This window comes from Bidens hawaiensis, unplaced genomic scaffold (genome assembly GCF_021521415.1).
Source record: "Bidens hawaiensis isolate Kalapana, Puna unplaced genomic scaffold, B.hawaiensis_p1.1 tig00002307_1, whole genome shotgun sequence".
In the NCBI taxonomy this organism is placed as follows: Eukaryota; Viridiplantae; Streptophyta; class Magnoliopsida; order Asterales; family Asteraceae; genus Bidens; species Bidens hawaiensis.
The window spans coordinates 1394958-1467046 of NW_027491124.1; positions in this window are offsets into that span (position 1 = coordinate 1394958).

Consider the following 72089-nt stretch of genomic DNA (forward strand, 5'->3'; position numbering starts at 1 on the left):
ACTAGGTAGCAGTTAACGACTCAATTGCATTCTTTTGGCTTTTGAGAAAAGTCTATTACACACGACAACAGGTGAGTTCATACATTTTCCTATTTGCTTTCTGGGAGAAAGCACAAATTATTTTCTTATACATGTTTTCGGGGAGAAAATAGAAACTATTTTCTAATGCATGTTTTCGGGGAGAAAACAGAAACTATTTTATGATACTTGTTTTCGGAGAGAAAACACAAAAACATTTGCCTATACCTATTTTTGGGGAGAAAATATGGGGCATTTGCATATACATGTTTTCAGGGAGAAAATACGCACTTACTAATATACTGGTTTTCTGGAGGAGAACGCAGTGACTCGTTTTAGATTTTTCGTAATTTCTTATGTATCACAAGTTTATACTAGATGCCCTTATATCACTTAAAGTCCTTACATTACCTTGAACCGATAGGATGGGATCCGTGGGGTTATATTAAGTAGTACTACTGGGTTTGACAAACCCCACTCGGGCTAGTCGCGCTAGCACGGCTGTGATGTCGTAAAACGAGTGTTATATTTACCTAACTTTTATATGCCAGCATTGGTGATAGACCTGGTAAGAAGGCATACATACAGTCAGCTTAGGTTCAAACATCTAGTAGCTTGTAAATGAGTTTGCTACCCTGGTATATTTGAAATGTGCTAAATCTACATATACTATATATACTACTTTTTACTATAACTTATGAACTCACCAACCTTGTGTTGACCCTTGAGTATTTATACTTGCCCAGGTTGCTAGGTATGCTAAGGAGCACATGCTTGCATTTGTTTGGAGTCGCATTATAGCATGGATACATGTCTTATATGGTTTCACTTGGATGAGTTGTACATGTTTGAGCACATAGTACTTTGTTTTTTTTAAATGTTTACTTTTATGCTTCCGCAAACACATTTTATAATGTAAATGCATTATTGTCCCATTTAATGAGAAATAATAAATGATATATTTATTTTAAAATGATTGTTCAGTATGACAAGTGGCCAGATCCTGGTATGTCACACGACTCGCGGTAAAACCCCGCTAGTTGGAAATTTGAGGGTGTGACAAAACTCACCTGGAGTCGGTTTCTCTCGCCGTTAATGGTAATGCCCTTCTTTAGTTGTGCACGGCTAACTGTACAATACATTACATATGTCAATTATCTATTACCACTACTTCCTACATCTAAGTTTATGAAACCCTCAACTAACAGGGTCCGGGGGAAGTGCCCCTGGTAGCGGGGTCTAGGGGCGGTAGCCCCTAGCAGGGTCCAAGGGGCAGAGCCCCTGGCTGGGGTTGAGCTGCATCAGAAATGCATCAGAAAATTAATTTCATGGAATTTCACTTCGCATGACTTTTTCTCTTCGCATGAAGCCTTTTACGCTTTGCATGACTTTTTCGCTTCGCATGAAGCCTTTTTCGCTTCGTATGGTCATGCGATGCGAAATACTTATTTCACTTCACATGGCTGTGCGATGCGAAATATTTATTATGCTTCTCATGGCTGTGCCATGCGAAGTCGACTTATGCGAAAATAACCTTCTTTTCATTAATTTTGCCATTTTAAGCCAAATTACTCCATGACTCATCCTTAGGACTCGATTTTACCCTTTTTATGGGTTTTGGGTCGTATCAACTTTGTATACCCATGTTTTATGAGGTCCAAACATCACATTTTTGTCCTATATCATACCCGTGAGGTTATAACTCACCAAGTTTATGTTTTTCTTACATCTTACAACCCGATCTACTAAGATATCGATTTGTATGTCGAAATCAACCACAAAACTTAACCTTGTTGGCCAAAACTCACCTTTGGCTTCGGGTTCGGTTCGGATCTGGACAACTCGAGGATCTGGATGTGATTCTTGTTATTTGAAGACACTTGAACACCAAGTTCTTCCTTACTTTAATCTCGGATTTGGATTCGAGTCTTGAGAGAAAGTATGTGTGTGTTTCTTAAGTGTGTGAATGTGTTTGTGTGTTTGGAAAGAAAAGAGAAAGAGAGGGGAAGTGGTTGGTATTTATAGGGGTTTCATGGGGCCCACCACCCACTCCCAATCCCAACTCTCCAACACTTAACACACGACTAATTTAACGACACACAACTATTAACAAAACTTTCTGTTATTTATTTAACAAAAGTTGGATGTTACATTAGAAATCTACATCTCCCATGTATTTTTCACGATTTCATTTAACCCTAAAAGACTCTCGAACTTTTGTGTTTAGAAACATTTGCAGTTTGATGTAATGTTCGCATCAATTCATATTTCCTCACAAAACTCAAACTCCATGATACCTTATCTCATGTTGTCCAATTTTTGGTATGTAACCTAAGTCTCATGACCTCATATTCCCTTTGCACCTCAACGCACCATTTTTTTAATATCTCCCAATTTGCCAAACTTAATCCGAAAGTAGATAATACCCTACCCATTCTTGTATAACCCATGCGAAATACCGTTATGCCATTATTGTTTCTTGTTGCCAATGCCTCATATTTATACAATTGTGTTTAAATATATATTATTATAAACTTATCCTAAATTTATAATAACTAGCAACCTATCTTAACTAAGTTGTTAATTGAACTTCAATGGATTAGTCTTGTGATTTTTTCATCCTCTTGTTGATGTAGAAATGTTGATTTAACTATTTGTGGAGTTGAACCTGATAATCTTTGATCCTGGATGTTTGTAGTCTTGAAAAGTCTTATGCTGCTTAATTGTGACCAATGTTGATCAATCAAGTGTTAAGGGATATGTGTGTGACATAGAGCATCATCGATGAACTAATATTATTTTAGGTGACATTTTCTTAATTAAGTCATTATCAAAACATTAAGGTTGATTAAAGTTCAAACCCTTGTTTTCACCAATAGAAAATATGGATGTGATAATTCATTGATAATCATCAAAACTTTTGTTTATCTATCTTAGACTACTGGTGCAGGCCAATTTGAATCCTAGCAAAACTTGGAAGTCCATTGTTAAGGAATCTGAAGCTAAGCTATCTACATGGAAGTCGAGGTCTCTTTTATTTCATGGTCGTATAACACAGCACTACTTGAAATCATGGTATAAAGTCTCTCGTTCTATTATCTATCCTTATTCAAGGCCACAATGCATGTTATTGATACACTCTAAGGTATTAGAAGACGTTTCTTGCTTATAGATTTCTGGGATCGCATGAGATATAATAATAGCCACAAATGATATAAGTGGTCTTGGTAGTATTAGAGCCGGCAATTTGGCAATGTTATCTACATGGTGTTAGAGATTTAAGACCAACCTAGCACACTATAGGCTACCAGTATCAGCTATGAACTGTCTTCACTTTGTAAAAGAATTTGGAGGAACATCCTTGTCAAACAAGCCATTACCGGTCTCACAAAAGTATAGCAAGGTCCCGATTGGAGTTACATGATATTCTAATAGAGGCTTCTAAAATTTTCAAGGGAGAAGCGGGTAATGGGGAAAACACCCTCTACTAGCTCGATATTGGTTCGATCACGTGCCTTTTAAAAATTTATTCCCAGCTGATGTACCCAAAATATATCTTTATACATTAAATACGCTCAAATCTATATATATTTCTTTGGAATTTTAGTTATAAATTACACTTAACTTGTTTAATTTGAATTTCCAAGGATAACATGTGCCCATTGTGGCACAACGCCATGCCCAACATGACCTACGCAAGAAGTACTATTGTCTGCTGACAAGGATAGGCACACCCCATGCTTGATTTGGCACAACCCCATGGTCAAGTTTGTGCATGTGCCTCCAGTATAAGGGATATTTTGTCAGAGATTTGGGGACAGCACAAGGCTGTGCCTGACGAGGCATGCCCCATGTGTCATGCTGCAGTTTGCTTATAAATTTGCTTATCAAGCTCATTTTTTATATGCCGAATTTTAGATACAAAAACCACTCTCTAAAATCCATTGATCCAGATGATTGAAGGCAAGAAGAAGCTTTTGATGTTCCATACAACATCAAGAAGGGGTTCTAAGCATTCACATAATCATCTCGCTGGGTTCTTTTGGTTAGAATTATCTTAGAGTTAATTATGAATGCTATGCTCTTCTACTTTCATGTATATTTCATTATTATCACGAGCTAAACTTTTCATATTGCCTTAACCTATGATGAAACTTGATATCTTTTGATGGTTTGAAATAATATATAATATTTTTATGTTGAAATAATGGCAGGTTCATGTTTCTCTTGATGAAATAATATTTTTAAACAATTAAAACTAGTTTGCAAGAATTATGAATGATATGTCTTGTATGTTGAAACACCCTTGATTTTATCATTTATTTATGAATGTTGTTCTCTCTTGATGAAATAATATTTTTAAACAATTGAAACTAGTTTGCAAGAATTATGAATGATATGTCTTGTATGTTGAAAACTCTTGATTTTATCATTAATTTTATGAATGTTGTTCAGGCAATTTTATAAGTTTTAATCTAGAAATAGTTAAAATAACTCTTGCATGCTAAATGAAAATGGATTAAAAAACATATCCTCATGTTTAGATTTGAAAAGATTGAACATTTGTTAAGAATCACATTCGTGTTAGTAATATTATAAGAAACTTGTTAACACAATTACTTTAATATTACACTTGGGTTGAAAAATTCATAAATTAAGAGAATATATGAACTTTGCCTAAGTTAATCAATCATAGGTGGATTAGATGTTTTTCATGTAATATTTCCAACTAATTGTTAAATTTGAAGTTCATAACTGAATGATAATTTATATCTTTAAATTTTAACATACGGGTTCAGTTACAATTATGATTTGAGGTGATTAATTTAAATAATTCATGTTAGTTTTCCAAAAAAATCTATGGAATGACTATCTATGACTAGAATCTATTCTTTTCCATAAAAAATCAAAATAGTGAATTTATCATATATTGGAGTTTATCTTCATTAGAAATAAAGTGGATTCTAAAGTTAAGGTGATTAGTTTTAAAACTTGAATACTTACATTATCGTTTTTACTCATTTTTAAATTATTAGTATAAGTTGCCTTAAAAATTACTTTTAAAAACAAAACTTTTAAGATCGTTTCTCACGGTTATTTTATTTGCAACGATTTAGTATTGAATTCACGTGCCCACGGATTGATACTCTGTTCTTACCATTACTATATTACCATACGATTGGTGCACTTGCCATTTGTGTGTGTTATTAAGTTTGGGTGAAAACCTAATTTAAAACCCGATTTCGTGAGAAAAATAATCATATATTTATATATACACTGCACGAGCATCACCAGCCATCTTTGTTCTTGAAGCAGTAAAGAGTATGCAAAGTGGTGAATAAATTAGGGATCAATGATCAGGACGTTACCTGGAACTGGGGTTGAAAACCAAGGATTGCTGACTGATCTCATTTTCTTCTGATGCAGCTTGAAAATGGCTAAACGGAATTCCTTAAGAGTTGATTTCTTTTCTTGGATATGTTTTTTTTAAATAGAGTACCGAAACATATGTGTTAGCAAAATGAGACATAAACATCGCAACCCAAACTCCATATTGTGTATGTTGTGGCTCCATTACAAAAATGGTGGAGCCCTATAGCAAAAAGGATTTGGTACCAACTATGGTCTTGGAGTAGGGGTAATCTAGTGGAAGCTCGATATGTGTCGGGCCTCATGAACTTCATGATTTCAATGGTTACCACGATTGGTTACTAGAAGGTGATTTTAGCAATAAAAGTGTCAACATTAATATGGCATGTTTGGAGAGCCCAAATGAAAAGATTATTAAGATTGATTTGGAGAAAGTTATTGATGATATAAAGGCAAGTATTTTTTGTGGTAAAAAATAGTGCGAAGAACATGACCCTAGAGTGAAACTCTTGGTGTATTCTTAATTTGGTTGTTTGATTTGTATTCTAGAATCCTAGTTGCTTGCTAGTTTTTGTTCTAATATATAAAATCAAGTAAACCTGTAATAAATATTTAAAAATCAAGAAAAATAAAATATAAAAAAACAAGAAAAATAAAATAAAAATAGGATTGAGTAAATTTAATAACATCGATGTAAGAAGGTGATCAAAAAGTTACTAGCATAAAGTAAATCTTGAAATGAAATGAAGGCCAAAAGTTACTGCATAAGTTAAATTAGGGTTAAGAGATAATAAGATAAGAAGGGTATGTATTATCTGAAAACTGTGTTGAGTTGTAAAAATGAGAAAGGACCAAATCTCAATGTTTTTAATCTATGGTTCACGTTAGGTATTGAGATTGAACAACCCACGTATTGTTTAATTAAGAAATGATTATGATTAATGATAAAGCCCTAGTTAGTCATCTTCAAAATCTATACGATTTAAAAGGATTGCGTAAAGATTCTCAAAAGAATTGGGATTTTAAACTTGAATTCACAATCTAGTGTTGTTTAGAAGCTCGGGTTAATGAGAATCAAAATAAGCTAAGAGCCCCCTAGAAACCATGTTTAATCGATTACAACATGATATTGATGGTAAAAATGAAAAGTCTCAAAGTTTTTTAGAAAACACTTATGGGAACTTGAATAGTGTAATTTGAAATTATCAATGAGATTCCTAAAAGCTTTAAACCCCAAATAGTTTTTTTTGCCAACAATTGTCAAACTCCCCAAACTTGGGTGGTTTCTTTGTTGGACTTACTCATAAGATATATTTCACAAACCATATAATTTAATTAAACATATGCAGTGGGAAACTTAAAATAGTTATTAAACATTTTAAACATAACATTTGTCTTTAAACGAAACATAATTAAGCATAAATTCTAGAGGGATATAGTCTTTATTGCCACTTTGTACCACCAAATAATGTGACTGCAATATACTAGATGTACATACTAAACGTCAGTTATGCATGGTGAGTGAGTTCTAGTTTTAAAGGTCATAACATATCTTATCACAATCATAGCATACATGACACATGTAATAGCATAACAATGTACATAACCAAAACATCATCATAAATAATATAGCATATACATTCATGTCTTCATCTTATCATACATATCATATTAAGGGGAACATGTACAAGGTTGCAGGTCTCGCCTATGTTCATTTATCGATTCCATATGTCTTGCAAGACCAAATAGCCCCGTCGGGCTATGATCGTCACCATATGTCTCGTAAGACCAATTATATAATGTATACATGTACTATGTCTGCATGCATTCCCTATGTTTACTTCATCTGATCCAACGTATCTAACTGCAGTGTAAACATCTACATTAAGGTTTGTAGGTCTTCCCTATACTTACATTATCCTATCCTACATATGATCATATTGCAATGCAAGCACGTACAAGGTACACACACAGGGCCGTCTCTGAGAATTTATATGCCTCGGCCGAGCCAAAATAAAAAGATCCGTAGATTCTAACGAGTAACGAAATAATATAAGAAAAAAAAAATTGTAGACCTTATGTGAATGGTTTTTTGTTTGGTTAAACAGTTAAAAATTTAAATGGGCTCACTTGGTTATGATTTAAGTTGTGTAAAAAACTTTTGTATAAAAATATCTCAACTGAGACTAGAACCTATAACCTTTTGGTTGAAAGTCATACCCCTTTGCCAATAGTCCAATCTAGTTATTGTATAATTGGAGTAAAACATTACATATACATATTTCTTTTTCACACACACACACACACACACACATATATATATATTGTGCCCCGGAAAATTAAGTGCCCTGGCCGGTCGCCCAAATCGCCCTATGCCCGAGCCGGCCCTGTACACAAGCCTTCCCTATGTTTACATTCTACATCATACATACTCGTATCATAACCATTAAGTCATTCATTTATTTAGTTAATCAACTTCTTAGTCATTTTCTTTTAAAAGCATTAATGTTCGTTCATAACATGATTAATTATTCATTCTTTATCATAGAGGGCTTAAAGCAAGAAGGGTTATCCATTTCGTTTATTCATATTGTGAGTATGCATACCGACCCATGACGTAACTAAAGGGGGGGGGGGGGTTCTAGAAAATCACATGTTCTTAGTAAGCAGCTTAGTTGTTTTGCTATAACGTGATGCTTTCTTGACCGAACACTTGGACAGCTGTACAAGGATCCTACATGAAACTATCAACTTCATTACCTAGAGAGAACTTCAAGTAATCACTCATTAACGTATTCTCCTGCCAAGCTGACGCATCTTATAGTAACCGCTAAACCATAGCAATCACACGTTATGAGGACGAAGTGTGTGTGTGTGTCTAGAGAAATTTGAGCAGAGTAACGACTCAGATTCAATAATGATAAAACTTTGTTATATTAACAATACATTACAGAGTATTTATAGATGATGAGGTCATTCTTTAAACAGACCTTAACGAATGACCCTCATTCGTTACATAATACATTAAATGAGACGAATGGCCCACATTCGCTCTTCTCATTCGTTAATAACCTTAACGAATAAGGATTACATTACCGGATGGGTCACATTCATTAAGACTTAACGAATGTGTCCTACATTAGTTAATGAATAGGCTTACAATTTACAAAAATACCCCTATACATTAAACTCTAATATAACAATACTTTACAAAGACCAAGACGGAAAACCATGTACTAACACTTTTGAATATATTATACATCAAAGTATTATTACTATTTAATCTCTACTCATTTTTCATGCATGAAAGTTTAGGCATAAGATTATAAGTTTCTTTAACATGTTAAGTGGGTAGATTACAAGTTGGGTGTTTAAACTAGCATAAACGCAATTTATATAAACATAAAAATAGATTTAGGAAGGTCTAGTTCACTTAGTTATAGGATTAGGATTTAGAAAAGAAAATAGAAAATATTGAGCTTCTATCCACTCCTTAGAGCCTCTTAACCCATCTTTGATCCTTGAAATGCAAGAGTTAGAAGCTTAATATGTGTTGTATAATTTCAGTTTTATATGAATCATGAAATAATCATAGTAGAGCTTATAAAAGGGCATGCCAAGATAGAAGTAGTAGAACAAATGCAGGTGGTGTAGGAACTTGAAAGAAATTTAATAGTGTTGAAGGAAAGCTAGATGATGATTGCAGCCCCCAAGGTAACCCGAGAGAGAAAGAAAAAGAGTATGTTAAGTTTGTGAAATGGTAGGGGTTTTTATTTTTATATAATGAAAGAAAGGTTTAAGGGTACAAGAAATCCTTTAGAAAATAATGAAATATCAAGATCTTGCATATATTATTTTAGATATGTAGGTATGAGATATGGGATGAAAAGTCAAGGTAATTAGAATGGGCGTGAGGGACTCTGAGTGTGTGTATGATTGTGAGTTTTAATCAGTGAAGTATTTGAAAATTCATAATGGAAGATTTCAAACCATACACCATCTATCAATTTATTCAAAGGAATTGTATGAGGATCTCCAACTCATTCCATTTTTAAGATATGATTGAAGTAGTATGGTGCAGGTTATTTGTTTATTATTTGAAAGACATAGTGAGTATAATGATTTGAAAAGAAAGTAAAGGTGGTGGAGTTAATTTCTTTGTTTGAGTGTAATTGAGAAGTGCGTGAGAGGGTATAACATCAATTTACATATTACTACAAGCATATATGGATATGATATTGAGTTAGTGATTATGAATATTTCTAAAAATAGGGTGAAGATTTTACATTTAATAATAATAATAATAATAATAATAATAATAATAATAATAATGTTGGAGTAGTTCTTGTTAATTATTTATCATAGGTTTTTGATTTTATTTTAGTATAAGATTTTGTTTTAAGTTTAGATCTTTGAGTTTTTGGTTTAGATTGACACAATCTTTAATGAAACCATATTCAAATTTAGAATCGGTTTATATTGTAGTTTATATTAGAGAGTTAAATATTAATTAATAATATTAACTTGTACTTGTAAACTAATCATAAATCGCTTAAATTTGGATGCGTTTTAGTTGTTTGGTTACCTAATGGTTGGAGAGACTAGCACATGCATTCTTAGCGTATAGTATTACGTACTCGCATGTATATATATTGGCTTGTAATAAATCTAAACACTCGAAGACCCATTTTTGTATTTGTTTTTTGGATATTTTATAAAAATAATTATATAATATAGTCGTATATCATAGAATTTAAACATCGTAGTTCGTTTATATATGTTTGAGTCATTTAAAATTATCACCGACGTCCGTGTTCGTCGGACAAAATTCGAAATTTCGAGTAATTTGAAAAAAGAGCTCATTTGTAACCTTGGAATTTGATACTAGTAATACACAAAGGGTTGATCTTCATGCTGGAAGAAGAGTTGTTGAAATGTTTGCTAGACCTCCATTGGAGATGGAAGATGATGATAGTCTGCGCATTGAGTTTCTAAAGTTCATCAAAGACTCAGCTAAAGGAACACTTTCTAAAATAAGACAATGGAGCAAAAAGAATAAATGGTTTTGGCATCATCAGTTCAGGGGGAGATTTTTGAACCTTGCAAAGAACTGATGACCAAATACCAAATAACTGATGGCTCAAACATTAGTTGTTCTCCATTATAATATTTTGACAAATACTGCTCCAAACATCTGATGTCGTAAACTACTGACAATAAAAGAACTGAAGACACAACAGCTGATCAACAAACTATTGAAGATCCAAAAGGCTAAAGACAAACAACTAATGGCTCAAACATCAATTGTTTACAAAGATCAGTAGTTAGCATAGGATTCCATATAGACAGTTGTTTGTAATAATCTCATCAGTAGTTTGTAACCATTTTTGTTAGATGTCACTATCACCTTTAGCTCATCAGTAGTTTTGCACATGTATAAAATGAAGAAGAGAGACTCTTCCATTAACACTTTTCACCATCATAATACTCACCTGAATCGTGTACTTTCGTACTTGAAAATTCAGCATGAATGATGAGCTAAGGTTGAGGAGGGGCAATAGATTGTAATAATTCGATTATAGTTAATGCATCGTTGCTCTTCCATATGAAACCTATTATTTAGCTCAAATGAATTTTGTTGATTAACATGTTTATATTATATACTGATTGAAGTTGTAATTAAAATTTTATTTCAATTAAAGTGACAACTAATCCGCTCAAAGGATTAGATCAATAGTTTAGTGTTTCATTAGACTGTATTGTGTTCAACTAGTTGTGATTACGAATCCTATGATCCTAACAATTGGTAGCAGAGCCACGGATCTTTGAATTTGATCTAATAATCAATTTAAACACAAAGATCTAAGCTTAATTTGATATTTCTGATTGTGGATTTCTAAAAGGATTTAAATATCTATTTAATACTCTGTTGTAAGTGAAAACTAGTTGAATTGAGAATCATATCGATTGTACAAGATCCTCATATAAACTGGTTCAACCTCCAAACCATCCATGTTGGTTCGAGGTCAATACAACATCTAGGCGCAACGAACACTCTACCATATATGCAACAAAAACACTGGTTGTTGAAGATTTATAGTTCATGGACCTCATGTTTCAGAAATTGTTGATCTCTTAGATGGAAACAAGACGATTAGGAAGGATCCTAAGGATTATTCTGATCAAGATCTACAAAAATTTGAATTAGATGAAAAAGCACATGTTGTACTTGCCATGGAAATTCCAAATTAAATTTACGGTGATTTAATTCATCATAAGTTTTCTAAGGCTTTGTGGCATGCACTAAAAGAATGTCACACCCCAACCTATGGCGTAATATGTCGGGGCGCGACATAATTGTATCATAGCTCAAAAGACACTAAAGTAACTACACGTGTCAATACCTAAATTATTTATTTCATATAATTCAAGTACGCAAAAACACAAACATTGTCTCATGGAAATAAATATTACAATTAAATAATAAAAGTAAATAAGTCTTTTTTTATCATGCAACCTAAGGTCCAAATATTCTTTAGCTTGCTTCTGCATCCCAAAAAGCTACCTGCGCCATGCGTGAAAATATATAGTTTGTCAACATAAAGTTGAGCAAGTAATCACGGTTTTTGATTATATATAATATTAAAAAGTCAGTTCCTTGCGATAAATATGAACTACTACAACTACCATAACAATAATATAAAAGTTGTCTTTTCACTCGAATCCCATGGATAACTAGCTAATTGCGCAACAACCATAACTCGAATCCCATGGATAACAAGCTAATCCGACGGCGTATGATCATACTAATGAGGATGAGGATGAGATACCAAAAATCATAACTAAAAAAAACACATAGTCACATTCGCATGTATAACTAATTGAGCAATATCATATAAATGAAAATAATGCAATTGTAGTGGGAAATAAAATACTTGAGTTGTGAATGCATAACGCCCCTAAAATATAAAACGGTAAATAGGGGGGGGTGTGAATTACTTTCTTTTAGCAAGTGGATTAGTGAAGATTAAACGAAAATAAATAATTAAAGTGAAAACGGTCGGGCTCCTCGAGATTTGCCGACAAAGATTCCTAGTTGTTAAATATAGTATAAATCAATATTAACAAGACTTAGAACGTAATTAAGGTTTGATGGGGTTTTAAGCAAAAAACACACTTGGAAAAAAACACTATGAAAAAAAAACATAATGGTAAAAAGTTAAAAACACAATAAAAAACACAATTGTATGACACAATATAAAAAGCACAATGAAAAGAGAACACAATAAAAAATACTATTGTATAACACAATTTTGTAAAACACAATTTGGTAAAAACATAATTTATAAAAAACCCACTAATTTTTTTTTAATTTTTATATTGCAATATGGTACTCATATAAAAGATAAAAAAACACTTGTTACTATGGTGAGTTTGTTTTTCAATAAAAACGTCGTAAAAAAAGTTATAGACGTTTTAAAATGATGGGGGAATTTTGCATGTGTCTTGCATATGGAGAGAGAAAGTCAACAAATATGTTATTCCTTTTATGCACGTTACCTTGTGTTCACACTTGATTTCCCCCTAAACTAATCTCAACCCTCCATGTTCAAAATCAATGGATAAGATTACTTTTTATCCTTCTTACAAAAACTATACTTCCTACTATAACCTAACTCATATTTATCTATCTATATATGTATTTATAAATAAATAATCATTATCAATAAATAATCAATATTAATTATTTATAGAGATAACTTTGATTTTGGTCCCTGTGATTTTTTAAAATTATCAATTTTGGTCCAATAGTTTATTTTAGGCTTTTATGGTACAATAGTCTCAATTAACTATCAGTTTTAGTCCAACCCATTAACGTCGTCTACCAACCGTTAGTTAATACAACTTTGAGGGGCTTTTGTTGTATTTTTCACAAACTTTAATCATAAGAATTTTTGGATTGTCTATCAAAATTAAGTTTTATAATTTTTGTTATTTTTAGTATTATTGTTTCTTATATTTTTTTATATATAAATATCTATATACTTTTTATTTTTAATAAATATAATTTTTTCGAAACCGACGCTTTTATGCAAGTGATATTTTTAATAAACACAAACCAAGACGTCATTCCCATTTTGATGGGCTATCAAGGTGATTAAGATGTGAAATAATTGTTTTAAACTCTATAGAGCACAAAAATTAAGTTGTTCGAAAAAAAAATGCAAACCAAGAATTAAAATTAATAAACAGATTTTCAAAAACCCTCCGTCAATTGAGAAGTAAAAAAAAACAATATAAAATAAATATATGCTCTTTTTACCATCAAGAAATAAAAGCAGAAAAGTTAAGTTTCTAAATAATTTATAGTTAGTAGAAGTGTATAATTAAAATGGAACTTAAAGTACAAATATTCTCTTTTTTATAGTATAAGATATTATTACGGCTATAAAAAGTAAAAAATAAAAGTATTCAAATATAAATAAATAAATATACAGTTGCATAAAAGCTCCGGATTCGAAAAAAAATCTATTTAAAAAAATAAAAAGTATATATTTATATATAAACAAATATAATAAACCATAATAGTTAGAAAATAACAAAATGTATAAAACTTATATTTAGTATAAAAAATATTCATATGAATTAAAAGTTTGTGAAAAATAAAAAAAAACCTCAAAGTTGTATTAACTAACGATTGGTGGATGACGTTAGTGAGTTGGACTAAAACTGATAGTTAATTGAAACTATTATACCATACAAGTCTAAAATAAACTATTGGACCAAAATAGATAATTTTAAGAAACCACAGGGATCAAAACCGAAGTTCTATCTTATTTATAAACGTTATATAATATCGATCAATATGTACATATTTATTAAATATTGATTATTGATTATATAAAACATACATATATACCTTAACGAAGAAAAAAGATTAAAAGGAAATTCATTTTGAACCTCTTAAGATAGTTCGGTTCGTTTTAATATACGACGAAAATATATATAAGTATTGGTATTCAAATTATATAAAAATGTATTTATAAAATATATCTATGTTTTTATATGTATATATGTATTTGTATAATGCATAGATGTTGGAAAACGTGCGGAAAATAATAGCTTGGGGTTCGGTTTATAACAAAATAAAGTTCATTTATTATTTACATTATTATTAAAGGTTTAAAATAAAAGAAATTAAAAAAACAAGCAAAACTGGGCCTGGGGAACCCGCGCCCCCAGGCCGATTCAAAGGGTTTAACAAATATGCACCTGCCATCAAGGCAGGTGACTAACTCGTTAATCACTCAACACTAAAAATATATAAACATCCATAGCCGACTAACCAAAACCTAGATTATCAAAAAGGTTCAATTGATCATTGTTTATCAAAATTGATTTAGGGGTTTTGATTGTTTGTTAAAGACGAGTAATATACATAGATAGATTACCGTTAATTGTCACGAATTGAGGGTTATTGAGCAAAAATTGTTCACGACTGGAACTTGGGGTCGTTGTGGAACGAAACGGCTTCTTGGATTGCAATTAGATTAGGGTTTAGGGTCATCGATGTGCAGGGATGGTGTGTGTGAGTTTAATTGTGTTTTCTTCGCGTATTTATAGTGTAACCAGAACGAATTAGCCGCAACTCTTAGTTAGTTAATATAGCTGTCAATTTTGGTTCAATTTCCATGATTAAGCTGTCGATAGGTGTGATTTTTTATTGGCAATGATATGACAAGATCAATTTCCTGGTTTAATTCGTTAATTGAGGATCAACAAAAAGAAACGGCGGTTGGGTTGCGTCAGTGACGGGATGAGGAAGAGAGAAAGGAAAGTTTGAATTATATTTTGCAATTTGGTCCTTTATATTTGGTCAAGGGTGCAAAGGTGTTAAAAGTTAGTTAGGGGGTGTTTTTGCATATATTTGATAGTTAGAATGTTTTATAAATTAACTGAAACTAATTCGGGTGCCGTGAAATAAAATCTATGATAATAAATTTTTTTATTTATTTAATAACAATAGACCGAATAATAAAATAAAATTTTAAATGGGTCGGGTTTTATGGTCCGAAATTTAACGAATGTTACATGTTGGAACCACAAAAGTCCTCGAGAATACTCGTGAAATTCTCAGGCAGCAGTATGAAACATTTTGTCATTTAAGAGAAGAGAGTTTAACTCAACAATATGAACAATTTACAACTTTTAATCAGTAAATTGACAATGGTTGATGCTACTTTTACAAACTCTACTCTTAATAATTGATTTCTAAGATCACTTCCGGAAAATTGGGACACTCATGCTATTATACTAAGAACTTTACCGAATTTTCAAGATCTGAGTCTGACTACTCTTCATGGTATGTTACTTACCTTTAAAAGAGAGATAAGTCAAAAGAAGAATTTGATTGCTACTGGTAAATCAGCTGATGATTTTACTATCGGATTAATACTTCTATGTCAAGAGACTCAATCTGTCCAAGCTGCTGACCAAAGTTATAGCTATCACATAGACATAACAAGTGGTATTGGATCAGCAGTTGACAATCAAGCATTTGTTTCTCAAGAGAATTCTCCACATGTGTCTGACATTCTCTCATTTATTATGGAAGATTTGCAACACATAGATCCAATTGAACAGGAGGAAATAGAAATTCTGAACTCTTTGGTGTTACTGGCAGTTAAAGCAAACAAGTTCTAGAGGAGGGCCAAAAGGAAATTCCCTGGAATCAATAATAGGACAAAAGTGGGCTATGATAAGGCGAAAATGACATGTTATAAGTGTGGCAGACTAGGACGCTTTGCACGAGAATGCAAAAATCAATCACTGTCGAGTCCCAATCATGTCCAGCCTTGAATAACCTATCTAAGTTCACCTCTCAATCCTCATTTACAACAAAAATCCTTCAATAACCGCTGCACAAATTTAGTCAAATCTCAACAATGCTTAATATTGGTTCTCAATACCAATATCAGTATTCTCCTATGACTCAACCAATGCAGCAGATGCAGCTTGTTCAACCTCCATTCATGCAACACATTAACATACATGTCCAGCCAGCTCTAGTTACCACATCCGGATCATCTTTATCTAGTCATGATAACTCCAAGACAAGTTTCTTCACTTAGGAATTTGTTAACTGGAGTAGTCTACCTAAAGAAATGAGTACCAAAGATCTAGCTCTAGTGGTTATAGGCGAAGAAACATCCGAAGAGAAAGAGATGGAGAATAATTCCAACAATGAAATTCTTCAAGTGTTGATGACAACTGATGGTTCAGCAAAACCACAAACTGCTGCTGAGGAGGCATTCCAAACTCCTGATGAGGTAACACCTTATATTTGTTAAAAGTTATGTTCTAATGATTGCATCATTTCATTTTCAATATTAAACTTGCAAATATAAAACTGGTAAAACAAATTGCTAAACTTAAATCAACAGTTTCAAAATCCAAAAATGATATGAATTAGGGATGAGATCGGGACCGTACCTGTACCGACCGGTCCCGGTCCCAAAAATCCCGGTCCCGAAATTCACCAAATTTTGGTACCGGTACCGAAATCTTCGACTTGGTACTAGTACCAAAGGTAAAAAAATCGGGAAATACCGGTACCGGTCCCGGTCCCGATACCAAAACTCAAAACTTTGGTACCGTCCATGCCGGTACCAGTACCGAATTTGCCCATCCCTAATATGAATATTAAATTAAATGAAAAAGAAAAAGAGATTTTGAAATTAAAACATACTTTGTCATATAAAAATGCTTTTGCAGAAGATTTATTGAAAAAGTACAATGAATGCAACAAAACATTAGAATAAACTCAGGTAAATTGTGGTAAATGGATTGAATCCAGCAAAGGATTTCTATAACATTTCGGGTTTTTCCGTACTCATATTTGTATTCGTTTATCGGGTTATGAACCTTATTCGGATCTTTTTCATTAATAAAGTTATGCTATTATTATTTGAAATAATTATTTTTATCTTAGTTTATAATTCCTTAAAAATCATTTGTCCCAAATAGCCCTTAGAAACTCTTAAAATCGCTTAAAATGGCTTAAAAATGCGTTTTTGGAACTACAGGGACTAAAACTGTCAAAAGTTAAAATTCTGGTGAAGTTGCACCTTCACGCGGCGCGAAGATGTCATCCTTGCATCTTAGCATGGCTCGAAGATGTCACTAGATCAGCCATTTTTGTTTCAGATCTTCGTTTAATGCTAAATCTTTCCTAAATCACGAAAATTGAGCCACAAGTTATTGTATTTAGTGTGTAATGATGTCTAGGTTCATAATCAGTAATTTGGTTAATATATTGATGAATATATAACCTGATTTCGTTCTTAATTATGTGATTCAGTTACCAAAATCGATCCGTTTCTTGCCCAACAAGTTGATTTAACCCCTATATAAACACCTCAAAACTACAAACCCTAGAGTTTACTGAACTCAAGTATTTCCAGCCGTCACCTACCATATTCCCGACGTTTCTTGATCTTTTTTGCTCATTTACTTGAAGACTAAGAGCTGCAGTTTAACTTTGACATTCGTTAAACCTTTAACTTCGATTTCTCGCTAATACAAATACCATCCAGGTAAGTTGTTAAGTGATCAAACGTTCATTAATACTCACTTGTCGATAACCCTCAATCAATTTATGAGATTGAGTATTGACGGGTCAGTTAGAGTCAAACCCATTTAAGGGCAAAATAGTCAATAACTTTGACTATCTGTTTTCTCATACTTCTGGTCGGATTCAACATTCGGTCCAGAAGATTTTTATTCTCATAACCAAATTTTAAGGATATTGACCTAAACCCGACTTCTGACTTGCTGTTTGGATTCTGGTTAGTACCAGCTCACTTAAATCTCAAATATAACATAACTTGAATTCTAAACATCCGTTTGGATTGCTTCCAACTGCCACGAGTTTGTTTTTATTTGTATATCATATCTCAAAGATTCAGATTCTGATTTGTTTATAACATTTGACGTATAGTGGACGACTCGCTTATTCGTTAACTTGTTTAATCGCATTTATTATTCGCTTGTCATTAATCTAAGGTGAGTTTGATCATTCCCCTTTTTATCTACTGTTTTCTAACGTTTTGGGTACATATGCGTACTTATCATATTTTTCTATCATATATATATATACACAACTCGCAAACATAATCATTGTGTGTATATTAATAAAATGCTATTTGCTAATTGCTACTTGCTTATTTGTTTACTATATCGCATTCAGATAGGTCCAACGCATTACCTTGTATAGGGTGCTCATTAGTATGATCATACGGACCGTCTTAGTAACCAGAGCCCGATTCGCTTGGCGAAAGTAAACCGACAATTTTAGTCATCGTGATCAATGCCCGATTCGCTTGGCAACGATTCATTGGCACACTGTCAAGTATTTGGTTGTGTATATGGTTTATTAAAGTTTGATTGATTATTACCACATAGATTGGTTTGCGTATTTAGTATTTAACAGTTATCATTTATCTATCATATATATATTATTGTTGTGTCAAAATCTGGTGATTATCTCACTCAACATGTGTTGTTGACAAGCTCTTTTATTTTCTATCCATATACAGGTTGCTTTGTATTGAAGATTGAAGTTGGACACTTAGACAAGACCTTAGGATATAAACAAGATAATTATTATTTGAGCTTACATTAATGTATCTAAATTGTTTGTTACATTTGGATATTGTGTGTATTCTTTGAATAAAATAATTAATTAGATATTGTTATTTATATTCATGATAGTATCTTCGAGCTGTGAGCAATCGGATCACGCCCCGACATTTCCGCCTTAAGTTGGGGTGTGACAATTTCAAATGCTGGTGAGTAAGCAATTAAGCAACAATGTGAAATTTGGTATTGGATATAATCATATTGAAAAACCTTAAAATTATACTCCAATAAGTCCCTTTAATTGCGTTGAAGAGCTTGAGGAAGAAACAATTTTTCAGAAACAAGTCCCATCAGTTGTTTTACCAAATGGTGTCACTAAAACTTGCTATCAAGATGAAATATGGAACTGATATCAAACAAGTGATGCATCACAACAGTTTAAACTAATTTCACTTGCTGATTTAAGTGATCAAAGATCAGTTGTTGATCAAAAACGTTCAGAAGTTTCTCAAAAACTGAATGATTCACTCAAGTTATTACTTTAAGATATAATTGAGAAATGGTTTCAAACAACTGATTAACTTAATGGAAATAAAGAGATGACTATCACATCATTGGATGATAAAAAATTTAAAGTTGATCACAATCCATCGGTATTTTCAGTATCAACTGATAATTCACTCAAAACAACTTATGTGAATTTCACAACAGTTGTTTCAAAGCAAACAGCATAAAAGTCATTAGTGGTTTTAAAGAAAAGTGAATTAAACAAACTAGTGGCAATTACATTTATGCCTAGATAAATTGTTTCTCAAGTCAAGAATAATGCAATTGACCTTAATTAAGTTGAACTTCATCCAACTTTTGTACCTGGACACAAATTACCAGGAACAGTAGTTGTAGATAGATTGGGTGTGACTAAGAAAAAGAATTCTAAAATTGGTCAAAAGAAACTTTTTTTTCAAAAACCATGTGAAGTATGCAAAAGGAACAATCATCTAACCGAGGATTGTAAATTTTTAAAAGCTATTCATCACAAAAAAATTGTTTAAACACCTGATGTATTCATTAAAAATCAAAGTCTCACACCCAAAAAGAAAGTTCAATTTGAAAGTGTTGAAACACTTGTTACTATGGCTTTAAAAAACATTCATAGTTCAAGAATTGTTCAAGTAGCAGATGCTCCACCAACAAGAATCTTTCCATATAAAACTGTTGTTCCAAATAATCCATCAGTAGTTTCACAAAGTGTTAAGATCAAGATGTTGATGGAAAATCAAAAACAGCTGATGAATCTTGTAAAGGATCTTCAACAGAAAATTGATTTATCTTTCTCAAATGAGCAACCCAAGACAAACAGGGCTTGGGTTAATCCTTCTAATTAATTTTATTTATATGCGTAGAGAGTTCACATGCATGGAGAGTTTATGATATCTAGGTACATGGCAAGGAACAGATCTTTTCTTTCTGAATTTAAAACTCATGGAGGAGGAGCTGTATCTTATGAAAATGATGAGAAAGGAAGTGTTCTTGGCTCAGGTAAAGTAGAAGCAGGTAAGTTGACTTTTGATAATGTTAACTTAATAGACAAACTAAAATTTAATTTGTTAAGTGTATCACAGATGTGTGATAAGGGATATGGTGCATTCTTTATGTAACATCCAACTTTTGTTAATTAATAAATAACGGAAAGTTTTGTTAACTGTGTGTTGTTAAATTAGTCGTGTGTTAAGTGTTTGGATAAGGATTGGGTTTGGTAAAGGAAGTGGGTGGTGGGGTCCATAGCCCTCTATATAAGGCCATCCCCCCCCCCCATCCTTTCACCATTTTTCTTCCCACAACACATACACACTCCCTAGAACACACACATACTCTCTCTCAGGACCCAAATCCGAATCCGGGCTAAAGTAAGGAAGATCTTGGCGTTCAAGTGTCTTCAAACAACAATAACACATCCAGATCCTCGAGTTGTCCAGATCCGAACCGAACCCGAAGCCAAAGGTGAGTTTTGGTCAACGAGGTTAAGTTTTGTGGGTGATTTCGACATGCAAATCGATATCTTAGTAGATCGGGTTGTAAGATGTAAGAAAAACATAAACTTGGTGAGTTATAACCTCACAGGTATGTTGTGGGACAAAAAGGTGACGTCTGGACTATGAGAAACACAGGTATACAAAGTTGGTACAACCCAAGACCCATAAAAAGGGTAAAATCAGGTCTTAAGGAAGAGTCATGAAGTAAAATGGCTTTAAAATGGTAAAATCGAATAAAGGAAGGAATTTCGCTTCGCTCAGCCATGAGAAGCAAAACAGGTATTTCGCTTCGCTCATCCATGAGAAGCGAAACAGGTATTTCGCTTCGCTCAGCCATGAGAAGCGAAAAAGTTATGCGAAGCGAAATTCTATGCGAAATTCCTCCCATGTGAAATTGTTTAAGTTGTTATTAAAATGTGACCCAATTCATTTTCTGATGCGTTTTTGCTAAAAGAACCTATTAACGAAAATAAAATTTTTCCGAGCTGACCTGGCAGCTCAACCCCAGCCAAGGGCTCTGCCCCTTGGACCCTGCTAGGGGCTGCCACTCCTAGACCCCGCTAAAGTCATGCGAAGCAAAAAAGGCTTCATGCGAAGCGAAAAAGTCATGCGAAACGAAATTCCATGAAATTAATTTTCTGATGCATTTCTGATGCAGCTCAACACCCAGCCAGGGGCTCTGCCCCTTAGACCCTGCTAGGAGCTGCCGCCCCTAGACCCCGCTACCAGGGGCGCTGCCCCTGGACCCCCGTTAGTTGAGGGTTTCATTAACTTAGATGTAAGAAATAGTAGTAATGGTTAATTGACTCGCATAATGTATTGAACAGTTAGCCGTGCACAGCTAAGGAAGGGCATTACCATTAACGGCCAGAGAAATCGTCTCCAGGTGAGTTCTAGCCCCATTTCTCTTTGAGATGGTTTCGGGGCTGTGTGCATACTTGTAAGAGTAGTAACATATATACTTATGTGCTTAACGTGAATGATTAATGCAAGAATGAAAGAAAGATATATATCTATGTGATTAACACAAATGATTAATGTAAGAATGAAAGAAAGAGGTGAGAACTTGTATATGTTAGTTGTTTAACTTAACATGTTTGTAAGAATCTAGAAGGAATGTGAAGTAAGAGTCAGAGTGGCATCTAATACCTGGGCAAGAATAGTAAGAGTCAGGGTGGTAGGCCCTTCTAATACCTGGGCAAGAATAGAGTGGCCGACTCTACGATATCGGTGCAAGAAGTCGGGTGGTAGACCCTTATAATATCTGTGCAAGAATGTATGTATAGTTGTATGTTTGTAAAAATGTGTAAGAATAATGTAAGAGTGGTACAAATAATATTTGTATGTAAATGAAAGAGTGTGTAAGAATAATCCTGTAAACTGTTAAACTAGAACTCACTCAGCGTAGCTGACTTTTAGTATGCATGCAGGCAAATAGGCTGAGGCAGCTGGCGTGAGGAGGGACACATAGCAGGGACTAGAGAGACTGGCATCTTGGAATAGAAGTGTTATGAATTGTGATGTTATGTTAAAACAATTCAACTTTGTTTGAGACAAGAATTGCTGTTTTTGTAATATGATGGTGAATGTTTAATTATTCCGCGAAAGTTTTAATTAACTCTTATTTTAGAACTGTGTTTATTAGTAAATTCAACACCAAAGTAGGGTTACCGGGAGCGGGGCCTTACACTTTACTAAGAAAATATGCAAAAATGTCAATTCAAATTATGCTATGCAAATTGAAAGACATATTGTAGAGAACACTTTGTTAACTGCAAATAAAAGTGGCAATGTCTATGTTGTAGACATGTATAAGGATAACAATATCCTATTGCCACGTGTTTTCTTAGTAGAGCACCAATCAACGAAATAGACTTATGGGACAGGAGACTAGGTCATGTTAATTTACAAATAATTAACAATCTAGCTAAGAAACAATTGATTAGAGGCCTACCTGTTAAAAATATGTTTTGACAAAAACTGTGTTGCTTGTATAAAAGGCAAACAACACAATGTCTCATAAAAATCCATAGAAGAATCCAAAACTACTGCTTATTTTAATCTCTTGTACATGGACCTTTTGGACCAGTTAGATTACTGAGTCTTGGAAATAATAGGTATTGTCTTGTGATTGTAGATGATTACTCAAGATTCACTTAGACATTCTTCTTGCACTCAAAGGATGAAACAGCTGAAAGATCAAGAACTTCATTGTATAAGTAGAGAAATAATTTGATCTATCAGTCAAAATCCTAAGAAGTGACAATGGAACTGAATTCAAAAATAAAGTGCTAGATACCTTTTGTATCTCCAAAGGCATCACCAGGCAATTCAGGATTCCAAGGTAACCTCAGGATAATGGAGGAAGAAAAAACAGGACATTAATTGAAGCTGCTAGATCCACGCTTGTTGACTCAGGGCTACCTTTAATATTTGGGCTGAAGCAGTCAACACTGCGTGATATGTTCAAAAAATGATTTTAATAAATCAAAGACATGAGAAAATAGCTTATGAAATTCTCTATAAAATTAAACCATTAATCTCCTTTTTCAAAGCCTTTGGTTACCCATGCTTTATATTGAACTTGAAAGATTCAATCTCAAAATTTGCAGCCAAAGTAGATTGTGGTTATTTTCTAGGCTATTCCTCAACTTCTAAAGCTTATGGAGTTTTTAACTCTAGAACAAAGGCTATAGAAGAAACATTAAATGTTAAATTTAATAAAATATATGATTTAAAAAGTCCTAATGATCCTGCTCATTTGTTTAATTTGATGTCTTAAAGTTTGAACCTAAGAATTATGAAACTACTGATAATGGTGTTTATTCTAACAGGTTATATCTCTTTAAAGAGTCAAATTCAGAAAACAATGGCACTTTTATTCAAACTATTGATTATGCACAATCCACTGATCAAGGAATTCAAGGTTGTGAATCTTGTAACATTCGTTAATTTTCAAACTTGAAAACCCATCCATTTTAAATTTTTGGTTTTGTTTATATATATATATATATATAGTTTCGTTTCAAGTATTTTATGTGACATTTGTCAATTTTTTTATTATTTGTATTTCTATTCGTTATACCGACCCATTTTGTCGTTTCAATGTATGCGTGTTTAACGTTTATCATTAATATTTTATTCACGAGGTTTTAAGTTTATCGAACGTTCATTTTTTATTCGTGTTGAACTCCAAGGTTTAACGTTTTAAAGTTTTAAACGATCCACAAACTATGCGGGTATAATATGAAAATTATCCAAGTTTTATAACTACAATTTCCAATATTAACGCGTTTCAAAATTCAGGGTTTAAAATTTAATTATACTTTAGTTTCTATTTTAATGCAATCTGAGACTTGAAGGGCCATATTTGTAAATTTAAATTAAACTATATTATTATATAAACCCAGCCCTCATCCCCTACCCCCACTCGTTTTCCGGTAACTCAACGCCGGCGAGATTTTGGCGAACCCAAAAAATCAGGTAGCCCTTTATATATATATATATATATATATATATATATATATATATATATATATATATATAATGAAAACGACCCACTTGAATTGTGAAAACTCTAGAAACCCATTCTCAACCACATGTTTTTAATTAATGTTTAAATCTTGTTGTCCACAATTACGATGTTACATAGGGTTTTCGCGGGTTATATATATATATATATATATATATATATATATATATATATTATACATATATATAATACATATATATGTATATATATATGTATTAAAAAAATTACATTCTAGCCTCTTCTTATTGGTTCATTTTTCTATTTCTAAATAACAAGCCATTATAGAATTTTCTTATCAATAAAATAATTCAATAATAAAATAAATATCTAACATTAAGTTTAATGCATTTTTAGTAATGTTTTAATTACATGTTTTTACACTTACATTGAATACATTAAAATATCTTGTGTAACCCTAATTATTTTCAAGAGATGGTCATACTTGTACCTTTGTTGTTTTAAATTTTATATGTTTATTAAATGATTTCTATATTTCCACCCGTGACGGCCACGGGTCAATTTGATTCACTTTCAAAATTCAATTCTGGCTAATTTTGCAAATCTAGATATTATCAAACACTGAAAGGTATCGAAATCAAAATGGATAACATTATGCCATATCCAACACATTTCATATTAACCTATTATCGATCAAATAAGTAATAATTTTTTATTCTATTTTTGAGTGTTTGCGTTTATTTGATTTCAACATAGTCTTAACAATAATGTATGTTTTCATATATTTTATATTTTTCTCACCATTCGGTCCATCCCAAAGTATCTATGTATTTCAAGTATTTATCCTCTTTACATCAAGGTTTGTAATTTCATATTTTATTTAAATTACCCTCACTATAAGTTGTTTATAGCATGATCTGAATATTATTTATGCATTATCAACCTAACACACTTGTTATTATGAAGAATGGCCAAAATTCAAATTAAGGTTAGCGGGTCCACCGAACCTATTCTTTAAACGAATATAATATTTTAGCGTTTCTTGTGGTGTTGATTTTACTATGCTCTGTTGTGATTGTGAAACATATTTGTAAAGGAAAGAATGATACAACAATTAGACGTACAAATATAACTATAAATGATCTTTCATGATAAAAACATTTTAATTTATGATTCTCTCTCCCTCCCCCCCCCCCCTCTCTCTCTCTCTATATATATATATTATTTATTAATCATAATCTATTATTTTACTGTTGAACAAAATTTATAAGAGTATCGCTCTTCATTTTAAGGCTATGTCATCATATGGTACTACTAAATTGATGCATCAACTATCTGTTTTTGGTCAAGCAAGACATGGATGCATCAACATTGTCTATAAGGAAATATTTGGTGGTTGATGAAGTTTATGTTATAAAGTTTAAATTTTGTTTGTAAACATTCCACTATGTAATTTCATTTTTTGTGAGCTCATGTTTTGTAGTACTTTCTTTTGTATAAATATCAATTGCAGTTTTATATCATAGTGACTTCTCAAAAAACATATTAAAAAATATCTTGTCATTTGAAATTTTATGTGTGTACTTGACAACTTCTATATTGCCACCCGTGTTGTACACGGGTCAATAACCTAGTAACACATTAAACACATATAATAATTCAATTAACGGTTTGTAACAATCATAGACTATAACGACGAACCAAATCAAATGATAATAATAACTCATAATAACACCAAATAATGAGTGATTTGAACCCGTAATCACCGGAAATTAATTAAAATCCAATTACGAGCATTTAAACATTGTACGTTCCAATTGATGCAATAAATAGGTTCATAGACTTCACCTAAACCTATCTCAATCAACCTTTTAATCTGAAACACTCTCTATATTGCTAATTTATTCATCCAAGTTCTAACTCCAGCCAACCATGGTGCACCCTTAATCTGAAATATTCTCAGATAATATAAATATGCATTGTAAAAGATAAAAAGATGAAGGAGATAAAAAAATGAATATGGTTAAATGTTTATTAATAAGCGTTTAATATGTTTCGTAAATTTTTTAAAATAAAAATTCTCAAGTACAACGACTTAATGCCTTCCAAAATAGTAGCAGCTCAGCCCCTTTCGCACCCAGTTCCACTCACATATCGGTGTTTAACACCCTAATAGCGTGATATGACAAGAGGTGCCCAGCCACCACACTTTGTCTTATGAAATGATTTTTAACTCGGATGTTATTTGATATATGAAACTAAGCTACACTATTCTTTTAAGCACGATGAACTTAGTATTCATTACTTACATATTTTATTTTTCAATAAACATTTACATAACCTGTCAGTTATTATATTATATTATATTAGCAAGTTGATGACACATGGTTAACATGGGGCTGAACATTTATAAGAAAATGAACAAATAAATAAATAAATCCTTAAAATCTTAAATTATGTACATAAATAACATAACGTTTCAATTCACAAATCTCCAAATACTATTTTGAGTACAACATGTGATATCTATTGGAAAAGCATGTCACCGATTTTTTGAAGTTACAAATTTTTGGGTGAGAACGTAAATCAAATATGCATGTTAGTAAACGTAATATAAATTAAATAATATTAAGCCCGTGTTTCGAAACAAGTTTTTGAATAATCTCTTTTCGTCAAAATAGAAAGAATCTACTAGTATGGAAATTCAAAATCAAATGATTACCCTTTTATCAAGAAAACACATACAAATCATAATAATTCATTCTAGAATTTACAATTTTTCTTAAAACTTTTGCAGTTTTGCTATTTTTTCTCACCTTTTTACATCATTATTATTACGGTTTAACTACTTAATCCGGTTTATATTTTATTTATCTTGTTTTTTATGTTTTATTTTTCTTGATTTTTTATTATTCATTACGGTTTTACTTGATTTTATATATTAGAACAAAAATTAGCAAGCAGCTATGATTCTAGAATACAAATAAAACAACCAAATTAAGAATACAACAAGAGTTCCACTCTATGGTCATGTTCGCACTATTTTTTACAAAATACTTGCCTTTAATCAAGAAAACACATACAAAAGTACTTGCCTTTATTAATGTTGACTCTTTTATTGCTAAAATTACCTTCTAGTAACCAACCGTGGTAGCCATTAGGAAATTGATAAGCTAAGGGTTTCTTATAAAGATTTTGTACAAGAAAGAAAGAAGAATCCAGGTAAGTTCCCTGCACCAAAAGTTTTATCATTAATCAAACTCCCAAAAAGACAAAGATCTGTCCAAACAACTACTCTAATTCCAAGCTCTGCACAAGAAGGTATAAATGCACGACATATAGCCCTGCAAGCCTGAAGAAGATAATTAACTGAAGAAAAGGAATTTCAAGCCATAAAGGACTTATACAAAGAAGCCAACATGAGATTTGAATTTGATATTAATTTGTTACCTTCTTCATCTTCTTTATCAACATTGGCCATTACTTATGCTACTGTTCAAAGCCAATCGAGTCCTAAGGTTATTAAATGGAGTAAAAAAAATAGCTCCTTTGTAACCTTGGAATTTGATACCGGTAATACACAAAGGGCTGATCTTCAAGATGTACCTATGCTGGAAGAAGAGTTGTTGAAATGTTTGCTAGATCTTCCATTTGTAACATTTCGGGTTTCTGCTTCATGTTTTTGTAATCATTACCTGACCCGGTTCGCAGTCGGGTAAAATTATCAATAGAATATTCCTTTTATTTAATTATTTCTTTTATTTATTTATTGTTAAAACTATCAAAGATATACATAAATCACCCCTAACTAAACTTTAAACTTGTTTTGTACCCAACTCTATAGAACAGGGACCTAAGTGCAAATACTATTATAATAATCAATCTTCTTCTTCCCCATCCATCCGACACCGACATACCCCCCCCCCCCCTTTTCTTGGACCTTAATTCTCGGTTATAATCAAGAAATTGATCTCACCAAATTGTTTATTAACAAAAACGCATCACACCGACACTCTAAATTGGGAATACGAATCAAAATTGACAGCTATTATGGCCTAAACGAATCGCGGCTTAACCGACCCCTAAAATGCTATATAAACACAATCATAAGGCAATTAAATTACACCACTCAATCCCTACAACATCACGAACCAAAACGCTAACTTAAATGCTCTATACGAAGCTGTCAAGACATGATTTGGGTCCGAGTCCAAGGCGTGAACTCTGGTCATTGTTCTCCCCTGTTTCATCACCAATTCGGATAATTGAATTATGATTAACAATCGTTTTTAATCGATAACCAAAATCCCTAAATCAATTTAAACAAACAACAAACAAATCCACGGGTTCAAGATCCTAGGGTTTATGGTTGGTTTGGGATGAAACAATGAAATGGTTATATATTATCTGATGAAAAGTTTTCACAAACTAACACACTGGCACGATGGCTGGTGTGTGAAGGATAAAACACGGGAACCGGTCCAGGCACGGGTTTGAACCCCCTGGACCCGGTTTACGCTTATTTACTTCATATTATTTAATTCTTTTTTATATTTTTATCTTAATAATAATGAAAGGTCAAATAAACTTTGTTTTAACGAAACCAAACCTCGAAAGTGTTATTTTGGTCGTGGTTTCATGTCATAGTTTCCTATCTATAAGTGCTATATATATATATATATATATATATATATATATATATGTAGGGGATGGATCATGCGAGAAATGATTTTAGGGTGAGAAGTGCGAGAAATAGATCTAAACCATTGATGGTGTTTAATCAATGGTGTACAATACAAATGGTACATTATTAATTAATTTGACATTATTACAACATGTATTTATAAATGTACTTGGTGTTTTTGCTTCATTAAATCAAAATCCAATCTCTCCATCTGTTACCACCATTTACGCCATAATTAATTAAATCGTAACCACAATTATCTTGTAATTAGGAGCTCTTATTCAAGAAATATTCAATCTTTAAGACATTCAATCATGCGCTACATTATAAGTAATAGTTTTTGTGGTGGATTTTGAATCAATTTTTAACCTCGTCTCAGTTATTATACCTACACACATATAAAACCTACATACATACATAACCAACGTGCATACATACATATATACATACCTACACATACCACATACGTACGTACGTATGTACAAACATACATACACACATATATAAACATGCATACGTGCATACATACATATATACACACGTACGTACCTACACATACCACATACATACATACGCACGCACGCACGTACATACATACCTACATACTTACATTCCTACACATATCTGCATACCTACATACTTACGTTCTTATATACACACCTACACATACCTACGTACCTACATACAAACATACCTACATACGTACATGCATCCGTGAGTACATACCTACACATAAATACAAGCAGTTGATAAAACTAAGTAATTAAGATGATGTAAAATTTGTTTTATAAAAATATATTTGAAGTATGATGGTGAACACATGTAAAAAAATTTCAAACTCATATAGGAGTGTAGGTAAAACATAGTATGTTGTCATGTATGATATGTATGTAGTGCTTATTCGTAATATACAAAATAGTTTATCATTTACAGCAGCTGGTACAAAAAAACATTAATTTGAAGAATTGTGGGGCACTGATGTTAACATGAGGAATACGTACAATACGTACAACAATTAAAGACATATAAAAAATAGTTACCATATTCAAATGTTTAAGAAAAATAAAAAAATAAAATATTGCTTGCAAATGTTTAAAGAATACATACACTAACCTCTTGCAAATGTTTAAGGAAAATAATAAATAAAATATTATTTAAAACCTCCAACAATTAATAATTACCATATTCACACATTTTGGAGATTACAACTATACCCTTCAACATAAATTAAAGATAAAATTAAAAGAAAAATTATGATTGATTATAATAATTTCTCGCACTTCTCACACTAAAAAAACTACTGAAATGAACCAAATTCTATATATATATATATATGAAGGTTAGAATAAAAAGACACAATTTCGTAAGAAGTGTAGGAAAATATATTGACCGTTAGATTAATTATGACACGTAAGGGTAAGATCGTCAAGATAGAAATTTATTATTTTTGAAATTAAAATCTGTAATTATTGAGATTCCCATTTTTGTTCAATATTAAAATTTTATTATATTTTGGGTTATCATCATCCTTGTTCTTATGAACCTGTGTTAAACAATAGAGAACGCCATATATCTTTACGATGTTAAACAAAAAATTGATCGATACAAATTGTTATTTTAGTGGCATCCATTGAAACCCAAATGCTTTTCAACCTCAGATTTATTTGATGATGAAACCCATATCATCATCTTAAAAAAGAATGGTCCTCATCACCGTCGTAATCTTCAGAAAATTCAATTTGATAGGTTTGACTTTAATTTTTCATTTTGTTAAGTTAAATTGATTTTAACTTTGGATTTAATTATTGTTAGACTGGCTTATATGTTGAAACTATAATGATTGTCAGTATCAAATTATATATTTTCTTTAATCTTTTGTTATAACAGTTACTCTTTTAATGTTATTTATTTATATTTAATGGGTCATATCATATTGCAAAAAGGAGAATGAGGACGAGGTTATAGAACTAAAACACGATGACGAATTATAGTATTTTTGTCCTGTGTAATTATGTTATTCATAGTGTACGGTGGAGGTGAATGGTGGTGACGGTGGAGTTGGGGGTGCACGGCGGCGGAGGCGGTGATGGTGACGGCGGAGGTGAATGAAACGTCGTCCGGCTTAATATGCTATGCTTTAATATATATTTTTTGTAGTTAGAATTAATACTAATTATTTGTGTGTTTTTGTTCTTGGTGTTCTTAGTGTTCTTTGTGTTCTTGATGTTGTGTTCTAAATATGGATTAATATTTGGTGTTGTGTTTTAAAACACACTGTAATATAGATTACGATGTGTTTTTGGTGTTGTAATTTAATTTTGTTTCCATATATAATACAACACACTAGACAATTATGTCCTTAGAGTGTTATAAAACAAGTATTAAAATAAAACACACCGCCTAAAAAACACATTTTTCATCTAGACCATCAGATCACTAAATTTAACGCACCAGATTACTTCTTACACTTTTTAGACACACTCCACTTATTATAATTTCACCCTGTATATATACATACATATATATATATATATATATATGTATATATATATATATGTATGTATAATTATTTACATATACAATATCTGTGTCTTCATTTTGATTTGAATTTACCAAAGGAAATTATTTTAAATTAATTTCCATTACCAAAAAACAAACAAGATTTGATTTTGATATTGGTGAATCTAATTTACGTGTAGATTATTTGACCTTCCTGTTTGAATATTTAATTTCAATTTATTTATATTAAGTTCATATATATTTTTTTATCAATTTACTTATTTATTTATTATATTTTTGTTTCTTGAAGCTGATTATGCATGGTCAACTTGATGATGCAATTGGTAATCAAAACATGTGGTATATCAAACCGTTCAGCATAATTATCAAATTCATTAGTTATCACACACGCTTTAGTGATTTTTTTTCTTTGCATCGTTGTAGTCATGTATTTGAACTAATGCTTTATATTTTTTTTGTTTCTTGTACAAAATTATGGATGCTCAACTTGATTTTGCAATTGGTAATCTGAACAAGTGGTATCCTAAAACCGTTCAGGTAAGTTGTCGATATCATTCCTTATTGTACATGCTTAACTGATTTTTGGTTTTAAGCAATATTATAGTCGTGCATTTTGAACTAACGTTTTATACATTTGTTATGCTTTAGTGATTTTTGTGTTCAAGTTCTATGACAGTTGTTATCGTAATCTTACATATATTGTTGTTAAAGTAAAAACATTAAAATATATATGGAATCTTATTTTTTCAAAATATACATGCAATGTGTCATTAATAAGCAAATTGTCAAATTAATTTCCTAAAACCATTGCAATCTGCAGCCATTTATATGCTATACTCATTAGCATTATTACCCTACTTAAAAATCATTATATGATTGAATATAGGACTGTAAAACAGGCCAAGTCAAGTCAAAACGGGCTAGGGTTCGAATGAGTTAGGGTCAAAAGGGGTCAAATTAAGAAAGGGTTGATTTGAGTTAGAGTCGAAACGGGTCAATTTAAATATCATCTATAAATAGAACCACAGTTTACACCCCAATTATAGTTCTGATCCAACTTTTAAATGTCAACTGCAAATTTTCTGTTATATATTTATGTACTTTCGTGCTACATTACATATTCAGTTACGTTACAAACTTATTTATGTCAACTGCAAATTTCGTGACCTTTTATACAAATTACGTAAATTATTATGTTTTCAAAACATACATTTAATTCAGTAAAAGTTTTTTATACCTGTAAGACACCTTTGAGAGAATTAATGCTATTTTATTTATAGGCCTACACTTGTTAAAAATGGGGCACAGTGAAGCATGCGGAGAATACCCATAAAATATCTTTTCATTGGGAAACACTACTTACAAAATACACCAACTTTGAAGTGTCGAATTACGGTTTCGCATTCATTGGTTTTCGTTCCATTTTAGAAGCCCCCTTGATTCAATACTCTAGAGTTGGTTAGATTTTCTATTATTGATTTATTATTCAAAATTAATCGTTTAACAAAAATAAAATGTTAACCATGTTACTTTCATTACAACTTAGATGCTATTGGATGTCTATAAACACTATGAGATGGAGCAGAACCCGACGAGATCTGGCGAAGAAGCAATTAAGATGAACACCAAATTATAGAGGATCTAGAGTGAGAGTTAAAATATTTTTTTCTTATGTTCATTTTTAATCAATTATGTTTATATATGTTAACTATGTAGACTATCTTACAGTGGTAAAATATCATATTAACCTTGAGGGAAAAGCAAGAACATGTTTTCATTATTGTTCAATTCGGAAATCTACAGATTTACAAAACTACTTAAGGAATAATTTTAATTATTTCACAATACTTTAGTAAATGAATTACGTTTCTTCACGGAGGATAGAAGTGTTTCTAATGCTTACAAAGTTACGATGTGACATGGTTGTTTATAGATTCACCAATTGATGAAATTGTTGAATTTAAGAGGAGGTTCATAATTATTCAACTACAAATATAAAATAATTAACGTTTGATTTATAAATGTCTTGGTTATTCTTTCTTTATTACCATCATTATTCTAATATTTCTTCATTTCTATAATACACCTGCCATATGTGAACAAGGATACTACCAAGTGTAATTATTGATATTTTTGAAGTTTTACTTATATATTTAAATTTGTTAAATCCGTGTAATACACGGATACCTAACCTAGTTTATTTATATTTAATGGGTCATATCATATTGCAGAAAGGAGAATGAGGATGAGGTTACAGAACTAAAACACGATGACGAATTATATTGTTTTTGTTCAGTGTAATTATGTTATTAATAGTGTACGGCGGAGGTGAATGGTGGTGACGGTGGAGTCGGGGGGTGTATGGCGGCGGCGGAGGCGGAGGCGGTGGTGGTGACGGCGGAGGTGAATGAAATGTCGTCCGGCTTAATAAGCTATGCTTTAGTATATATTTTTGTAGTTAAATTAATACTAATTATGTTTTAATTATTGGTGTGTTTTTGTTCTTTGTGTTCTTGATGTTGTGTTCTAAATATGGATTAAGATTTGGTGTTGTGTTTTAAAACACACTGTAATATAGATTACGATGTGTTTTTGGTGTTGTAATTTAATTTTGTTTCCATATATAATACAACACAGTAAACAATTATGCCCTTAGAGTGTTATAAAACAGGTATTAAAATAAAACACACCGTCTAAAAAACACACTTTTCATCTAGACCATCAAATCACTAAATCTAACGCACCAGATTACTTCTTATACTTTTTAGACATATTTCACTTCTTATTATAACTCCACCCGATATATATATATATATATATATATATGTGTGTGTGCGTGTGTGTGTGTGATTATTTACATATACAATATGAAACAAATATTTTTCATCTACATCAATCTAACTTAATGATTCAAATAATTTTCCTATAATATATATATACACATGTATAACTTTTTTTTAATAATTAATATTAATGTTCATTAAACATAAATATAATACTTAATATCGGCAATTATTTATTAAAATCCATTTACTTGAAAATATAATTATGGATAAAATATACCATTTATTTTAATGATCAAATAATAATAATAATAATAATAATAATATAAAGACTAACAATAATAAATATAATGCTTTAAAACCCTAAAAGACTCCAAATCTTTCAAACCAATTAAATCACAATAATGACGTTGAAACTAATAATATCTCATGAAATCTCAAATCGTTATTAATTCTTTTCCTCATTTATTAATACCATCGTTAAACAATTAGGATATTTTTGTTGACGTATCTCGAAGGCTTTAACGTGACCATCCGCACTTTTATTATTATCTCATCGTCACTAATCCACTCACTAAAGGTAAGTAATTCACATCCCCCTTTTTACCGTTTTATATCTTGGGGCGTTATGCGTTAATCATTTTTCACTACAATTCCACTATTTGCGTTATATGATATTGCTCAATTAGTTATATGTGCAAATGTGACTATGTGTTTATTTTATGTTTTGGTGGTTGGTATCCCATCCTCATCCTCATTAGTATGATCATACACTGTCGGAGTAGCTCGTTATCCATGGGATTCGAGTGAAAAGACAACTTTTATATTATTGTTATGTTATTGCTATGCTAGTTGTAGTATTCCATATTTACGCAAGGAATTGTCATTTTTAATATTATATGAATTCAAAAACCGTGATTACTTGCTCAACTTTATGTTGACAAACTATGTATTGTTTAAAGACTTATTTATTTCTTTTTATTTAATTGTAATGTTTATTTCCATGACACAATGTTTGTGTTTTTGCGCACTTGAATAATATGAAATGAATAATTTAGATATTGACACGTGAATTTATTTTAGTGTCTTTTGAGCTATGATATAATTATGTCGCGCCCCAACATATTCCGCCGTAGGTTGGGGTGTGACACCATTAGAGATGGAAGATGATGATAGTCTGGGCATTGGGTTTCTAAAGTTCATCAAAGACTCAGCTCAAATAACACTTTCTAAAATAAGAAAGTGGAGCAAAAAGAATAAATGGTTTTGGCATCATCACCTCAGGGAGATTTTTTAACCTTGCAAAGAACTTATGACAAAATACCAAACAACTGATGGCTCAAACATAAGATTTTCTCCATTATGATGTTTTGACAAGTACTGCTCCAAACATCTAATGTTGCAAACTACTAATAATAAAAGAACTGAAGACATAACAGTTGATCAACAAACTATTTAAGATCTAAACTGCTAAAGACAAACAACCGATGGCTCAAACATCAGTTGTTTAGCAAAGATCAGCAGTTAGCATAGGATTCCATATAAAAAGTTGTTTGTAATAATCTCATCAGTAGTTTATAACCGTTTTTGTTAGATGTCACTATCACCTTTAGCCATCAGTAGTTTTGCACATGTATAAAATGAAGAAGAGAGACTCTTCTTCATTAACACTTTTCACCATCATATTACTCACCTAAATTGTGTACTTTTGTACTTGAAAATTCAGTGTGAATGATGAGCTAAAGTTGAGGGGGAGTAATAGATTGTAATCATTCTATTATAGTTAATTCATAGTTGTTCTGACATATGAAACCTCTTATTTAGCTTAAATGAATTATGTTGATTAACATGTTCATTTTATATACTAATTGAAGTTGTAATTCAAATATGATTTCAATTAAAGTGATAACTAATTCGTTCAAAGGAATCCTACAATCCTAGCATAGGGCTCCACCATTTCTGCAATGGAGCCGCAACATACACTCTTTGGAGTCTGGGTTGGAATGTCTATGTCTCGTTTTGCTTACACATATTTTTTGGTAGACTATTTTAAAAAACTATCCAAGCAAAGAAATCAACTCTTTAGGAATTCTGTTTAGCCATTTTCGAGCTACAGCAGAAGAAAATGAGATCGATCAGTAATCATTTGTTTTCAAACCAATTTCTAGGTAACGACCCGATCTTAGATTCCTAATTTGTTCACCAATTGCACACTCTTTGCTGCTTCAAGAACAAAGATGGATGGTGATGTTTGTGCGGTGTATGTATAAATATTTGATTATTTTTCACACGAAATTGTATTTTAAAACGGGCTTTCACCTAAAATTAATAACACACACAAATGGCAATTGCACCAATCATATGGTGTAAGGCCCCGTTACCGGTAACCCTACTTTCGTGTTGGATTTACTCATAAACACAGTTCTAAATATCAGAGTTAATTAAAAACTTTACGCGGAATATAAAACTTTCATAAAGCATTACATATCAATTCATAATCATGTCGTAAAACATTCCTTTTGTCTTTCCAAAATTAAAACATAACTTATAAAACATATCAGATCTTCAGATGCCAGGCTTTAGTCTTCTGCCATGTGTCCTCCACTCAAGCCAGCTGTCTCATCCTACTCACCTGCGTGCATACTAAAAGTCAGCTACGCTGAGTGAGTTCTAGTTAATCATACAATACCATACAATACCTTATTACATACATACGTACTTAACCTCATAAGTTTCTTTTATACACACATAAGTACTCATACCTTCATTCTTACTTACATACTTTCTTTCTTACTTACATACTTTCTTTACATTCATAATCATACGTTCTAAAGAGCCTTTCGCCCTATAACCTCACAGATATTATAAGGGTCTGGTCCCTAACATCACAGATATTATAAGGGTCTGGTCCCTAACATCACAGATATTATAAGGGTCTGGTCCCTAACATCACAGATATTATGAAGGGTCTGGTCCCTATCCTCACAGATATTGTAAGGGTCTGGTTCCTAACATCACAGATATTATAAGGGTCTGGTCCCTAACATCACAGATATTATAAGGGTCTGGTCCCTTGCTTTCGAATATTAGTAGGGTTCAGTTTCCTCTTCGTTACCATACAACCATGCAACATACCTCGAGTATTATTAGGGCTTGGTACCCTTTTCGTAACCATACAACCATACAACCGTCATTTCCTTCTTTTATTAACTTTATTACGTTCATACACATAAACATACATATCATACTTGCCATATTTATAACGTTACAACCTGACAGTACGTGCAATATCCGAAGATCGTTCACGAACCATCAAGCAATCATTCATACATATCACATATATCACATATGGCTTTATAACGTTACAACCTGACAGTACGTGCAATATCCGAAGATCGTTCACGAACCATCAAGCAATCATTCATACATATCACATATATCACCTATGGCATACACTTATCACTTTGGATAAATGTATTAACAACACATCAAGTATGCACACAGCCCCGAAAACATAACAAGGAATGGGGCTAGAAACTCACCTGGATCCTGTTACGCTCGCCGTTGATCGTAATTCCTTTCTTTAACTGGGCTCGGCTAACTGTATAATATTTACACATATCAATTAACTACTACTGCTCGTTTTGTATTTCTATCTATATATGACCCACAACGAACGGGGGTCCGGGGGCAGCGCCCCTGGCAGCGGGGTTCTAGGGGCGGCAGCCCCTAGCGGGGTCCAAGGGGCAGAGCCCCTGGCTGGGGTTAAGCTGCCAGGTCAGCTTGGAAAAATTTTATTTCCGATAACTGCCTTAACACATTTTCCATTAGGTTTTTAATTTATTTTCTAAACAAACTTCACTTCAGGCGAAGTTAAACCTCGGGCGAACTTGGCTTCAGGCGAAGTTAAACCTTAGGCGAACTTGGCTTCAGGCGAAGTTACACCTTAGGCGAACTTGGCTTCAGGCGAAGTTAAACCTTAGGCGAACTTGGCTTCAGGCGAAGTTACACCTTAGGCGAACTTGGCTTCAGGCGAAGTTAAACCTTAGGCGAACTTGGCTTCAGGCGAAGTTAAACCTTAGGCGAACTTGGCTTCAGGCGAAGTTACACCTTAGGCGAACTTGGCTTCAGGCGAAGTTAAACCTTAGGCGAACTTGGCCGTAGGCGAAGTTATCCTTAGGCGAAGTTACGCTTGAAGGCGAAGTTACGCTTGAAGGCGAAGTTCATCAGGCGAACTTAATCTTGCAGGCGAAGTTATCGCGCTGCAGATCTGTTTGCCCATAACTCCTTCGTTTCTTAGCCAAATAACTCGATTTTGGTACCCACGGAATCGTATGATCGGCGCCTACAAATCCCAACCATCAAATCGGCCTAAAATCGACGTTTTAGGGGTCCGATTTGGGCAGTTTGGGTTTCGGGTCCGGTTAACCCATCCAATCCTAACCATTTACAGTAATAATAGCTTTGTTGGATTGTTCTTACCTTACCAACTCAGATCTATCAACAAAATCTCGGGTTTCGGCTTCGAATCTTGATCGGTTAGTATGTGTGTTTTGAGGAGTGTGTGGAGTGTGTGTGGAGTTTGGTGAGAAATGAGATGGTTGGGATTTTGGGGGTATTTATATCCCTGAAATCCCATTCTCATTTATCCTATCTCAATTAATCCAAGTCCATGACCCGCTCCTACTCGATATTAATAATTAAAACGCGAAATCACTAACATAACTTTCTTTATTCAACATTATAAATTTTAGGATGTTACAAGTCTTCCCCCCTTAAGGAGGTTTCGTCCCCGAAACCTAACTATTACATAAACAAACTAGGGTAAAACTTGCGCATCTCATCCTCGGCTTCCCAAGTAACATCTGATCCCTTGCGGTGTTTCCATATTACTTTTACCAAAGGTATAGTTTTGTGACGAAGCTGCTTCTCCTTGCGATCAACGATCTTTATCGGTTGCTCGATGTAGTTCAATTGTTCATCAACCTCAATGTCCATTAATGACACGTGAGACATGTCATCAGCTAGACACTTCCTCAGATGAGAAACATGGAAGGTTGAATGAATTCCTTCTAACTCATCGGGTAAATCCAGCTTATAAGCTACTTCCCCCACACGATACAAAATTTTAAATGGTCCAATGTACCTCGGACTTAGCTTCCCTCTCTTTCTAAAACGGATAATTCCTTTCCAAGGCGAGACCTTAAGCATCACATAGTCGCCAACGTTAAACTCAATTGGTCGTCGTCGCTTATCTGCATAAGACTTTTGTCTGTCTTGAGCGGCTTTCATTCTTGCTTTGATCTGATCGAACTTTGAAGACGTTTCTTGAACCACTTCTAGGCTTCCCATTTCTTTCTGACCAATCTCACCCCAACACACCGGGGTTCTACATCGTCGACCGTAAAGCATCTCAAACGGTGGCATACCAATACTCGAATGGTAACTGTTGTTATAGGAGAACTCTGCCAGATGCAGATGATCATCCCAACTTCCACCAAAATCTAAAACGCAAGCACGTAGCATATCCTCAAGGGTTTGGATCGTCCTTTCAGACTGTCCATCGGTTTGAGGATGATACGCCGTACTGATGTTCAACCTCGTCCCCATAGCTTCATGAAATTTCTTCCAGAACCTCGAAGTAAACCGTGTGTCCCTATCAGACACGATCGATAACGGTACTCCATGCTTGGTTACCACTTCCTTGATGAACAAGCTTGCTAACATTTCTGATGAGATGGCCTCTCGTATGGGCAGAAAGTGAGCACTCTTGGTCAAACGGTCCACAATCACCCAGATGGTATCATGTTGCTTAGCTGTACGAGGTAGCTTAGTTATGAAATCCATGGTGATGTGTTCCCATTTCCACTCAGGTATCTCTAGCGGTTGCATCTTCCCATAAGGCTTTTGGTGCTCGGCTTTGACTTGTAAGCAAGTTAAGCACTTACTAACATAATCCACCACATCGTTCTTCATTCCTGGCCACCAGTAATCTCTTTTCAAGTCTTGGTACATCTTTGTAGCTCCTGGATGGATTGAGTACCTTGACTTATGAGCTTCTTCTAAGATTCGACTTCTAAGATCACCATGGCGTGGGATCCACATACGGTCGAACCTAGTCTTAACTCCATGAGTGTTTTCCATCAACTCATCTTGCTGGCCATAAATCCTTTCTTTCTTTACTAACCCTTCGTCTACTAACACTTCTGACTGCACTTTGATGATTTCTTCAAAAAGACTTGAGTTCATGATCAACTTGTATGACTTCACGGTTGCAAGGACTTCCTCATTCTTACGACTCAGCGCATCAGCGACCACGTTAGCTTTACCGGGGTAATACTTAATCTCACAGTCGTAATCCTTTATCAATTCTAACCATCTTCTCTGCCTCATGTTCAATTCTTTCTGCTCGAAAAAGTACTTTAAACTCTTATGATCTGTATAGATAGTACACTTAGTACCGTACAGATAATGCCTCCATATCTTAAGAGCATGCACTACGGCTGCTAACTCCAAATCATGCGTCGGATAAGTACTCTCATGGACCTTCAACTGTCTAGACGCGTAAGCTATCACCTTCCCTCGTTGCATCAACACGCAACCTAACCCTTGATGCGAGGCATCAGCACACACAACGAAATCCTCGTCACCATCGGGTAGAGCAAGGATTGGAGCTTGCGTGAGTCTTCTCTTTAATTCTTCAAAGGCTTCTTCTTGAAATTTTCCCCAACTGAATACTATCGACTTTCGGGTCATACCGGTCAGCGGTGCGGCTATCTTGGAGAAACCTTCGATGAATCTCCTGTAGTAGCCTGCTAACCCTAGGAAGCTTCGTATATCAGTCGGATTCTGCGGAGTCTTCCAATTCGTTATCGCTTCAATCTTAGCTGGGTCCACGGTAATCCCTTCAGGATTAATCACGTGACCTAAAAATTGCACTTCTCTTAACCAGAACGCGCACTTCGAAAACTTGGCATACAACTTCTCTTTCTTCAGAGTCTCAAGTACCTCTCTCAGGTGCTCAGTATGCTCAGACTCGCTCTTTGAATAAACCAATATATCATCGATGAAGACGATAACCGACTTATCCAACATCGGTCGACACACCCTATTCATCATGTCCATAAATGCTGCAGGAGCATTGGTTAGACCGAATGACATTACGAGGAACTCGTAGTGTCCATACCGCGTTCGAAACGCTGTCTTAGGGATGTCTGCCTCCTTCACCTTCAGCTGATGGTAGCCTGATCTGAGATCTATTCGTGAGAACCAACTTGAACCTTGCAGTTGGTCAAACAGATCATCAATCCTTGGCAAAGGATATCTATTCTTTACCGTAAGCTTATTCAACTCACGATAGTCTATGCACATCCTCATACTTCCATCCTTATTTTTCATGAACAATACTGGTGCGCCCCACGGGGAAACACTCGGTCTTATGAAACCTTTGTCGAGGAGTTCTTGCAGTTGTGACATCAATTCTTTCATCTCGGACGGTGCTAGACGGTAAGGCGCTTTCGCGACGGGCTGGGCTCCTGGTATTAAATCTATCTGAAATTCTATCTCTCGCTCAGGTGGCAACCCCGGAAGATCCTCAGGGAATACTTCTGGGTAGTCGCGCACAATAGGAACATTCTTCATTTCTTTCGTCTCGGCCGTAGCGTTGACAACATACGCCAGGTAGGCACCGCACCCTCGCCTTAACAAACCCTCTGCTTTCATCATTGAAATGACATTAAGCCCATAACTCTCCTTATCACCATATACCGTCACCGCACTACCATCCAATGACTTTAACCTTATCATCTTACTTTTACATACTATCTGAGCCTCAAACTCAGACAACCAATCCATACCCAAGACTACATCGAACCCTCCTAAGGCCATAACATACAAAGTAACAGGGAACTCATGTCCCTCTAACACTATCTTACAATTCTTAACCATTTTTGTTATTTTCACCGAAGTGTCACTTGCGGTTTCTACTACAAAAGTTTCAGACACTCGGCAGTCTTTCATTTTAGCTAGTTTACTAAACGTCGTAGCTACAAAACTTCTATTCGCACCAGAATCAAATAATACAGAAGCGGAAACATCGTTCACTAGAAACGTACCTGTGACGACATCCGGAATCTGCCTGGCTTGTTCCTGGGTCAGCATGTAGGCTCTAGTTCTGGGCCTAGCTTGATAGGCATCCTTCTTTCCACTACCTCCAGCTACACCTTCAGTGCACTACCTTGACATATGGCCTGTCTTGCCACATTTGTAACATGCTGGCTTCGCACTGCACTCATTGGCATAATGCCCTACCTTCCCGCACTTATAACAGGCATTCGACCCCATTCTGCATTCCCCACCATGAGCCTTTCCACATTTGAGACAAACATTAGAACTTTTACCCCACTTGCACTCACCACCATGCCTCTTTCCGCAGGTCTTACACGATCTCTTCTCCCACACTTTCTGTTTCTTATCCTTGGAGTTCCATAACTGATTACCGGGTCGTTTAGCAGGAGTGACCCCTTTCTTCTCTTTCTCTTCGTCCCTTTCCACCCTATCATCCGCGGCCACGTCAGCATAGACCATTTCTGCGAGTCCAACAGCCGAATCAAAAGTAGCAGGTTGAATCGCCCTGACTAACATGCGGACCTTTTGTGGCAACCCCCTCACATAACATTTGATTCTCTTGACCTCAGTGTCAACCATGTCAGGCACCAACCTAGATAGTCGGTTGAACTCCGTGGTATACTCACGATGCGTCATCATACCGGCTTTTAAATTCTGGAACTTCATCTCCGTTCTTTCAACCTCGGCATCTGCACAGAACTTCTTCATTACCAACTCTTTCAAATCTTCCCACTTCATCGCTCTGATCTCATCCTTAGTCTTTCTCTGCTCCACACTTTCCCACCAATACATAGCCTCATCTACGAATGACTGGGTAGCATAACCCATAGCTTGGTCGGGACGGCATTCGCTAATTCGGATAACCTTGTCCATAGTGGTTATCCACTGGAGAGTAGCGATTGCGTCTCCTAAACCAGTCAGCTTAGGCGGGTCACAACCTTTGAAGGACTTATAGCTGCACCCACCTTGTCCTCCTCTCCTATCATCGACTTTCACAGACTTATCCCCACTCGAGGCCCCTCTTTCACCTTCCCCATCCTTTCTACCATCACCACCCGCCCCTTCAGCAGTTCGCTCACGGCTTCCAGCAGATCCTTCGGGATTCAGGTTCTTCACAGCAGCAACTACAGCCTGAACGATGGCTGCTTGAACTGCAGGGCTAAGTTGAACTTCCTCGTTGTTGTTCTGGTTTCCTCCAGCTGCGCTTCCTTCATCTTCGGTGTGGGAAGCTTCTTCCACCAAGGGTTGCCGGACAAGACGAGGCCTGCCACGACGCCCAGTGCGACCCCCAGTTTCAACAAATTCTCCAGCTCCAGCCATTAGTATTCTAAAGGGGAAAACACAAACATCATCACTCAAGAACTATCTAGTACAAGGATAGTAAGGCTAACAGGTAATAACAGTGGCCAGTTGTGATTAGCTGATCACGTTACTTTCCGTGTCCTATACACTTCCTTTTATGAGTCTATTTGTGCTGGTTCTACTTAAGTAGTTAGTCAATTCAAACAATCAATTATTCCGATCCGTACCATTCTCATATCTTTTCTTTCTCATTAACCTATATCATTTAATCGTACCTTTCACCTTTACTGATCTTGCTTGAGCGACACATGGCATTCTTGAACTGGCATCTTCTTTCTTTTCTTACTTAAATCCCATTCTCTGTTCAAGTCTAAGCATGTAGGATGCTTAAATCTCTTGAACTTTGCTCTGATACCAACTTGTAAGGCCCCGTTACCGGTAACCCTACTTTCGTGTTGGATTTACTCATAAACACAGTTCTAAATATCAGAGTTAATTAAAAACTTTACGCGGAATATAAAACTTTCATAAAGCATTACATATCAATTCATAATCATGTCGTAAAACATTCCTTTTGTCTTTCCAAAATTAAAACATAACTTATAAAACATATCAGATCTTCAGATGCCAAGCTTTAGTCTTCTGCCATGTGTCCTCCACTCAAGCCAGCTGTCTCATCCTACTCACCTGCGTGCATACTAAAAGTCAGCTACGCTGAGTGAGTTCTAGTTAATCATACAATACAATACAATACCTTATTACATACATACGTACTTAACCTCATAAGTTTCTTTTATACACACATAAGTACTCATACCTTCATTCTTACTTACATACTTTCTTTCTTACTTACATACTTTCTTTACATTCATAATCATACGTTCTAAAGAGCCTTTCGCCCTATAACCTCACAGATATTATAAGGGTCTGGTCCCTAACATCACAGATATTATAAGGGTCTGGTCCCTAACATCACAGATATTATAAGGGTCTGGTCCCTAACATCACAGATATTATGAAGGGTCTGGTCCCTATCCTCACAGATATTGTAAGGGTCTGGTTCCTAACATCACAGATATTATAAGGGTCTGGTCCCTAACATCACAGATATTATAAGGGTCTGGTCCCTTGCTTTCGAATATTAGTAGGGTTCAGTTTCCTCTTCGTTACCATACAACCATGCAACATACCTCGAGTATTATTAGGGCTTGGTACCCTTTTCGTAACCATACAACCATACAACCGTCATTTCCTTCTTTTATTAACTTTATTACGTTCATACACATAAACATACATATCATACTTGCCATATTTATAACGTTACAACCTGACAGTACGTGCAATATCCGAAGATCGTTCACGAACCATCAAGCAATCATTCATACATATCACATATATCACATATGGCTTTATAACGTTACAACCTGACAGTACGTGCAATATCCGAAGATCGTTCACGAACCATCAAGCAATCATTCATACATATCACATATATCACCTATGGCATACACTTATCACTTTGGATAAATGTATTAACAACACATCAAGTATGCACACAGCCCCGAAAACATAACAAGGAATGGGGCTAGAAACTCACCTGGATCCTGTTACGCTCGCCGTTGATCGTAATTCCTTTCTTTAACTGGGCTCGGCTAACTGTATAATATTTACACATATCAATTAACTACTACTGCTCGTTTTGTATTTCTATCTATATATGACCCACAACGAACGGGGGTCCGGGGGCAGCGCCCCTGGCAGCGGGGTTCTAGGGGCGGCAGCCCCTAGCGGGGTCCAAGGGGCAGAGCCCCTGGCTGGGGTTAAGCTGCCAGGTCAGCTTGGAAAAATTTTATTTCCGATAACTGCCTTAACACATTTTCCATTAGGTTTTTAATTTATTTTCTAAACAAACTTCACTTCAGGCGAAGTTAAACCTCGGGCGAACTTGGCTTCAGGCGAAGTTAAACCTTAGGCGAACTTGGCTTCAGGCGAAGTTACACCTTAGGCGAACTTGGCTTCAGGCGAAGTTAAACCTTAGGCGAACTTGGCTTCAGGCGAAGTTACACCTTAGGCGAACTTGGCTTCAGGCGAAGTTAAACCTTAGGCGAACTTGGCTTCAGGCGAAGTTAAACCTTAGGCGAACTTGGCTTCAGGCGAAGTTACACCTTAGGCGAACTTGGCTTCAGGCGAAGTTAAACCTTAGGCGAACTTGGCCGTAGGCGAAGTTATCCTTAGGCGAAGTTACGCTTGAAGGCGAAGTTACGCTTGAAGGCGAAGTTCATCAGGCGAACTTAATCTTGCAGGCGAAGTTATCGCGCTGCAGATCTGTTTGCCCATAACTCCTTCGTTTCTTAGCCAAATAACTCGATTTTGGTACCCACGGAATCGTATGATCGGCGCCTACAAATCCCAACCATCAAATCGGCCTAAAATCGACGTTTTAGGGGTCCGATTTGGGCAGTTTGGGTTTCGGGTCCGGTTAACCCATCCAATCCTAACCATTTACAGTAATAATAGCTTTGTTGGATTGTTCTTACCTTACCAACTCAGATCTATCAACAAAATCTCGGGTTTCGGCTTCGAATCTTGATCGGTTAGTATGTGTGTTTTGAGGAGTGTGTGGAGTGTGTGTGGAGTTTGGTGAGAAATGAGATGGTTGGGATTTTGGGGGTATTTATATCCCTGAAATCCCATTCTCATTTATCCTATCTCAATTAATCCAAGTCCATGACCCGCTCCTACTCGATATTAATAATTAAAACGCGAAATCACTAACATAACTTTCTTTATTCAACATTATAAATTTTAGGATGTTACATATGGTAATATAATAACGGCAACAACCGAGTATCAATTAGTGGATACGTAAAATTCAATACTAAATCTTTGCAAATAATATAACCGTGAGAAACGATCTTAAAAGTTTGGTTTTTAAAAGTTATTTTTAAGACAACTTACACAAATAACTTAAAATGGGCAAAAACGATAATGGAAGTATTCAACATGTAAAAGTTATCACCTTAACTTTAGAATCCACTTTATTTCTAATGAAGGTAAACTCCAATATATGATAAATTCACTATTTTGATTTTGTATGAAAAAGAATAGTTTCTAGTTATAGATAGTCATTCGATGATTTTTTTGGAAAACCAACATGAATTATACAAATTAATCACCTCAAATCATAATTGTAAGTGAACATGTATGTTGAAATTTAAAGATATAAATTATCATTTAATTATGAACTTTAAATTTAACAATTGGTTGGAAAGATTACATGAAAAATATCTAATCACCTATGATTGATTAATTTAGGAAAAGCTCATATTTTCTCTTAATTTATGAATTTTCAACCAAAGTGTAATATTAAAGTAATTATGTTAGCAAGTTTCTTATAATATTACTACATGAATGCCGATTCTTAACAAATGTTCAATCTTTTCAAATCTAAACATGAGGATATGTTTTTCATCCATTTTCATTTAGCATGCAAGAGTTATTATAACTATTTCCAGATTAAAACTTATAAAATTGCATGAACAACATTCATAAATTAGTGATAAAATCAAGAGCTTTTCAACATACAAGACATGTCATTCATAATTCTTGCAAACTAGTTTCAATTGTTTAAAAAATATTATTTCATCAACAGAGAACAACATTCATAATTAATGATAGAATCAAGATTTTTTTTAACATACAAGACATATCATTCATAATCCTTGCAAACTAGTTGCAATTGCTTAAAAATATTATTTCATCAAGAGAAACATGAACCTACCATTATTTCAACATAAAAATATCATATATTATTTCAAACCATCAAAATTTATCACGTTTCATCATAGGTTAAGATGATATAAAAAGTTTAGCTCACGATAATAATGAAAAATATACATGAAAGTAGAAGAACATAGCATTTATAATTAACTTTAAGATAATCTAACAAAAAGAACCAAGCGTGATGATTATGTGAATGCTTAGAACCCCTTCTTGATGTTGTATGAAATTTCAAGAGCTTCTTCTTGCCTTCAATCTCCTGGAATAATGGAGTTAAGAGAGTGGTTTTTGTCTCTAAAGTTCGGCATATAAAAAATGAGCTTGATAAGCCAATATATAAGCAAACTGTAGCATGAGGCATGGGGCATGGGGCACGCCTCACTAGGCAAAGCCCTGTTATGTTGAAAGACCCCGAATCCCGGGAATCCCATAGTTGGTAATCATGACAAAACTTTGCAAAAATTTAAAACTCAAATCAATTCACTTTAATGCGAAAACCAATTCAGAGTATAAGATCAGCGGAAAATCATAAGTACTAAACAAGGTCCCGAAACCCGGGAATTATGCCCAAAATCAAATTTTAAATATGTCTAGTAATAATTAAAAAGAAACAGTGTTCATTATTGAAATCCCCGACTAGATATGCCTTCAACCGTCCAAGTAGACTCGAGCACGTCCAAGCGGTAAGCATCCTCCTCCTAACCTGAAACTCACACTAACATACACACAAAGTCAGCGTGAGCTGAGTGAGTTTAAGTTTTAATAGTTGACATTTATATAAATCATTCTAAGAGTTTAAATATAAACGGGATATGAACAATTAGGCCATAATAAACGATAAGTATCCCTATGCATAACATCCAAGTAATAACATCAGGGTCGAGCACACGTACAACCCAAACACGTAACATTCCATCCACCGGATGCAAACACAAAGTAGGCATACGCAAACATCCTTAGTTGATAACGACTAATTAACATCACCAATCATTGGCCATAAAGTAACACATGTATTAACATAAGTATATATTATTCCAAGATATACCATACTACAAGTAAGCCTATGGGCCATAAGGTATCACATGTGTATACATACTTAAATATCATCACAAAACATACCATAGTACAAATGAGTCTATGCAAAATCATTTAAGCGGTTTATCAAGTAAAAACAGTTCGGTGTGTATGCTAGCCCAAAACTTGAAAAGAGTGAACAGGCATCATGAACTCACCTGACACGAGGCACCATGTCACCACGAGCTAGAAGGCCCTTAAGTAATTCCACAACTCACGCTCCTGTCGGATTATATACAATAGTTACTAACGATACCGAAAGGACTCGTTTATCCTACGAGGCGTTCTAAAATGGTTCAAGTTTCCTAAAGCCTCAATCTCACCAAGTTCTATTAAAACAGCCCCCGGGGCCTCATATCTACCAACACGACTGTTTGATACCCCCGAGAATAAAGAATTCCCAAATTACCCCCGGAAGTACTAGGTGAGACTAATATGCGCGTTTAAGAGTTGTTTAGGCATTTAACATCCAACTCAGCCCCGTGTGGACCCAATTTGATAAATTCACAGCCTACTAGCCCATACGACACTACACAAGTTGGATGGGTCGGTAACTCGCAAGCACAACGCACCAACTATTCAATAAACGTGAATACGCGTTGTACCGACCCGTTTGAGTAACCGACAACCAATTCAGCCCCAATACCTTTAAAAATCAGTTTCTCACAGCCAACAAATTATACCGAGGCTACAAAGTTCGAATTGGTTGTTAATTCTCTCAAGCAATGCGCTAGACACCACAATTCACAAACTAGTCAACCGAATTCTAGTTTTCACTTCACCAACAATTGACCAACCTAACGAATGCCAAAATTCACGATACTAAAGTATGATATACAAGACATACCTACAAAGATTATAGAGCAAAAACCTTAACCAAAACAGCCCCGAAAGTGCTTGACTTGACAGCCACCCGGTAAGCCTAAAACATGCGATTTAACGATCAATAAGCTAGTTATAATGACCAATTAAGGTGTAAAAGACTTGAGGGAACATGGGACTAACCTTCAATTGAAGTTTTACACCCTAATCTTGGCTGAAAAAAAAGAAAAACGAAGGTGGTAGGAGGCTACTGCCTGCCGATTGGACAAAGAGAAAAAGGGGGATTAGGGTTTTGATTATAACTTTAAAATTTTACACTCTAGTCCCTCCAATTAGAAAGAAGTAGCAACTTGGTTGAAAGGTTAATTACTTTAACATACCGGCAAGATGAGAAAGTCACCGAGGGATGCTGGATAAATCCCGAGAGACGTACATACTTTACATGCTTTAAATCATTTATCGGAAATTGACGGGCGTTACAAGTCCACCCCACTTACAATGGGATTCGTCCCCGAATCCCGGTGCGAAAGGAACAATTGCAGGTAGAGTTTCATCATCTCGTCTTCGGACTCCAAAGTAGCCTTGGAACCCCTACGGTGCCTCCACTGCACATTCATCTGCCTAACCACCTTATTCCTTAAACGTCTTTCCTGAAGGTCGAGGATAGCGATAGGTTCTTCAACGTAGTTCAGTTTACTATCGAGCTCAATATCACCCAGAGGCACATGGGCCTCCTCTTCTGCCAAACATTTCCTCAAATGAGACACGTGGAAAGTAGAATGAATCCCAGCGAGCTCATCGGGCATATCCAGTCTATACGCTACCTCACCAACCCGTGACCAGATACAGAACGGACTAATGAACCTCAGACTAAGCTTCCCCTTCTTACGAAAACGAATAATACCCTTCCAAGGTGAAACTTTTAACATAACCCGATCACCAGCCTCAAACACAACAGGTCTTCGTCTTTTATCCGCATAGGACTTTTGACGATCCTGAGCGGCCTTCATAAAAGCCTTAATCTTATCGAGCTTCTCAGTCGTAGCCTCAACCACCTCTAAACTACCCAACTGTTTCTGACCAATGGAGCCCCAACAGACTGGAGTTCTGCACCTACGCCCATATAACATCTCAAACGGCGGTATCCCAATAGTGGCGTAGTAACTGTTATTATAAGAAAATTTGACCAACGGTAAATGACGATCCCAACTACCACCAAAATCGACAACACAAGCCCGCAACATATCCTCAAGAGTTTGTATGTTCCTCTCGGCTTGACCATCCGTCTGCGGGTGATAAGCGGTACTAATGAGGAGTTTGGTACCCATCTCCTCATGAAACTTCTTCCAAAACCTGGAGGTAAAACGCGTATCCCTATCCGAAACAATAGATACAGGCACCCCGTGCCTAGAAACTATCTCACGTATAAACACATCGGCCAACTGCTTGAAATTATAAGTTTCTCGAATCAGCAAGAAGTGAGCGCTCTTAGTCAACCTATCCACGATTACCCAGATGGTGTCATAATTACCCCTAGGAGTACGAGGCAGTTTAGTCACAAAATCCATCGTAAGATATTCCCACTTCCACTCAGGTATTTCCAGAGGTTGGAGTTTCCCGAAAGGCTTCTGGTGCTCAACCTTGACTTGTAGACAAGTCAAACATTTACTCATATACTAAGCCACCTCATACTTCATCGCAGGCCACCAGTAATTCTTCTTCAGGTCTTGGTAAATTTTGATCGCGCCCGGATGAATGGAATAGTGCGACTTGTGTGCTTCATCCAATATCTTAATCCTGAATCCTCCATACCTGGGTACCCATAAACGACCATCCTTATTCTTCACCCCGTCACCGATGTCTTCCAACAATTTTTCCTGACCCCAAATACGCTCTGACATAATCAATTCCACCTGCAAAGCCTCATTCTGAACGTTGGCTATCTGTTTCAAAATATTAGGTTTGAGAATAAGCTGGTAAGATTTCACACGGATAGGTTTCGGCCTCTCCTTCCGGCTCAGCGCGTCGGCTACCATGTTAGCCTTACCGGGATGGTACATAATATCCAAATCATAATCCTTAATCAATTCCAACCACCGACGCTGACGCATATTCAGTTTCTTTTGTTCGAAGAAATACTTTAAGCTCATATGATCGGTATAGATAACACAGGGGACACGGTACCACAACTTAAGCGCAAACACAACCGCCGCCATCTCCAGATCGTGAGTAGGATAACTCGCCTCGTGAGGCTTTAACTGCCGTGAGGCATAAGCTATGACTCAGCCCCACTACATCAGAACACACCCAAGCCCCTGGTAAGAGGCATCAGAATACACAACCCGATCGTCAGTGCCATCGGGTAAAGCTAGAATTGGAGCATACGTCAACCTGTTCTTTAAATCGAGAAAAACCTCCTCCTGGTCAGAACCCCACACAAACTTAACGCTCTTCTTAGTCAACTTGGTCAATGACGAAGCGATTTTCGAAAAGTCGGGAATGAATCGGCGGTAATACCCCGCCAAGCCCAGAAAACTACGGATTTTGGACGGAGACTTAGGAGATTCCCATTCGTTTACGGCTTCCACCTTTGCAGGGTCAACCAAAATACCACTCGGGTTAATAACATGACCCAAGAACTGAACCTCGCGTAACCAAAAAGAACACTTAGAAAATTTCGCGTACAACTTATTCTTCCGCAGAGCTTACAAAACTTCCGTGAGATGACCGGCGTGATCGTATTCGCTTTTGGAATACACAAGAATGTTGTCGATGAACACAATAACAGAACGATCAAGCATCGGCCTACACACTCGGTTCATAAGGTCCATGAACACAGCCGGTGCGTTGGTCAAACCGAAAGACATCACGAGAAATTCATAATATCCATAACGAGTGCGGAAGGCAGTCTTAGGGATATCTTCCTCCCGAATTTTCAACTGATGATACCCGGACCTAAGGTCGATCTTCGAGAACCAACTAGCTCATTGGAGCAGATCAAATAAGTCGTCAATCCTTGGTAGAGGGTACCGATGTTTCACAGTGTGTTTATTCAATTCACGGTAGTCGATGCACATCCGCATGCTACCGTCCTTCTTCTTGACGAACTGGACCGGGGCACCCTAAGGTGAGATGCTCAGTCCAATGAAGCCCTTGTCGAGCAAGTCTTCCAATTGAGCCATAAGTTCTTTCATTTCATTTGGTGCTAGACGATAAGGGGTTCGAGCAACGGGTTTTGCACCCGGCACAAGGTCTATCTGGAACTCGACCTCACGATCCGGTGGCACATCTGACAAATCATTTGGAAACACATCCGGGAAATCCCGAACAATAGGAACATCACCGACGGTAGCCTCCTCAGTTTTCACGTGTATAGCATACGCCATATACGCCCCGCACCCTCGCTGCATCAGTTTTCCCGCCTTAAGCATGGATATGATATGTGGCGTCGCACCATGCTGATCATCAAAGACCGTAATTTGGGTCCCATCCGGGGCCCTTAGACGTACAACTTTTTGACCACAAATGATCTGAGCATCAACACTTGCGAGCCAGTCCATCCCAAGCACCACAACGAAACAGCCAAGCGGCATCAAGTACAGCCGCACCGGAAATCTATATCCAGACAACTCGATGGAACGACCCTGAATAGCCCTAGACAAGGAAACGGACTTTCCTACGGCGACCTCAACCTCAAACACATCGCTTACGTGCTCGAGTAATTTATTCAACGTGGAACAGAAAGCGGTAGACACAAAACTCCTACTGGCACCCGAATCAAATAAGACCGATGCCTGTAATTCATCAAGTAAAAAGGTACCTAGAATAATATTACACTACTACTTAGCTACACGATCACACATACGTTTCCGAAAGAATGAGAAATTATAAACGGCAGATAATAAAGATGAATATGTCAAAATGTACCTGAAACAACGTCCACGTCATCCTTTGCCTCTCTCTTGGAGATGTGAAGGCCCTCACCCTGACCTTCGGCTTTTCTTCCACTTTCCCCCTCGAGGAAGCCCCCTGATCGGACCCCCCCCTGGCTGGTAGGACAATTTGATGCCAAGTAGTCGCACCCCCCCTTACAGCAGAAACAAGTCAACGACGGACACTCGAAATGGGGGTGTCCAACCTTATCACATCGAAAACAGGAACCAGACCCAAGCTTACATTCCCCCTTGTACGGTTTCCCGCACTTCTTTCATTTACCAAACGTCGTATCCCTCTTAAAATCCGAAGTCTCAGTCTTTACCCTATTCTCAGCCGAATTAAAGTTGTTTCCCCCGGGCCGCTTACCGTACGAATTTGAGTTCCACGTCTTCCTAATCTCGGTCGGCGGTAACTTCTCTCTCCGATCATACGATGTGCCTGCTAGGGTAACCACCGAATGGAACGAGCTCATGTCGGTGGTCACCACGTCCCTACGAATATCCACCGGAAGACCCTTCACATACTTTTTAATCCTCTTGACTTCGGGAGTAACAAGATCGGGACATAGACGAGCCATCTTATTAAACTTTTTGGTATACTCCCGATGCGTCATGCTGCCCTCCTCTAAGGTCAAGAAATCCTGTTCAATCTTTTCCAATTCGTGTGGAGGACAAAACTGATCAAGAACCAACTTCTTCAACTCATCCCAAGTCATCCTCCTAATAGAATGACCATCCATAGCCTGCGCCAGATTATCCCACCAACACAGCGTCTCGGAATGAAACGAGGCAGTAGCATAAGTCACCATGTCTTCCCCTTTACACTTACTAACCCTCAACACGGCCTCCATCTCCCTCACCCACTGATGTGCTGCCAACGCATCATTAGTACGATATAAAGAAGGAGGGTCACATTTCTTAAAGTCCCCATACGAACAACCCTGGGTAGATACACTAATAGCACGAACCTCATCATCATCCTCACTCGGCACAAACACCTCTTCCTCAACTTGAGTCCCCTTCCTTTTCCCCTCCTTATCCGCACTCTTACCAACCAATGTTTCCTCCATGGCCCTAACATCCTCAGCAACGATCTCTGGAATGGCGCTATGAAGTACCTGGTAGACCTCATCTGCGATTGCCGCGTGCATAGCAGGATCTAGGGCGGGGTTATCCCCCTCCTCATGAATCAGGATCTCTTCCTGCTGGGGAGCTGGATTCTCACTCTCGGCCTCCTCACATGGCTTATGACCATAACCGTGAACACTAGGACAACCTTCTCTTAGCTGCACGAGTATTAACCATGACTTATCCCTACAAAGACAGAATTTTAACATGGTCAAGTACAAGTAGTATTTAGAACATGTAAGGTAAGGGTAAACTGCTAATGACGTTGATCAAGTGTAATTAGTCGTTTAATTTACCCGCCCGTCCTAAGCACCCCCTGCCCCTAACCACATTAGCATTCTATCCAACACTTAATCAATTAATCATATAATAGAACTTTTAGAACTCAAAGGAATGACTAAACAATTAAAGTTACCTCTTGGCGTGCAGCTACTCGTGGTTGGCATATCTAGTCTTTTCTCTTACAGTTCGAGTCCAAACATTTGGGAATGCTCGGATCCCTCGAACCATGGCTCTGATATCAACTTGTAAGACCCCGAATCCCGGGAATCCCACAGTTGGTAATCATGACAAAACTTTGCAAAAATTTAAAACTCAAATCAATTAACTTTAATGCGAAAACCAATTCAGAGTATAAGATCAGCGGAAAATCATAAGTACTAAGACAAGTTCCGAAAACCCGGGAATTATGCCCAAAACCAAATTTTAAATATGTCTAGTAATAATTAAAAAGAACCAGTGTTCATTATTGAAATCCACGACTAGATATGCCTTCAACCGTCCAAGTAGACTCGAGCACGTCCAAGCGATAAGCATCCTCCTCCTAACCTGAAACTCACACTAACATACACACAAAGTCAGCTTGAGCTGAGTGTGTTCAAGTTTTATTAATTGATATTTATATAAATCATTCTAAGAGTTTAAATATAAACGGGATATGAACAGTTAGGCCATAATAAACGATAAGTAGCCATACTTATATATATCTATATAATTATATCCCTATGCATAATATCCAAGTAATTACATCAGGGTCGAGCACACGTACAACCCAAACACGTAACATTCCATCCACCGGATGCAAACACAAAGTAGGCATACGCAAACATTCTTAGTCGATAACGACTAATTAACATCACCAATCATTGGCCATAAAGTAACACATGTATTAACATACGTATATATTATTCCAAGATATACCATACTACAAGTAAGCCTATGGGCAATAAGGTATCACATGTGTATACATACTTAAATATCATCACAAAACATACCATAGTACAAATGAGTCTATGCAAAATCATTTAAGCGGTTTATTAAGTAAAAACAGTTCGGTGTGTATGCTAGCCCAAAACTTGAAAAGAGTGAAAAGGGGCATCATGAACTCACCTGACACAAGGCACCATGTCACCACGAGCTAGAAGGCCCCTAAGTAATTCCATAACTCACGCGCCTGTCAGATTATATACAATTGTTACTAACGATACCCAAGGGACTCGTTTATCCTACGAGGCGTTCTAAAATGGTTCAAGTTTCCTAAAGCGTCAATCTCACCAAGTTCGATTAAAACAGCCCCGGGGCCTCAGATCTGCCAACACGACCGTTTGATACCCCCGAGAATAAAGAATTCCCAAATTACCCCCGGAAGTACTAGGTGAGACTAATATTTGCGTTTAAGAGTTGTTTAGGCACTTAACATCCAACTCAGCCCCGTGTGGACCCAATTTAATAAATTCACAGCCTACTAGCCCACACGACACTACACTACACGATTTGGATGGGTCGGTAACTCGCTAGCACAATGCACCAACTATTCAATAAACGTGAATACGCGTTGTACCAACCCGTTTGAGTAACCGCCAACCAATTCAGCCTCAATACCTTTAAAAATCAGTTTCTCACAGCCAAAAAATTATACCGAGGCTACAACGTTCGAATTGGTTGTTAATTCCCTCAAACAATGCGCTAGACACCACAATTCACAAACTAGTCAACCGAATTCTAGTTTTCACTTCACCAACAATTAACCAACCTAACGAATGCCAAAATTCACGATACTAAAGTATGATATACAAGACATACCTAGGAAGATTATGGAGCAAAAACCTTAACCAATACAGCCCCGAAAGTGCTTGAGTGGACAGCCACCCGGTAAGCCTAAAACGTGCGATTTAACGATCAATAAGTGAGTTATAATGACCAATTAAGGTGTAAAAGACTTGAAGGAACATGGGACTAACCTTCAACTGAAGTTTTACACCCTAATCTTGGATGCAAAAAAGAAAAACGAAGGTGGGAGGAGGCTGCCGCTTGCCGATTGGACAAAGAGAAAAGGGGGGGGGGGGGTTAGGGTTTTTATTATAACATAAAAATTTTACACTCTAGCCCCTCCAATTAGAAAGAAGTAGCAACTTGGTTTTAAAGTTAATTTATTTAACGTACCGGGAAGATGAGAAAGTCACGGAGGGATGCCGGATAAATACCGAGAGATGTACATACTTTACATGCTTTAAATCATTTATCGAAAATTAACGGGCGTTATAGATGCCCCAAAATCTCTAACAAAATATCCCTTGTACTGGAGGCACATGCAAAAAGTTGACCACAGGGTTGTGCCAAATCAAACATGGGGGCATGCCTATCCTTGTTAGCAGACTATAGTACTTTTTGCATAATTCACGTTGGGCATGGCTTTGTGCCACAATGAGCATAGGTTATCCATGGAAAATCAAATTAAACAAGTTAAGTATCATTTATAACTAAAATTCCTAAGAAAAATATAAAGATTTGAGCGTATTTGATGTATAAAGATATACAGTTTTGTGTACATTAGCTAGGAATAAATCTTTAAGAGGCACGTGATCAATCCACTATCGAGCTAGCAGAGGGTGTTTTCCCCATTACGCGCTTCTCCCTTGAAAAGTTCAGGAGCCTCTATTAGAATATCTTGTAACTCCATTCGAGACCTTGCTATACTTTTCTGAGACCGATGATGGCTTGTTTGACAAGGATATTCCTCCAAATTCTTTTACAAAGTGAAGACATATCACATCTAATACTAGTAGCCTATATGTGCGCTAGTTTGGTCTTAAATCTCTACCACCATGTTGATAAAATTGCCAAATTGCCGGCTCTAATACTACCAAGACCACCTATATCATTTGTGGCTATTATTATATCTCATGCGATCCCAGAAATCTTTAAGCTGTAGTTACTCCATCCTCATAAGAAATGTCTTCTAATACCTTCGAGTGTATCAATAACATGCATTGTGGTCTTGAATAAGGATAGATAATACAACAAGAGACTTTATAACATGATTTCAATAACATGCATTAGATTCAGATTCCTTAACAATAGACTTCCACGTTTTGCTAGGATTCAAATTGGCCAGCACCAGGAGTCCAAGATAGATAAACAAAAGTTTTGACGATTATCAATGAAGTATCACATCCATATTTTCTATTGGGGAAAACAAGGGTTTAAGCTTTAATCAACCTTAATGTTTTGATAATGACTTAATTAAGAAAATGTCACCTAAAATAGTATTAGTTCATCAATGATGCTCTATGTCACACACATATCCCTTAACACTTGATTGTTCACAATTAAGCAGCATAAGACTTTTCAAGACTACAAACATCCAAGATCAAAGATTATCAGGTTCAACTCACAAATAGTTAAATCAAGATTTCTACATCAATGAGAAGATGAAAAAAATCACAAGACTAATCCTTTGAAGTTCAATTAACAACTTAGTTAAGATAGGTTGATAGTTTTAATAAATTTAGGATAAGTTTATAATAATATGTATTTAAACATAATTGTATATATATGAATTATTTGAATTTTAAATAATAATCAAAAGATTTTTTCCTTCTGGGCATGTCTTCCATTCAAACCTTGCAAAGAAGGCACAATCATCATCAAAAGAAAAAGGAAAAAGTTAAATCCATGGATGGCAAAGCATGAAGCCTTGGTTGAAGTCACTAAAGTTTGTTTAACCAATTTGGTGTAAAACTTGGTTTTCACTCCATGGAGAAGTAGGAAGTGAAAATGATGGCTTCTCACATGTGTTGGCCAACCTAAAGATGTCAAAGTTGAAGATAATGACCACATATAACGTTCATATTAGTAAACCCGTTGTGAAGTGGACTCGTTGTCTATGGTCACTTAACCGTGGGATCAACCGTTAGGATCTTACATGCTTGGATATAACTAGAAGGCTTATTAAAACTAAGTCTTCATCCCTTTGCTCAAAACATTTGCATACACACTTCAAGGCCAATCTCTTCCATTATTCAAGTCTAATCAAGCTTTAATTATACCATGAGGAGATTAAAAGTTTAGAGCATAAATAAGAGTTTTCTAAGCTAAATTCCAACCATCTATCTTGTAATTTGAGGGGTCAACACTAGAGGTTGTTCTAATGTTTTGGAAAATGAGGTATCATAATTTAGTTGATTATTTGAGAGGGAAACACACTATCTTGACATAGTGTTGTTTTGTATTGGGTTGGGAATTTTATCTTGACATAGTGGATTAGTTAGCATTCACTTGAACCTCCATAAATGTGGTTGTGCCATCTTTGAACCTTAACTTACTTACTTGTATTTGTTTTTATAAGTTACGAAAATAGTTTAACAACTCACTAGCTTGATAAAATTGGATTAAAAGATAAGAAAAACCATTCACCCCCTCTAGTTTTACATTTTCAATAAATCAATAATATATGTGTCACAAAATATACTTCATCTTTATCAATAACAATAGCAATCTCTAAACATATCAGAATGATTTAACTTGATGAAGTGTTACAACATCGATAAACCAACTACAAAAATATTTAGATCATCATCGCAATGATCTTAACAAGCTACAAAACTCTCAAGAATGCCTAACAGATCTAAAACTAACAAAAAAATCTAGATAAAGATTGTGAGAGGAAACGAGAGAGTTGGTATAGAATTAAAAAAATATCTCCAAAATGGTGTCAAAACTGGAGACTTGTACGCAATATTATATGCTAACTCTAGTTAAGCTCCAGGCTTGCTTTACATCTACAAGCCAGAACTCTTTCCAAGTGATGTTCTAAAAGCGGTCTGTAAAAACTTAATCTAACCTGGACACTTTAGTTTTAAATTTATAAACCTAGACTCTCCTAATGCTAGACCACTAGATAAGCAAGTGTCCTTATCGACTGTAGTAAAGCCTAATGAAGTCCGGGATATCGAACCCAAAGGACACCATCGACACCAAAACTAGACTCTGACTAATAACTTAATTAAATAGATTTAATTGATTTTTGTGTTTTTTTTATTTATTAACTATAAACTAAAAAAAATACTTAAACTAAAACTGACACTAATAGAATTTTAACTCGATATCTAGATGAACGCAAAGATAGGAGAAGCATTGCCTAGGTTTAAAATCCTACTTGTGAATCTTGGATCTCTCTTGGCTATGGGAACTATGGTGGAACCGAGATCTTAAAGTACGACACCCTTAGACAACCTATAGATCCCTGATCATTCTCCGGGTGTGACCTAAAAGGAAACCTTAAGGGGTGTGTAAACCTACCAGTTGGTTGGATTACCTCTCAGTCTCTCCAACAATACTAAAGTACCCTAAAAGACAGATTACATGTCAGTCTCACTATCTCAATACACCCTAAAGTGCAAGGGTTAACCTAAGAACAATCGATAAGACATGGAATTACAATAAAACTAGGGAAATCTAAGGAAACCTCCTGTTAGAGCGTTCTAGCCTAAACACCTAATCCCAAGGACAACCCGACTGTAGCATCTCGGGAATACCCTATTTAAGTTTGGGCTAAAAATATCAATTCTGGAACTTAGAGGATACAAAATAAAAATTTGTTTTCTTAGACCCTTCACGCTACGCGACGGGAAGACAATAGTCTTCAAGGCGCTACGCGAAGCAGTTCATCAAAATCAAGAAAAAGGGGGCGCCGCGCTACGCGATGGTTAAAGATAAAGGGGACATCACGCTACGCGACGACCACGTTAAGTAACCGAATCCACGTGTCCAACCATGTGTCAACACGTGGCAAGATATTATGAATTGCGGCGTCGCGCTACATGATTGCCATAAAAAAGCCCCATCGCGCTACGTGATGGAGGCCAAATTATGCCTATAAAAGGGGAGCTACGGGTTTGAAGCCCATTCATCCCAAAAACACCATTACTTTCACACACTTAACATTGGGAAGCGCGCCCGATTTCCGTGAAGTTCTGAGATCCTGTTTTCTCGAGATTCATGTGAGTATTGGGGTTCTAACGCCCTGCAGATCTGTTAAGCGAGTTAGAAGCAAGGTTCTGTCAATCAAGCCGTCACTCTACCTTAGTATTAGCATTCTCGAGTAATCACTAAGGTAGGACCTAAGTTTAAGTTATTTTAATCATATTATAGATAGCTTAGACTCAGTCAAGGCTATGCCCTTTAACCTTGAGAGTATTTTCAAAAGCATTCACAAAAGGTTTTCAATCAAACAGTATTTTTATGAAGATAATGTTATACAAAATTATATTTTGACGTGCATGTAGTCACTATAAGGGGGATATCATTAGTAGACTCTTCTTACCTAAGGTAAGTAATTTGTACAAATCCCAATCAACCGCGGGACCCATTTACTTACCTAGAGATGTTTGCCAACATGATAGACTTTATTAAGCCAAAGCATGCTATATCAAACTTCAAACAAATACAATCATGATTTCAAACATTCATAAACCTAATCAAGGTTAAAACCAGACTTAAGGTCTGCAGTCTAATCAATAAACACATCAAGGTATTCATTCAAAACCTATTAATTTATAGGTTAATTATCATTCACATTCAAGATGGTTTATCAATCAATCACACCGACGGTACAGGTGAATACGTTAAACCTTTACAATAAGTCAAAACAGATTTATACTCTATAAGATAAGCAGGTTGTTTGTCTTAAAGAGTCAGTCAAAAGTTTACATGAGATTATGTGATCTCTAAAACGTTGTAATACATATTAGAGAATAAAACAACTCAGACCGAATACACATGTGTCTGGATCCAAACATAACTGTTCAGCCTAACCAGTCAAAGGCTACGTGGCCGCGAGCTAACAGTCATATATAGTTCTCTGGTATGGGCTACATGGCTAGGAGAAATTGTGTGTGTGTAGGGCAGCGTTACATATACCAGAAATAGAAATATTTCTGCCGAGTTTGTCAAGAAAACTATATTTGTATTATAATTGTTATTTAAATGCTTTTAGAGTCATAACGATTCACCAGCATATAGCTAATGTATTTTATTTCCCTATTGCAGGTAACTAAGTATGTTAATGTATACAAGGATTAGAGTCGTCAAAGAGATAGAAGATCGCATGCTAGATAGCTCAAATTTTGATTAATGAAATCCTTGTAATATAAAAACAATATTTTGTAAACACCAACTTGGGTATTTAATTCCCAAGTAAATTTTCCAATGTAAATTAATATTATATTAACCTTTAAGTCTTCCACTAAAATTAACCCATAAAACTCTGATACATTTACAAAACAGGTACTAACTGTTGGTCACACGTCTAGGCCCTAAGTCAGGTTGTGACTATCTATTACCTCTTAGTCTCTAGATATGTAGAATATGAAATTTTAATAAATCACCAACCAATGTTCCTATGGATTACTACGTCTAGCAAAACCATAAATAATCACAAACACATAGTAAGCGACCTAAGCATGCGTCAATAACTGAAGAATATTCAACAAGACACATGTGAAACAAAGATTATTAATAAATCAAAACTAGATACGCAAGCACATCAAATCAAATGCAAAAAGGTTCTTTACTTTAGTATTAAACCAATCACTAGATACCAAAAACCAAGAGAATATCCACAAATCACAAAGTAGTCATCAAAAACCTAGGTAGTTAGGGTATGTTTGGTTGGAAGTAATGGAATGAAGGCGGAATGGAATGGGAGAAGGAATAGAATGGACAAAAAAAATGAAATTGATCATTATATTCCTTTGTCTTGTTTGGTTAACCTATGAGAATAAAATAAATTATTACTTTATGTTGCTTGGTATCCAAAAACAATTGTAGAAATGAAATAGAAATAATAAAATCACTCATATCACAAAATACTTAAAAAAAAAACACTACAATGGCGACGGTGGTAGCTCTGGCGAATAAAATGGTGGTGGTGGTGGCGGCGGTCAGGTAGCAGGGGTGGCGGTGGTCAGGCGGTGGTAGCATTGATAGTGATGGCAATGGCACGATGGTGGTGGCAGTGATGGTCAGGCAGCGGCAGTGACAATGGTTGCGGAGGTTATGGCGACGTTGTTGGCAGCGATGGTGGCGACGGTGACGGTGGTGGTGGTGGCGGCGACGGTGGTGGTGGTGGTGCCGATGGTAGTTGCGGTGGTAGTTGTTAGGTGGTGGTTTTGTTGAGAAAGTAGGGTGAAGGAGGAATGGAATGAAAAAAAAGAATGGGGTGGGAAGGAATGGTTTTGATGGAATGGGATTCCATGTGTAATGGATGATTCCATTCCATTGAGTAACCAAACACCAATTTTTTCATTCCCATGCAATAAATCATTCCATTCTAACTATCATTCTTGCATACCAAACACTACCTTAGGATTTTAGTTAATCATAATCAAGAACAAAGCAAAAACAAAACAAACAAGTCGGCTCATCGAATAATAAAATACGTGACGTACATTTGAGTATGAGAAAAACAATTAAATCGCAAGCGTATAACATGTGAAAATTATGAATTAAAGCAACGACTTAATCGTAAAGATACTTGGAGCGTAAGCTATCATAAATCACGAGATTGGGACAATTGTGAGGATATTGGATTGTAACAACAATCATTATTAAAACACAATAATTAACTTTTGGTTTTAAAATAAAATACACATAAAACACAATAAAAACATGTTAAATATTTTGGAGTGTAAATCACATAAAAGGTAATCATTCTTATTCAGGATGATTACTATGAAATCCCAATGAACCGGAAATTTACAACAAAAGGTAATCATTTTTATTCAAATCATGCTATATTCATATGGTGTCTTCCTCGACTTCATTGGTGTGAGGGGGGGGGGGTAGCTGCTGATGTGACAACAAGATTGACGTGTTCCTCGCCCGAGAAAAATGAGGTGGATGATGTCGACCATCCCGCAATGAGTTTTAATGTTTACGTGATACACATATATGTACCTCACGAGCAAGTGACTGCGTATATCATGCGTGAGTGACTATGCACGTCATGTATGAATATCTATCCAAATGCGAAACTAATACTATGTGAATACCATGTATGTACGTATGCAGTGCATGCATGGATGAAATATGTGTCTGGGTTGACATGTTTGAAAAAAACTGTTGTTGAGCCATGAAAACGGTTATAGACTGGTTTTGAAAATAAACCTAGTTCACTATAATCAATGGCTCTGATACCAATCTGTCACACCCTCAAATTTCCAACTAGCGGGTTTTACCGCGAGTCGTGTGACTTACCAGGATCTAGCCACTTGTCATACTGAACAATCATTTTAAAATAAATATATCATTTATTATTTCTCATTAAATGGGACAATAATGCATTTATAGTTTAAAAATGTGTTTGCGGAAGCATAAAAGTAACATATAAAAAAACAAAGTACTATGTGCTCAAACATGTACAACCCATCCAAGTGAAACCATATAAGACATGTATCCATGCTATAATGCGACTCCAAACAAATGCAAGCATGTGCTCCTTAGCATACGTAGCAACCCGGGCAAGTATAAATACTCAAGGGTCAACACGAGGTTGGTGAGTTCATAAGTTATAGTAAAAAGTAGTATATATAGTATATGTAGATTTACCACATTTCAAATATACCAGGGTAGCTAACCCATTTACAAGCTACTAGACGTTTGAACCGAAGCTGACTGTATGTATGCCTTCTTACCAGGTCTATCACCAACGCTAGCGTATAAAAGTTAGGTAAATATAACACCCGTTTTACGACATCACAGCCGTGCTAGCGCGACTAGCCCGAGTGGGGTTTGTCAAACCCAGTAGTACTACTTAATATAACCCCGCGATCCCATCCTATCGGTTCAAGGTAGCGTAAGGACTTTAAGTGATATAAGGGCATCTAGTATAAACTTGTGATATATAAGAAATTACGAAAAATCTGAAACGAGTCACTGCGTTCTCCTCCAGAAAACCAGTATAATAGTAAGTGCGTATTTTCTCCCCGAAAACATGTATATGCAAATGCCCCATATTTTCTCCCCAAAAATAGGTATAGGCAAATGTTTTTGTGTTTTCTCTCCGAAAACAAGTATCAGAAAATAGTTTGTGTTTTCTCCCCGAAAACATGTATTAGAAAATAGTTTCTGTTTTCTCCCCGAAAACATGTATAGGAAAATAATTTGTGCTTTCTCCCAGAAAGAAAATAGGAAAATGTATGAACTCACCTGTTGTCGCGTGTAATAGACTTTTCTCAAAAGCCAAAAGAATGCACTTGAGTCGTTAACTGCTACCTAGTACAAGTGTTTAAATTATGAGAGCGTGTTCAACAACACATGACCTTAGAACCACGTACGGACTCACACACAAACACAACTTGACCCGACGACTCGTTGTTGATTTCACTTAATGTTGGTAGTTCTAAGTTGTTCTAACATGCATCCTATATCACACCATGATCAAAACATCAAGCAATTGTCATATAATTCAAATTCTGATCAAGCAGTTTACAAGACAGATTATAACATCTACAAACGGATTTTATTAACTAATCAAAACATAGACATAAATTCCCAAAAACTTACCACAGTAGAATATATGAATTAGGTTCCTTATAATATTTTTATTATATTTTTATAATGTATAAAATATTCACAATAAATCAAACATTGCAGATAGGTACAAAAAGTTTAGCAGATTGCGCAATAAAAAGTAGTTTCATGGTTCTCTCACATAACTTATCAAAATTGTGTAAGGCCAATTGGGTTGTCTTCAAAACTCATAATACTAATTTCCAGAAGTGGAACCAAACCAGTTGGATTTGTCATTAGAGAGTAATGGTGTTGGAAAGACAGACCAGAATATAACTCCCCGAATCAGCTTTGACCAATGTTTTTGTAAAATCATAAAAGTTATTCAAAACTCGTCCAGAAATTACAAAATTTACCTTTCTGCAAACTAGACTCAGAGTACTATATTCTAGAATCAAGAATCGATCAATAATAATCGTTTAACATCAAGTTACAGACCAATCAATAAACAAGAAAGAATCTGTCAGCAAACTGTTATCATCAAAACTCAAACCCTAACATGTTTATGTCATCCCTAAGGTTTTAATTCATCAATTATAATCATAATCATCAAAAGTACAGAGATTGAACGTCTAGCGTTTCACAATAACTCATCAAAAACATAAAATTAACCGAAATTGAGAATGATTCTTACTAGTTATGAATGTAGGAGTGTTAGAATGATCAAGAAACACCAACAATTAGTAGTAGTAGGCTTGATTGAAGATGAGTTAGGGTTTGGAGGGGCATGCATCGATGGTTTACGGCTGGATATTTGAGTTGGGATATTTTATATAATATTATAATAATCGTATTTACAAGAATAGCCCTTTTAGAATCAGTTTTGGCTTTAAATGAACTTTAAACACCAAACCGGATTACAAAGAATCATTCCTACTAAAATACTAACCCAAGTTTATAAAAATAAATTCTTTTTGTCATTTAATAAATATTATTTTTGTAAAAGCCGAAAATGTATAAGTTACGCTCAATACGCGCAATCGATCACAATTTCATGAAACAATCTACGAACTAAATACATAATCATTTAGCATGTAATTTCGCATAGATAATATTATAAACATATGATTGAGGTATTATTTTTATATAATAACTAATAACATGTTAAGCGAGCATAATCTACTAAATCGTGTAACACATAAAATCATTTAACACATAACAATTATATCCGAATTATTTAAGCATACCTTAATCAACATTAATCACCAACACGTACTGACGGACTCATGTGTGTGACTCGTTGCTGGCTCGCATAAATATTATGCATGACGTGTAAGATAACAGAGTTGGGCTAAGATGTTAATGTGAAATACCGGGGTGTCACAAGTTTCTAGCCCCTTTACCTGTTATGTTTTCGGGGCTGTGTGCATACTCCTATGTGCTAGTTGTTAATTCACCTACCTTAAGTGGTAAGTGTATGATATGTGTATGATATATGTATGACGAAGTATTGAATGTTATTATTGAATGTTTATACGAATGAATATGTGTATATATATATATACATGACTAGAAGATATCTATAGTATGCATGTAAGAAAATGAATGTATGATAGAGTGAAGAGACAGGTATGATTATTCGAGATAAAGGGACCAGACCCTAATAATATCTGAGACAGAAGGGACCAGACCCTAATAATATCTGTGATGGTAGAGATAGAATAGCCTATGGAATACCATAGGGAACTATGAAAGAAAGTATGAGAGATCGAATGAATGTCTGCATGTAGGTAAAGTATGTATGAAAGAAATGATAGTAAGTAAAGTGTGAATACGTGCCCTCAGACACGTATGGGTAAGGTTGTGAATGTAGTGTTTGTAGAATGATTCACTAGAACTCACTCAACGTAGCTGACTTTTAGTATGCACGCAGGTAGATAGATTGAGGGAGCTGGCTTAAGGATGGCACCGTGGCAGGGACCGGAAGACTGGCATCTTGGAAAAGAATGTTATGAATTAATATGATATGTTTTAAGACAAGTTTACTTTTGTTAGACAATATTCGATGACGTTTAATGTAATGCATGAAGTTTTAATGATTCCGCAAAAAGTTTTAATTAACTCTGATTTTAGAACTGTGTTTATGAGTAAATCCAACGCTAAAGTAGGGTTCCGGGATCGGGGCCTTACATCTAAAGTCACATAAAATCGTTATTCGAGATAGTAGGTAAGTTTAATCTTGAAACAAAGATATAGATGAACTAACTCATGAAAATGAGGGGTCATGATATGTTATCGGTTTTGAAATGAGCTGACTAGATCGCATGGAATACTTTTCGAGGTAAATTGTTAAAATTCGCGATTTACCTTTGAGTATGAGAAAAACAATTAAATTGCAAGAGTATAACATGTGAAAACTCTGAATTAAAGCAACGATTGAATCGTAAAGATACTTGGAGCGTAAGCTATCATAAATCAACAGATTTGGATAGTTGTGAGGATATCGGATTGTAACAACAATCATTATTAAAAACACATGAATCAACTTTTGGTTTTAAAATAAAATACACATGAAACACAATAAAACCATGTTAAATATTTTGATGTGCAAATCACATAAAATGTAATCATTCTTATTCAGGATGATTACTATGAAATCCCAATGAACCGAAAATTTACAATAAAAGGTAATTATTTTTATTCAAAATGATTACTATGAAAACTTAAGAGATAATACTAAATTAAAATTTTGAAGTTTGAATAAAAGTTCATAATTTTCATTTGTAATATCCATGGATTCAAAGGGTTTTCATATTACGATGAAATTGTAAACAACCTTAAATTATAAAAGGAAAAACATCACATGCAATAAAATTGAATTGGGTATTTTCATACTCATGAATCACCGCGGGTTCTCATATTTCAATGAAAATTTGTAGGTCCTGGCACGAATCCAAAATATGTGAACGATTCTACGTATTCACCATGAGCGTGCGAAAAGGTGTTTACGTTACTAATTGTGGAGCGAAAACGAGCGAGTACGAACACGAGATGTAAACAATAACGCGTTAAAGCTCTATTAGAAATTTCAGCAGAAGTTCGTTACAATATGTGACTCGTAAAAATGATCGCTACCATACGCCTAAACAAGTGAACCATTTGTAGTCAAAGCCATCCATACGCTTTTATTATAAAAATTATATTGTGGCCTTGAATAACGATAGATAACACAACAGGAGACTTTCAACCTTGGTTTTAAGTAGGGTTGTGCTATGCGATGCAACCACGAAACAAAAGAGACCTCGACTTCCATGCAGATAGCTTAACTTCATATTCCTTAACAGCAAACTTTCAAGTTTTGCTAGGATTCAAATTTGTCCTTACCATAAGTCCAAGATAGATAAACAAACGGGTAACTTCATATAATAGTAGACAAGTTTCAAAGTGTTCCAATTAGGTCACTCAACTTTAAAAAGTATTTTAATTAAGTCACTCAACTTTCATATTTTATTAAATTAAATCCTTTAACATGTTTTGTTAGTCTTTTTCTTTATTGTTTCACATAGGAAATCTTTTTATCTTTTTTTTGAAGTCGACCCTGAGTGGCGACGTTGATTTTATATTTTATTTTAAATATGAATAATTAACATTTTTTAATTTTTTTACTTTAAGTATATATATTGCAAAAAATTGGTGAGACTCGATTCGAGGAGGGAAACACACTATCTTGACATAGTGTTGTTTTGAGAGGGAAACACACTATCTTGATATAGTGTTGTTCTAATGTTTTGGCAAATGAGGTATCATAATATAGTTGATGATTTGAGAGGGAACACGCTATCTTGACATAGTGTTGTTTTGTATTGGGTTGGAAATTTTATCTTGACATAGTGTTAATTAGTTGTTAGTTGGAGACTCACTATCTTAATATAGTGAAATTAGAAGAAACTGTAAAGATAAGTATTTGGAGTGAGACTCGATTCGAGGAGGGAAACACAAAGATAAGTATTTGGAGTGAGACTCCATTTCTTTCTTAACGCACAAAAAATTGGTGAGACTCGATTCGAGGAGGGAAACACACTATCTTAATATAGTGAAATTAGAAGAAACTGTAAAGATAAGTATTTGGAGTGAGACTCCATTTCTTTCTTAACGCACAAAAAATTGGTGAGACTCGATTCGAGGAGGGAAACACACTATCTTGACATAGTGTTGTTTTGAGAGGGAAACACACTATCTTGATATAGTGTTGTTCTAATGTTTTGGCAAATGAGGTATCATAATATAGTTGATGATTTGAGAGGGAACACGCTATCTTGACATAGTGTTGTTTTGTATTGGGTTGGAAATTTTATCTTGACATAGTGTTAATTAGTTGTTAGTTGGAGACTCACTATCTTAATATAGTGAAATTAGAAGAAACTGTAAAGATAAGTATTTGGAGTGAGACTCGATTCGAGGAGGGAAACACAAAGATAAGTATTTGGAGTGAGACTCCATTTCTTTCTTAACGCACAAAAAATTGGTGAGACTCGATTCGAGGAGGGAAACACACTATCTTAATATAGTGAAATTAGAAGAAACTGTAAAGATAAGTATTTGGAGTGAGACTCCATTTCTTTCTTAACGCACAAAAAATTGGTGAGACTCGATTCGAGGAGGGAAACACACTATCTTGACATAGTGTTGTTTTGAGAGGGAAACACACTATCTTGATATAGTGTTGTTCTAATGTTTTGGCAAATGAGGTATCATAATATAGTTGATGATTTGAGAGGGAACACGCTATCTTGACATAGTGTTGTTTTGTATTGGGTTGGAAATTTTATCTTGACATAGTGTTAATTAGTTGTTAGTTGGAGACTCACTATCTTAATATAGTGAAATTAGAAGAAACTGTAAAGATAAGTATTTGGAGTGATTGGTGAAGAAGGTGATTACTTCCTTCGAAGAATGAGAGGCTTGTATTGGTGATCCCTATCATTTTAGGAAGAAGACTCGTGAAAAAAAACTCTCGATCAAGGATCGGGAAAAAGATGTAGAGTGGATTAGTTAACATTCACTTGAACCTCCATAAATGCGGTTGTGTCATCTTTAACCCTTAACTTACTTTTTTGTATTTGTTTTTATAAGTTGTGAAAATAGTTTAACAAAGCCGCTAGCTCGATAAAATCGGATTAAAAGATAAGAAAAACCATTCACCCCCTCTAGTTTTACATTTTCAAAAAATCAATAATACATGTGTCACAAACTATACTTTGTCTTTATCAATCACAATAACAATCTCTAAACGAATCAGAATGATTTAACTTGATGAAGTGTTACAACACCAATAAACCAACTACACAAAATATATAGATCATCATCGCAATGATCTTAACAAACTACAAAACTCTCAAGAATGCCTAACAGATTTATAACTAACAAACAAATCTAGATCAAGATTGTGAGAGGAAACGTGAGAGTTGGTATAGAATTGCAAAATTACATCCAAAAATGGCGTCAAAACGGAAGGCTCGTATGCAATATTATATGCTGACTCTGGTTAAGCTCCAGGCCTGCTTTACATCTACAAGCCCATAACTCTTTCCAATATCTTCCAAGCCCAATAACAAATAAGCATGCATGTACCTCATTATAAATTAACAGAAGCTAGTATTAAAACTATATCCAAATATTGATAACTTTGTTCATTCTCAGATAGTATAGTTAACGCATATAAATCTCCACGACCAAGTAGATAATATTGCCAAATTGGCGGCTCTAATACTATCAATACGAAGACCGCCCATATCATTCGTGTCTATTATTATATCCCATGCGATCCCAGGAATCTTTAAGCTAGAGTTACTCCATTCCCACTAGAAATGTCTTCTAATACCTCTGAGTGTATCAATAACATGCACCGTGGCCTTGAATATGGTTTTAAGTAGTGTTGTGTTGTATGACCGCGAAACAAAAGAGACTTTAAACCATGGTTTGATTCTCATTAACCCTTGCTTCGAAACAAGACCCACTTGTGAATTCAAGTTTAAAATCCAGATTCTTTCAAGAATCTATATGCAATCCCCAAACGATACATGGTTGTTTGTAACAGATGACAATACAAAAAACAAAAATATATGAAATTAATAGTTACAGATGCAGGCATCGAATAAAAAAAACGCAAGAGAGAAAAAACGTTAAAAAGGTATAAGAGTAAAAAAAAAGGACTTAACGGTTGTGTAAGAAGAAGTAACATCAACTTTTTTATAAAAGACGGCAGTTGTACCTTTGTTCAATCTCATCCGTTCAATTCAAGACCTAAAGATTAAAAAGATCGAGATTCGGTGGTCTCTCTTAATTTTACAACTCAACCCGGTTCTCAAGGAATACATGTTGTCGCCTCCTCCTAACCCCAAAATTTACCTTACGCGGTAACTTTTGGTCTTCATTTCAAGCTTTTCATTTGATGACCGGAAACCACCAGTCACCGGCTGCCGCCTACGGCGACCCACAATCAAACCAAAATGACGTCACTCCGGCAGCCTCAGGTACAATGCACCGCCGCCGTAACAACCGTAAAATCCAAACCCTAATCAATGCAGTGAA